The sequence below is a fragment of the Anabrus simplex genome, chromosome 1, assembly GCF_040414725.1.
Source record: "Anabrus simplex isolate iqAnaSimp1 chromosome 1, ASM4041472v1, whole genome shotgun sequence".
NCBI classification, from domain to species: domain Eukaryota; kingdom Metazoa; phylum Arthropoda; class Insecta; order Orthoptera; family Tettigoniidae; genus Anabrus; species Anabrus simplex.
This window is the reverse complement of record NC_090265.1, coordinates 505,479,230-505,551,318: the sequence shown is the minus strand read 5'-3', so window position 1 is coordinate 505,551,318 and position 72,089 is coordinate 505,479,230. Positions and strand designations below refer to the sequence as shown.

General features: G+C 40.9%; 2 protein-coding genes across 2 annotated transcripts; both read left to right on the top strand.

The window, feature by feature from the left end:
* The first annotated feature begins 29,109 nt into the window (after positions 1-29,109).
* On the top strand, positions 29,110-35,253 carry LOC136868370 (pupal cuticle protein 20-like). The gene is made up of 5 exons (XM_068227084.1): positions 29,110-29,141; positions 32,438-32,567; positions 32,682-33,051; positions 34,238-34,500; positions 34,600-35,253. The coding sequence occupies exons 1-5, from the start codon at positions 29,133-29,135 to the stop codon at positions 34,812-34,814; spliced, it is 987 nt and encodes a 328-aa protein (XP_068083185.1). The 5' UTR covers positions 29,110-29,132; the 3' UTR covers positions 34,815-35,253.
* Positions 35,254-54,384: 19,131 nt separating this feature from the next.
* On the top strand, positions 54,385-64,878 carry LOC136868354 (pupal cuticle protein 36a). Its single transcript, XM_067144769.2, has 3 exons — positions 54,385-54,520; positions 62,281-62,906; positions 63,832-64,878. Exons 1-3 carry the CDS (start codon positions 54,422-54,424, stop codon positions 64,391-64,393), a joined length of 1,287 nt encoding a protein of 428 aa, XP_067000870.2. The 5' UTR covers positions 54,385-54,421; the 3' UTR covers positions 64,394-64,878.
* Positions 64,879-72,089: the final 7,211 nt, after the last annotated feature.

The window sequence follows — 72,089 nt, the reverse complement described above, 5'->3', positions numbered from 1 at the left end:
ACTCCACACTACGAATCACCATATAAACACGCAATAATTAAACACATCTTGCCATATAGGGTCGGCTTCGTGAAAGGCTTCCGGACGAAAAACTGCGCTTCATCCACAAGTATTGTCGATTCCAAGTAATTGGGAACAGACCAAGAATAAGAAGAAAAGAAAATAGACCAAACTGGCAAGTTGCAAATTTAGACAATTACCAAGACTACCATATAGCTGCGAATCATGGTCCCTAATTACGTTGCAGGAAAGCAATACTGCAAACACTGGAAATTTTCAACCTTCGTAGACAGTAAGAATGTACGAAACGAGAATAGGTGGGCAACCGTACTTTCAGGACCATCGTTACAGCTGAGAATCGAGCAGATCCAACATTTTGTGGCCACATCGTCAAGATGAACTACATTTGACTTCGACGCAGAGCCCACGGGCCTAAGGCTATTGGACTGAAACCCAGGGTTAAGAAAAATGAGTGGACAGGTGCCGTATCACGACTAGACCTCATGACAGCACCAAATAGTCATCCTCCCTTCTAAACTTCTCCCCTTTCGGGTAGAAGAAGAAGGACAACATAAGTAAGTAAGTAAATAAGTATGTTGTTTCATGAAGTACCAAATTCAGTGTTTCTCAATATTATTTTATTTCCGGAAATCTTAGAAATACATAACTAAATCTTCGAGAACCCTGATTGTCTGGCTCTTACCGTAACCTGGAGCAAAATATAAAGTAATATTGTACAGTAGGCGAGCCAATTTTTTTGCAATTCGTATATTTTCAACAAAACTTTAGAACCGTATTTATTTAAAATTCTTCTTAGGAAGGCATTGGTTTCAATTTTATAGCTTATATAAACTGTTAATAACAGCATTTTGATATTTATACTAAAGAATTTCAAATAACGATATTTAAATAATATTTTGCCTGCAAAGCACTTTTGTACGTTCAATATCAATTAAAAAGGTAAATATTTCTGTACATGCGTAATCGCGTTGAAAATGACATTTCTATGTCATATTTGGACTTGTCTCTTGGAGCAATTGAGAATCAAGGAGACCCAAGGAGGCACAATTCATGTACAGCGTCCATCACAGGAAGACAACGGTTGAGTTGTCTTGGACTTGACTCTTGGAGCAATTGAGAATCAAGCAGGCACAATTCATGTACAGCGTCCATCACAGGAAGACAACGGTTGAGTTATGACTGTTCTTAAGATAGTTTATGTATTTTAGAGGAACTCTGTCACCGACCCAAAATAGGGTCAGCAGACACTTTGAGGAAAAAATAGAATATAGAACAACTTTCTCACATTCTGGGTAAAGTCATCCTTTTTCTTTCCTCATTTGTTTTGCCTCATGGCTGAGATGTCGTGACTATCATAATTCAACTATCCATCAGATGAACCATACTTTGCCGTTCTTCTCTATCCAAAGACCCCTGTGGTATCCCCTGGCTGTCGTAAGAGGTGACTAAAAGGGGCCCCAGGGGCTATGAACTTTGGAGCGTGGGATGGCGTCCACGGGGCCCTTAGCTGATCCTGGCATTGCTTCCACTTACTTGTGACAGGATCCTCCCTTTCACCTATCCTATCCGACCTCCCTTCATCAACCCTTGTTCTTTTCAGACCCCGACGGTATTACGTATGGAGGCCTAGGGAGTCTTTCATTTTCTTGCCCTTCGTGGCCCTTGTCTTCCTTTGGCCGATACATTCATTTTTCGAACTGTCGGACCCTTTCCATTTTTTTTTTCTCTCTGATTAGTGTTATATAGAGGATAGTTGCCTAGTTGTACTTCCCCTTAAAATATTAATCACCACCACCACCACCACTCTATCCAAAGCCTTCAGTGTGGTTACTCGGAGAGAACTCTGTGTAAGGGCATTCAACATGATGATCTATCGTTTAAACTCGAGGGAACTGAAGCTGTATATTCAGAGATCTGACTCTGAAATGTTCAGGCAATACCCTTCAGTGAAAGATTTCTTCCAGATATCAGGATAAAGTATTCCTGAGGTGATCCTCAACGTTATTAAGCCGTACTTGGAGCAACAGCACTTTCCACTAAGGGAATATTTCACTATGGCTGGTGAACGTGGCATGTAGATACGGAGTCCGTTTGTTGATGGCCTGCCAACCAACCTCTCTTTTACGTTACAAGAAGATTCTTTGGCAGAACTTTCAACTGAGATTTCATTAAAATTACAGTTCTAGCAATTGCAACTGGTTGCATTTAGTTATTTTTCAGGTCTGACTATCATTAACTCTCAAAAAACAAAACTCTGGAGTGCTTAACTGTGTTCACCAGTACTTACCTGTCTCAAACCTCACTCTCCCATCCCACGTACTTCAAATCAAAGTTAAGAAATCAACTTGAAAATCGTGGATGAATTAATAATTAAATTATCAGAAATTAGTTGAGAATTGTTGTATAGTACTATAAATCAATCAATCAATCAATCAATCAATCAATCAATCAATCAATCAATCAATCAATCAATCATCATTGATCTGCTTTTAGGGCCGTCGCCCGGATGGTAAGTTCGCTATCAATTGTTTACCTATTATTTTCTTAACAGATTTCAAAGATCTTGGAAACGTAACAAACCCTTTCCTTGTTAAATTAGTCCAGTCACTTATTCCTCATCCTATAAACGAACATTTGCCCCAATTTGTCCCCTTTATAATTCCAGATTTAACTTCATATTATAATTTTCCCTTTCAAAAGCTCCACTCAAGCTTATTTGTCTACTAATATCACCCCACGCCATCTCACCACTAATGAAATGAAATGGCGTATGGCTGTTAGTGCCGGGAGTGTCCGAGGACAAGTTTGGCTCGCCAGATGCAGGTCTTTTCATTTGACACCCGTAGACGACCTGCGCGTAGTGATGAGGATGAAATGATGGTGAAAACGACACATACACCCAGCCCCCGTGTCAAAGAAATTAACCAATTATTGTTAAAATTCCCGACCCTGTCGGGAATCGAACCCGTGACCCCTGTGATCAAAAGCCAGCACGCTAACCATTTAGCCATGGAGTCGGATATCGCAGCACTGACAGATGAGAATTACCGCATAGTCCAGCAGCTCACCTCCTTACTCCGAAGTCTTCCCAGCTCAAAGCTTGCAACATTTTCATAACACTGCGCTTTTGTCGGAAATTACCCAAAAGAAATCGTGCTGCTTTCCTTTGGTTCATTTCCAGTTCTCATATCAAGTAATCCTGGTGTGGGTCCCATATACTGGAACCATACTCTAGCTGATATCCTCCCATTTACGTCCTTACTACAACCTCTAAAAACCCTCATAACCATATGAAGACATCTACCACTTTTCTCTCACGTGAGGGGTCGCGGGTGTCAACTGTGTCGCACGTGTGGATTTGTCCCGTCTTACGGCCTTTCATGCTGCTAGTCCTATGTGCAGGAATGTAATCACTATTGCGTGTTTCGGTGGTGTTATGTAAATATGAAGACGTGACTGTTCGCAGAAACACAAACACCCAGTCCCCGAGACAGAAGAATTAATCAGAGGCGATTAAAATCACTGACCCGGCTTTGAATCGAACCCGGAACCATCTGAACCGAAGGTCTCAACGCTGACCATTCAAGCAAGGAGTCGGACATATGAAGAAACCTGTACTTCCTCTTAAAACAATGACCACTATAAGGTACTAAACCACCGTGCGAGTTGGCCGTGGGATTAGGGGCGTGTAGCTGTGAACTTGCATCCGGTAGATAGTGGATTTGAACCCCACTCTCGGCAGCCTTGAAGATGGTTTTTCCTGGTTTCCCATATTCACACCAGGGAAATGTTGGAGCTGTACCTTAACTAAGGCCACGGGCGCTTCCTTCTTACTCCTAGGCCTTTCTTATCCCATCGTCGCAGTAAGACCTATCTGTGTCTGTGTGACGTAAACAGCTTGTAAAGAAAATAATAAAAGGCACTAAACCTAAAATTTAAGAGATAAAATTGTTGGAAAGCCACTTCATTCTTGACACTAGACTGTGTCTAATATCACATATATTATAATTTTGCCTTTTGATTTTAATATTTTCGTGCATTTGAACTAAAATATAAGAGTTTTTTGGCATATTTACTGTTCATTTTACTTCAAAAATAAAAACTGGAATATTTGGTCCGCGGATTGAAATGTTTGCGAACCACTCTGTTAGAACTATCAACTTATAATCTCCCACTTACCTAGTCAGCAAAATCTCAATAATCACCTTATGTCCTCAACTTCATTTACAAGTTTCTTAATTTTCTGCAACAGTTAAATTCATTGCACCAGGCGAGTTGGCCGTGCGGTCAGGGGCACACGCCTGTGAGCTTGCATCCGGGAGATAGTGGGTTCGAATCCCACTGTCGGCATCCCTGAAGATGGTTTTCCGTGGTTTCCCATTTTCACACCAGGAAAATGCTGGGCCTGTACCTTAATTAAGGCCACGGCCGCTTCCTTCCAATTCCTAGCCTTTCCTACCCCATCGTTGCCATAAGACTTATCTGTGTTGGTGCGACGTTAAGCAACTAGCAAAAAAAATTTGATTGCAAGGTCTCTACTATCCAATTGCTAGCCAGAAACCTAATAAAGTTCATTTTCGATCAATTTCTCAGAGCTAAGTGTTTCTTGAACAGAGTGTGACGGAAGCTTTAACATATGATTCATAGGTATAAGCATTTAAGAGCTGTACCTATCAATAAATATGCTAATTATTGGATCATCTAGAGCTCTCCTTAATTCCTTTACCTCATCCTGTTACGGACAGCGTCCTTGACAGATCCTCTCGCTACTTAGAGATCAACTCCCCTCCTCCCCCCCTCCCACCTTTCTACGCCCTGTCACGTTCCGCGGTAACGATCACGGCTGCAGGCAAGCATTTTACTAGCCGTGTGTACACCACTTCAGATACCTGAAAGTAAGCGAGGTTAACGTTCAAATCTGCGGGCGCTCAGGAATGTTCTTCTCTGTTTACAGCGCACATCAAAATGTGGGACAGGGCTTACCACCAGAGGGTGTGTGTCCGTTCAGTACATCCTCCTGGGAACATATGACGAAATGCCGGGCTGCAGAGCGCTTGCCCTCATGATTAAAAGTTGGCGAGTTCAATCCAGGCTCTGTTCGGTGGTATTTGAAGGTCCTAAAATACCCCAGCCTCTTGTCAGTAGATTCAACGGCACGTGAAAGACCTCCTGCGGGACAAAATTCCGGCGCCATGGCGTCTCAGATAACTATAAACATTAGTGGCACATAAAACAATTATTATTATTATTATTATTATTATTATTATTATTATTATTATTATTATTATTATTATTATTATTATTATTATTATTATTATTATTATTATTAGTGACAAGATGCGCAGCGAAGTTAGTTAAACGATGGCCTCCTATGTAGAGCAGGTACGTTTATATGTGAGATCTGTGCGCAAATTCACTTTGACGTTAAGCGACCTCCTTCTCCGGCAAAATTCGGGTAACCCAGCGTTTCTGATGGCCCATAGCATTTGTACAAGGACGCAGAAGAATTAGAGAGATCTTACATAAAAGATGAAAGGAAGGAATTTAGCACAAGTGCAGCAATGAAAAGTTACATTCCGTGCTCTTCCACATATTGGCGTTTTATTCTGATCTTCGATAAAACTTTCTTCAGCTTATACCACTTATTTCTGGGGTCACTGGGGCCCTTAAGTTCATTTTAGGTTTGGTCAGGGATTTAAGTCCCGATGCCCTTCCTCACCCCACACGGTTTTTCAGATGAAAATTCCAACCCTGCATCGACAAAGACTCGAACATCGATTCTTCGGGTGGAAGCCATCAGCTAAATCACTTCGCTAATCACGCCTCTCTTCTTCCGATCTTCAAATAACTGTGATAAATTGACTATTGATTGAGTACTTTACCTCTCTTTCACCAGGAGAAAAATGTCATCGTTTCTTATGGTATTTTTATTTTTTGGACTTGCGTGACATCTTGGCATTTGCCTGACAATGAACAGAATTACCCTAGAAGACTACTTCCAGGATAGCCAGGAGTGGCATTTTAAGGAATTACTTTCAGAAATTATGTTACTTGAGGTCTGTTCTTTCTCCACATTCGCACGTACAACTCATTAGGAGGAGACGACGACTGAGTAACTGCGAAATTTTGAAATTATCATAGCTTTTGTAATAGTTGAGACAGACCTACGAGATATTGTACACACATTCACAATAGGTTAAGCAGTTGTACGTTAAGAATTTTGACATTTTATATTTACCTTTCAGCCTTCGGGATCTATAGCCATTAATCATCTAAAGTATGAAAATTCAGACTCAAAATCATAAACACTCTACTCAATAGATGCAAGTGTATTAATAACAATGATAAATAGTGTAATTTGCATCACCGTAACATTATTATTTGAACATAAAATGACCATGTTTCTGTTTGAAAGAAAACGAATATGTAAAGGAAATAATGATAAAAATGCGAATATATTTCCAAGTTCGTGTTGATGAAAGACTTTCCATGGGAGTGGGGTTCGGGGACAAAAATGGAACCTACAAGTGGGTGGAGAGGTGCGTCATAAGAATATTCTGGCTACATGACAACAAGGAACACCAGTATTGGCAGTTTGGGATTCAAAATGTACTCAGCTCGAGGGCAATCGGAATAGGACGTTTCGTTCAAGTAAATTTTGGGATCGTTATTGAACGTGTTCTTGGGACGTTGCTGATCGAGGCTCTTGAAATGTTTTGCATACGTGTTAAATAATTATCCAGTAATTTAACCTGGAAATCTTAACATATATTAGACGTTGTATCGGAAGAATAATTATTAGAACTGAATTCAAAATTGAAATATATATTGAACTGTTCATTAATTTTGTTTCCACAGAATTGAAAAACCACCCTTCAAGGTACAATATTATTGAAAATTTGAGTTGTGTGCCAGTAGTAAAACGCTCCTTGGATACACAGAGTTAAAATGACTGGCTGAAAAATCCTTCTCCGACACTGTAGCGTCTTGTAAAATCTATAGCAAATGTAAGGACATTCAACAAGTAAAATCATAATTAGTAGTTTTATAACGCAATAATTTAAATTGAGGTATTCAAATAATTAGTTTTGTGAAACGTGAGGTTCGAATCCCTGTCAATCTTGGGTCGAGACTTTCATTACAAGAAACACGTGACGTCAGGAAGGACAACCGGTCTTAATCCCCCGCCTAAAAGCAGAATGAGCCTGGTTGGCTCCAGCGACTCCAGAAATAACTGGGATGAACTGAAGAATTTTTTTTAGTCGTGTGAGTTTGAAATGCTGTATACCTATAACAAGGTTCTTAGTCAGGGCGAATATTTCTTTAAAGAGCTGTTGATTGAGATAAAGACTTCTCTCTATCATATTATGCTAGTTAAAGTATAATCGATAAATAATATAGATATAGAAGACGTGTCTAGAATAAAGGTAATTCTAAAGAAAACACTTCAAAGATAATTTCCTCTAAAATAAAAATATAGCCTATGTTTTTGGTAATTATGGTGTGTTTGGTAAGAGAGAGACTCTTTCTATCAAAAGTTGAAGGTAGTTTAGGAGTGGAAGTTTCGGATGACATCAGGAAGGGTAACAAATGTGTGCCCAACCTGTCCTGAGTCCTGGAATTTCCTAACCCCTTCCTGATCATGTAATCCGAATAGCCGTGTTAATGTTTATCAAATGTTTGAACTGCCGGTTTATCCTTCCTTCCTGCCCCTGAACCGTCACGTGATAACCGTTGGATGAACAGTGGAAATAGCCTTCTCCTCGTCATACTCACTAAAATGCCTTCTTAACATTCCTCTTTCCTTGATAGGCCTATTACTTGATTCCATTTCTTGTGATAACATAAACAACACAAACATTTTACACCTGAACATATTCACGTAAGATGATTTAAATTGAGCAAACGTTCAACGACATGCTAATTTCCATTTGAGAATATTTTACCTTTAAGGTGCTATTTTCCTAGCACGAATATTTACGCTTAATTTATATATTATGCACGTTAGGTTTTCATTCTTGGATCCCTGACATATCCTTCAACAGCTGTCTTAGAAAGACTGGACGTTACGGAAGAGGCATACTAGAGAAATTAGGAATTATATAGTTTCTGTCGAAGCAACAGAAACAAATACACCAGCAATACTTCCGCAGCATTCATCACAGGGACTGGAAGCATAAGACTAATGTCACTCAAATCGCACTTATCCTTCACTTTCGTAGACTGCTGTAAAAGTTTCGATCAGCGAAGACAGATAAAAATCTTGTTCTGGCCAACGCCAGAGAACATAATCTTTTCCTAAGTTATTGTGGTTGACTATTGAAATGGATTTGTTCCATTCTTACGGCCAGATCCTCTTCCTAACGTCAACCCTATATGGTTAGATGTATTTAATATTTTAGGTGTCTGTAATGGTTCGTATTAATACTATATCGTGTTGTTTGTAGATATTAAAACGAACACAAGCACCCAGCCCCCGAGCCATTGGAATAAACAAGACGCGGCTAAAATACTGTACATGACACGGCCGAGAATTGAACCTGTACCCTCTGCACTGAAGACCACTTTGTTGACCAGACTGCAAAGGAGCCGGAGAGAGAACGTGTGCACTATAAACAATATTTCTTTTCATGAGGTATTTTTTGGGCTTATGCCGTGTAATTAATTATAAAAACACACTCAACACGTTTCGAAAGGAACCTTGCCTTTCTTCATCAGGAGACACAGAGAAATGAAACGACGCATAGCAGGTTGCTAGGAGAAAGCAACAAGGAACTTAAAATTGTGCCCTAAGATATAAAAGGGACGCGATTTTAGCCCCAGATAGAGACAACGAATGGCAGCAGTAAAGCATTACTCTCTAATGGTTCTGATAATAGGTAGCCATGATTCACTAAGGTTGTAGCCTGTATCGCGGTTGAAATTATCTGGGTGTTTACGTATTTCAACCGCCTCCCTGATAATTCTTGGACGATATTGCTTTATACGGGCAAGAACATCCACTTCTTGGAACAAAACATCATGACCAGGTGTTAAGGCAAGATCAGCAACAGCTGATTTATCAGGTTGGCTGAGTCTGATACATCTGGTATGTTCTTTGATGCGAGTACATACCGTTCTTGAAGTCTGCAGACGGGCCGTGAAAGTCTAAATGATAATAATATTTCTTTTTTTAATTTGCCTTACTATAACAATGGGATGGAGCAGGGATAGGATTAGGAAGGAAGCGACCGTGGCCTCAATTAAGATGCAGCTCCTGCATTTGCTTGTTAAGAAAATGGGAAACCACAGAAAGCCATCTTCAGGGCTGCCGAAAGTGGGGTTCGAATCCACTATCTCCTGAATCCAAACTAACAGGTACATGACTCAAACCGTGTAACCAATTTAAACAGTATATCTTACTGAAGACTGATCTGGGTTCTTTATGTTTACATACTGTAAAAACTGGTATAGCAGTCGATACGTGTGCTCTGCGCTGCGAGTCGATGCAATTGCATGCGATGTGATTACTTGATTGTGAAGTTGGTAGCTGTGGAAATTAAAGCCATAGGACTGAAGCGAATACGCCAAAGCTAATCTGAATGAGGTATTATCAGTTATATAAACCGTGCTCAGACTGATGTTATTGTAGATATGGTATCTGGGCAATTATTGCCTCAGTCAGTGCACAGGTGTTAATACCTATAGCGGCCTGCTGCTATGGCCGACATCTGGTGTGATGCTTGACTAATGCTGAAGTTGAATATGATAGTTTCCCGTTAAGTTGACAAGATCTGTTAGAAGAGCTGGCGTAGTATACGAATAGCGGGTCTACCCCTTAACCGGGGACCCCAGGTTGGGTTCTTGACGAACCCAAAGATTTTTACCTTAGACTGAGGAAGGGATGGAACGCGGTTAACCGGGCGAGTTTACCGTGCGGTTATGAGTGTGGGGCTGTGAGCTTGCATCCGGGAGATAGTGGGTTCGAATCCCATTGTCGGCAGCCCTGAAGATGGTTTTCTGTGGTTTCCCATTTTCACACCAGGCAAATGCTGGGGCTGTACCTTAACTAAGGCCACGGCTGCTTCCTTCCAACCCCTAGGCCTTTCCTATCCCATCGTCGCCATAAGACCTATCTGTGTCGGTGCGATATAAAGCAACTAGCAAAAAAAGGAACGCAGTTAACTCAGAAGCTATGGTACAGACGACGCCACCTAACAGTAGTCCTTAAGTAAGGAACCTACAATTTATCCCCTAATACCACTGAAGCTAGTAATGATGAAAATAACAATAACAATCTTGTTTATTTTTTCGACGTTTGTCCCTTCCTGTGGCGAAGTCCGCTACATGGCTTCGTTGTCTCTATTTAGTTCTTTCATGGGACATATCAGGGTGTTCGGTTCCATGGCTAAATGGTTAGTGTGCTGGCCTCTGGTCACAGGAGTCCCGGGTTCGATTCCAGGCAGGGTCGGGAATTTTAACCATCATTGGTTAATTTCGCTGGAATGGAAGCTGGGTGTATGTGTCTTCTTCATCATCATTTCATCCTCATCACGACGTGCAGGTCGCCCTACGGGCGTTAAATCAAAAGACCTGCACCTGGAGGGCCGAACATGTCCTCGGACACTCCCGGCACTAAAAGCAATACGCCATTTCATTTCATTTCATTTCATTTCATTTCATTTCATTTCAGGTTAGGGATTGACGATCTTCGAATCTTTGTGAAGCTCATCGGTAGTTTGTTCATCCCTTTGGTCTCCTAAATAATAATAATAATAATAATAATAATAATAGACGCCTAAGGTCAAAAACACCGTGTTTCAGGCATTTTTATTTGACAGCCTCTTTTTTTCCTAGGGGCTTTACGTCGCACCGACACAGATAGGTCTTATGGCGACGATGGGATAGGAAAGGCCTAGGAGTTGGAAGGAAGCGGCCGTGGCCTTAATTACGGTACAGCACCAGCATTTGCCTGGTGTGAAAATGGGAAACCACGGAAAACCATCTTCAGGGCTGCCAATAGTGGGATTCGAACCTACTATCTCCCGGATGCAAGCTCACAGCCGCGCGCCTCTACGCGCACGGCCAACTCGCCCGGTTTGACAGCCTCTAGGCTGCCTGCATGCCATATTGGAAGTTTGGTTGTACTCTATCAGTTCAGTATTATTTCCGAGAAAAGTTTAGCTTGAACATTAGCATTTTAGTTTTGAGTGACTATTCATGATCCATAAGAGATCTAATGAGATCTCTGAAATACAAATCAACGGCAAGGAAATGCGTTGCATTGAGCGTTTGACACTCAGTCTTGTTCCAAGTCGGTTGATAAAATCGAAGTGTGCCACGGAGTTGAAGGGATTCTGTAGAAATGAAGTCCACAAGCTCAGATATGCCTAGATAATAGTTTTTTTTTTGAAGTAATTGGAAGAGAAAACTGTGAACTCGACGACTAGCAAACGCTGCGTCATCTGGATTTGAATCTCTTAAATTTATCCCCCGAGGAATTGTATACTAATCCAGCAAATGTCCTGCGTTGAGGACAGAGTGAAACGTCTTCAGAAAAGCATCGATTTGCCCCTGTTGAGAGGAAATTCAAGATTAATATTCTTCCTATGTGTGATTATTCCTTATCAGAGAAGATAGACAACGGTATCCCTGAAGATGGTTTGCATGTGGTTTCCCATTTTCACAACAGACAAATGCTGGGGGCTGTACCTTACCTTACGGTAGTTTCCTTGCCATCATTTGTTGTCCATTCTTTGTCATATGACCTATCTGTTTTGGTGTGACGTAAAGAACATTGTAAAAAAAGTAATTGAAGTTGTGTGCTATTACATTTTTTTCTTCCTGTCCTCACTTTCATCCATTTGCGAATTTCATTTCCACAACGAATGTCCAATCCAAAATAAATTAATTCAGCGGAGATGATGAAACTCGCGAAATATAATCATCCTGAGTAAACACATTGGAGCCAGACGTCCTTAAAATAAAGGTGCATAAGATGAAATATGATTTATTAAACAGGTGGAATGTTGTAATACTTGTTCCTCGAACAATCTTATACGATTCCCTAGCATGGTGGATTTTTCATCACGAATCTAATTTTGTGTAAGTTCCATGCTGGGTTAAAGTATGCTGCGAGACGAAATGCCCCACGTCGATCTTTTGGCAGTACCATTTTCATTCACACAAAGCATCTGTATTCCCATTGATACAAACAGATAGGACAGGGAATTTACGGGGTTTGCATGCGTAACACGATATCTCAACAATGAAAGCCTTTGAGTAGAATGTATCTGAGTGAATTGCGTACTTGTAAACCGTAATGTGAGACCTGGTGGATAAGAATCTCACCACGGAACCCTGTAGATATATGTCCGTTATTTCCGATTCACACACCATGCGAATTCTGGGATTGTATCTTAATTAACCAGAGCAGCTACATTTCAGTCCCACTGTTGTGGAAAATCTTCCCGTGTTAGTGTGATGTTTAGTGGCTAGCAAAATAAAAGGAAAAATACCTCGCTGCATCCCGCGTTAGAGTATCTTGATATTCGTGTGGGGGTGAGGGTGGGCGATGTTGTGTTGTCATGATAGACAAGTGATATCGTCCCTACCTTCTCAAGAAGGTGGCTGCAGTTTGAATCCCAGCCTACGTATGTGGGAGTTTTGAAAGGAAACATCATGAACCCGTGGTTCGGATTCCATATAAATCTGAAGGTCCGCCGCTATGAGCACGATAACAACAATTCCACAAGCTTGCTTGCTTCCTTGCTTGGTTCTTTGCTTGCTTCTAGCACCTTCATGTGCCTTTCACCCTACCTCGCACTGTTCCGTTCGCTATCTGAGAATGATCTTAAGCTGTCAGTTATATGGTTTCTATTTTGAGGTCTGGCTTCATGAGGCTAAATGTGTTTTCGTCTTCTAAGGTTGTCAACCCGGAGGTTGGCTGGTAGCAGTTCTCCAAAAGCCGCGGTCTTTTCTCAGTCTCTTAAGCTCCACGTAGGACTTGCAGCCCAGTTTATCTCAAGTAGGCACATTGATTCAATGTAAATTGCGTCACATTAAAACACACTTATAGGCCTATGTTGAAATACAGACCAAGCTTGGTAGCTGCAGTCGCTTAATTCCGGCGGGTATCCAGCATTCGGGAGATAGTGGGTTTGAACCCCACTGTCGGCAGTCCTGAAGAGGGATTTCCATGATTTCCCATTTTCCCATTTGTACAGATGTGTTCTCGCGGACGTTTTCGTTTAACATTTCAAACACGATAATTCTTACACGGATGGTTCAAGGATATCTTTAGCGGTTTAGAGAGCGTTAAGCCGAGTCTCAGGTTTGTTCTTCCCGTGCAGGGTTTCTACTATCAATAATACACCAAAACTTTTATGAAGAGCGACCTTTTAACCGAGAAATTCTTTGCGTGGAATCATTTCCTTCAAGTTGTTTTGCACCCAAACCGTTACCGCTCGGCATCTTTTCATCACAGTTCAAACTATAGCCTAAAAACATCTGTCCTGCAGTTCGCGTGTTATAACCGAACATCGATACATACATACATACATGCATGCATATGTACATATATACATACCGAGCTATTTGGCTGTGCGGTTTGGGCTGTGCTGTTGGCTTACATTCGAGAGATGGGGAGGGGTCGAACTCCACTGTAGACAACCTTTAAGATAATTTTCCATTTTTGCACCAGATTAAACCTTACTTATGAATACGGTCGTTTCATTCCAAGTCCAACTCCAGTCCTACCGGGTGAGTTGGTCGTGCGGTTAGGGGCACACAGCTGCAAGCTTGCACCCGGGAGATAGTGGGTTCGAGCCACACTGTCGGTGGTTTCCCGTTTTCACTCCAGGCATATCCTGGGACTGTACCTTAATTAAGGCCACGGGCGCCTCCTTCCCACTCCTAATCCTATCCCATCGTCGCCATACTACCTATCTGTGTCGCTGCGACGCAAAACAAATTGTTAAAAGAGTCCTATTTCATCCAGAGCTTTCTAAGTCGGGCGACGTAAAATCTATAGCAAAGGAAAACATACATTTGAGTTATATAGGCTATACGTAGATAAGAGACCGAGTTCGATCAACTGGGAAAGTTGTTCAGTTTTCGTTGTAGTCAAGATAACTCTTAGAAGCAAACAAAGGAAGCATATAATGTAAATTGATAAGGAAGTAGGATCATAATGGACACCATTCTGGCTTCAAAGCATAGTCAGGTTCAAGAAATAGGAACCGTGGGAAGCAGAGAAAAAAATGTAATCAGACGAATAGATTGACTGGTATACAGATAAAGAGATAGAAGTACAGTCAAAATAATTGATTGATTGACAGGCTTTAGGTCAGAACAAGCTTGTATACTTCAACTTTGTCAGTATTAAAGTGATGCGTAATGAACTGTACGGTCCGAATATCTACACTCCCTTTCAGACGGGTTCAAAGGTGTCGATGTTACTATGATGTTTATTCCCGACAGATGCTGCTGACTAACGACTATTTAATCTTGGCAACACCCGACTAGTGTTAACTTTCACAGAGTATTCTAACCAGTAATTGACCTCATGGCTGTAATATAGCGTGAGCTTACGCATTTATCCAACTATATACATCTCTCTCATTATCTGAGTGTAGGTTTGAGTATTTAATCACTATGTGCAGTTACTAAATACTGGAATCAGCAAAAGATTACTATAGCATAAAATATTCGGGAAATAATGATGGCATGCCGTATGTAGGAAAAGGCACCTAAAACCGACTTTTAGAAGATCTCATGTATGCAATGAAGAACCTCTAGTCGACTGATTCAGATGTGGGAGATATTTAGGAGTGAGAGGGAGCACAGACAACTTATTTAGAACCATAATCATCATAAAAAATATAGTCATTGTTCTTATACCGAGTACAGAGCTATGATACAATTTATTGAATTAAAATACAGTCTGCATCAGCAGAATACGTCTAACTCATTTAGACTAAAACCGGCTTTTGGAACTTATTTACCATCTTCAGTGGATTTAATAAAAGTATTTACAGTATGCTAAAATCCGTACTTGTTGTCGTCAAGATTTTAAAATGCTGCAACCTAACGAACCTGAGCAACAGACAATATGTCCAGTCAGTCCTGTCACATCAGGCGTAAAATTCCCCTAGCAACATTCTGAATTCTGAAATATTTTAATTTATTCTACAGTATTTTCAAATGTGTTTATGATAAAAAATATTCTTAATAACGGTGCAAGGGACATGGGATTTACAGATCTCACAGAAGAGGGCACCAGTTTGGAAATCACTGCGCTAACCTCCTCCCACAACTTGTATGCCAAACTTCTTAGTCCCATTTCCTGATGCGGGTAAGGAATGAAGTGAGATGAATCTATACGGCATATCTTTTGCGGCCGGATGCCTTGCCTGACGTCATCCTCAGTTGAGAACCTAATCAAGATGAAATAACTTATGATGAATGAAACTGGGCAAGGAGGTAGAAAGAATCGTCTGTGGCCTATGAATGGGAACTGCCCCGGCATTTGCCAGGAAGTGAAAAATAATGGGAAACCATAGAAAACCATTTTCAGGACAGCCGACAGTGGGGTTCGAACTAACTTGTCTTCCGAATACAGAACTTGGCTGCCTTAGAGCGTTAATACGCGCGTTAAAAATGAAATGGCGTATGGCTTTTAGTGCCGGGAGTGTCCGAGGACGTATTCGGCTTACCAGGTGCAGGTCTTTTGATTTGACACCCGTAGGCGACCTGCGCGTCGTGATGAGGATAAAATGATGATGAAGGCGACACATACACCCAGCCCCCGTGCCAGCGAAATTAACCAATGATGGTTAAAATTCCCAACCCTGCCGGGAATCGTACTCGGGACCCCTGTGACCAAAGGCCAGCACGCTAACCATTTAACCATGAAGCCGGACAATACGCGCTGTCACTCCTATCGATAATTTGGTGTCTTAACTTATTTTCCAAAAATATCACAGCGGACTGTTTCACTGGTATATTTCTTATAACGCTTTTAACTTTTCGGGACCGTACTAAATTATCAGTTATAAACTTATTATTATCAGACATTTTAGGTAGGCTGTCCTAGCTATCATGAATATGTGACAACAGTTTCTAAATTCAGGAAGTTGGAAAAAAGTTATTGAACTAAATAATCTTGGTACTTACAAGTACCGTCAGGCCTGTAGGTATCTAACAACACATTTATGGCAGTGGCTTTCTGAGCCCCGGTTGGTAGGTTCGATCCTGGCTCAGTCCGGTGGTATTTGAAGGTGCTCAAATACGTCAGCGCCTTGTCGGTAGATTTACCGGTAGGTAAGAAAACTCCTGTGGGAGAAATTTCCGGCATCTAGGCGTCTCCAAAAATCATAAAATTAGTTAGTGGGACGTATAACCATTACTATACTTATTCTCATTATTATTATTCATTTCATCTTCATTAGCTCCTTAACTGATGTTGACGTCATAAAGGGCATCCGGCCACAGAACCATATCAAGATAACAACATTAACATCCTCCTTCTTGTTTCGTATAGACCGACTAACGACCTTGATATTCAACTATTGCGTTTGGGGTTGTTTTTATTTTTTTCCCAGTAATTTCACATCCTCTGGCTGCGTTGTTCCTTCTTCTCCTTTGTTCAGAGGGTACATGTCTTCCTTCTTAGTGCTTTGACCTGCAACCGCATTTGTTGAAGCATCCCCTAAAAAGAGATATCCGTTCTTTTAAGTCTGTTACAGTTCCTCCCAGTTCCTGCAGATCTTTATTTTCTTCTATCAACCATGGCGACATGGTCTTGCTCTTTTGCCAGCAAACGAGAAGCTGGTTGGTCAAACTGGCATGGTGCATCCTGTACACGTGTCTATCATTATTATTATTATTATTATTATTATTATTATTATTATTATTATTATTATTATTATTACCTTTATATTTTTATAGTACAGAGCGAGTTGGCCGTGCGCTTAGGAGCGCGCAGCTGTGAGCTTGCATTCGGGAGATAGTGGGTTCGAACCCCACTGGTGGAAGCATGAATATGTTTTCCGTAGTATACCATTCTCACACCAATCAAATGCCCGGCTGTATCTCAGTTAAAGCCACGGCCACTTTCTTCCCTCTGCTAACACTTTCAAATAAATATATTATGCCTTTAGGGTAAGTAACTATTAGTTTACTTTCGGTAGGTTCGAATTGCACCCAGATCAGTCTTCAGTGAGATATACTGCTTAAAAATATAATAAAAATCTTCCGGGCTATTATGCCGTGGTCCACTCCTCTCGCTTCTCCCAGACGTTTCGACTACTGCTGCGGTAGTCATCTTCTGTGGCGTCGTGTCGATGCGCTCTCCTGTATCCCGCAGTGTAGCCCGGAAGATTTTTAATATATTGACACCGGCCGTGAAAGCCTTGTTTTCTGTGGTTTTCCATTTTTCACACCAGCCTAATGCTGACGAACATGTATTAATTAGAGTTAAACTGCATTTATAAGTGAGAAACACCAGGAAATGGATTTAAATTTGAAATATTCTAGAATGTATCTCCAATGACCTGTCGTTATTTCTAAGTACCATCCTACATTTTGTATCCTGAGATGGTAATTGTCAACCATAATCGCAACCAATCGTTTTGCTGGCGTGTTTTCAGTTCGTTGGAGTCGGCACTACATGTCGACTAAGCTCAGTTTTACGACCAATAACCTTCCAGACGCCAACAGTATGTGGACGGATATATCCAACTGTTAAGTGTTTCTGCGGTGGCTGTTAGTGCAGTAACTTCTGTGTAATAGAACGGCGTGTATTAAGATGAAAGAACACACTCTCCCAGTCCCCGGGTCAGAGGAGTTAACTAGACGTAACTAAACTCCCGTGCCCGGCTGGGAATCGAATACGTGACGTTTCATAGCTAAGGCTGCTACGCAGGTCCCTGGACCAAGGAGGCGGAGAGTTATACCTACCGTCTACTGTAGATAATTTCTTACAAAAACGGTGCGTTAATGAATTCAGCGTAATGGCCTTAGTTTCAGAGGGTACTGGACTCGATTCCTAATTGGGCCAAGCATTTTAACCGCATCTAGAGCTGAGTGTCTCAGAGGGTTGAGCGCTGACTCTCCAAGCCCAACTTAGCGCGTGCGATCCCGGCGCAGTCCAGTGGCAATTGGGAACATGCATAATTTTCAAAAATATTTTTTTTGAAAAGTACACCAATGAAATAGTACGTAAACGTATTACATTGTGGTATGTTGCCTTGTTTTCTACCATTAAAAAAATGTTTAATAGTGCCTTTCCGCAAGGCGAGTGAAACGGCCTCTGACGTAAGCGGCGCGCTGTGACGTCACGATCCAGTACCGCATGGAGCTCTACCAGCCGTTGCTAAAAGCCGATTGTTTATTATTCATGATCGCGAATAACTTCAAAATGACAGAAGGAAGGTTCAAAACAGCACAATCAGACAATCTATCATGTGTAGATGTCATCATTCTTGAAAAATAGTGACTTTTGTGGCCGCAGAATTTCGCGGATAACAAGCAAGTTTGTAAGCGGCGTCTTTTATATACGTGCAATGTACTGTAACCCATAGTATTAGGATAACAACGAACCTGGATAGATATCACATCACTTTCAACATTTCCTTCTAGACTGATTCCCCTATTAAAGAATAACATTACATTTTCGGGCTTTCAGCGTTAGTAAAGTAAGAAATCGGATTTCAGCACTAACATAAACATATAGGAAGCATTATAGTACTAGTCCGCTTCTGTGGTGTAGTGGTTAATGTGTGCCACTCCCGGAGGCCCGGTTTCGATTCCCGGCTCTGCCATGAAAGTTGAAAACAAATAGTACGAGGACTGGAACGGGGTCTACTCAGCCTCGGGAGGTCAACTGAGTAGAAGGGTTTCGAATCCCACCTCAGCCATCCTCGAAGTGGTTTTTCGTATTTTCCTACTTCTCCTCCAGGTACCTAAGGCCACGGTCGTTTCCTTCCCTCTTCCTTGTCTATCCCTTCCGATCCTCCCATCCTCCAATAAGGCCCCTGTTGAGCATAACAGGTGAGGCCGCCTGGGCGAGGTAATGGCCCTCCTCACCAGTTTCATCACCATACTCGAAGTCTCACGTTCCAGGACACTGCCCTTGAAGTGGTAGAGGTGAAATCCCTCACTGGGTCCGAGAGAAAACCAACCCTGAAGGATAAACTGATTAAGAAAGAAAGAAATAAGAAAAGAAAGAAAGATCATAGTACTATAGGGCTATAATCTATCATTCCCCAAAAAAAAAAAATATATATATATTTATGGTTGGGACAACTGGCCTACCCACTTCCGGGGCCCATGAAAGAGAATTAAATATCTTTGTGGAGGGAAAAAGTTAAACATGATAAAGATAAATATGACTTCATCTAGTTTTCACAAGTCGGGCTGAGTGGTTCAGACTGTTGATGTGCTGGCCTTCTGACCCCAACTTGGCAGGTTCGATCCTGGTTCAGTCCGGTGGTAGTTGAAGGTGCTCAAATACGTCAGCCTCGTGTCGGTAGATTTACTGGCACGTAAAAGAACTCCTGCAGGACTAAATTCCTGCACATCGGCGTCTCCGAAAATCGTAGAAGTAGTTAGCGGGGCGTGAAGCCAATAACATTAATTAGACTACATTTGGCTTTTAATAAGCTGAGCATATCAGGAAAGAAAAGTGTCCTGGTGACATTTTAGTCGCTCAATACAGGAATGTCTTTGGGTGCTGTGACTTTTACTTTTTTTTTTTTTTTCTTTTTTTTTTTTTTTTTTTTTTGCTGTTTGCTTTACGTCACACCGTCACATATAGGTCTTATGGCGACGATGGGACAGGAAAGGCCTAGGAATGGGAACAAAGCGGCCGTGGCCTTAGGTACAGCCTCAGCATTTGCCTGGTGTGAAAACGGGAAACCACGCAAAACCATCTTCAGGGCTGCCGGCAGTGGGGTTCAAAACCCACTATCTCCCGGATGCGAGCTCACAGCTGCGCGCTCCTAACCGCACGGCCAACTCGCGCGGTATTTTTACCCTTCGGTTTATTGACTTGGCTTGTATAACCTAAAACTTTGGCTAAGTAGGATAATATTTTAAACACCTACATCACTATTTTCACCTGTGTGAAATTATGTTATTTATTTCATTAATATTATGATAATTATTATAATTGAGCATTGTTAACTTATAAGACCCCAACAGACAAGCATTGGTTTTGTGTAGAGTTATACGTTTGTTAAATTCACGTTGTTTCCTTTCATGATGTACACGCCTATTCTTTGTTACATTATATAGAGAGTATTTAGATATAGCCTAAATTTCTTTACCAATTAAGCTCTTCAATAAAGACATACATAACTGTCCCATGCCAAGATATATTGGTAGAATTAGAGCTGTCAAAATGGTTCATAACCCCTTTTATTTATTATCTTGACATGGATCACCCAAAACATAGGTCAGGTTTGGAGAATACTTTAATAATCAGCATTATTTAATGCACTGTTTATTACTTTCATATTCCAAGATGTAATTGAAGCATTTAAATAAAGCATCATACATTAAAATTTAAAGTTTTACCACTAGAACAGCTGACGTGGAAAAGTGATTTGAAAATTCAAACAAATTCATCTTACGTTAAAATATTAAAAAAAAAAATAAACTGTAGACTTTTCCTATATATCACCAGCATTTCTCCGGCTCGCCAAAATCCATTTCTTCCTAGTTTTAGCGTCTTTGGAACATTTATAAACAATTTGTTTGGTATGGTATGTGATGTGCTATTGCACATCGGAACTCTTCACCATTTATAAGTTTTCTGCCTCACTGTCTGCGCAGGATTCATTTTAAGTCTAAAATATACCACTCAGATTATTATCCAATGTATAGACCTCGAATTTAACCATACTAGACACTAACGTTAAGTAGAAATACACGAAGTGTATCCTGCTTCTCACAGTACACTATGTGTTATTTCGTCTGCTAATTCAGTCAACCTGTACCATGACGTCAGACCAATGAGATCGCGTGCTTGCGTGACGTGACATTTTCGTTGATTTTTATCACGTTTCGAGTTATTATTTGTACATTCTGATCACATTTTTGAATTCTGCATGAAATTTTGAATCAGATTAGCATATTTTTAATTAAAACCCCGGATCATGCATGTTCCCTATTGATGAAGGAGCTCAAATACAACAGGCTCGGGGCGGTAGATTTACTAGCATGAAAGTGAATTTCAGCGGGCCAAAATTCCGGCAACTCAGTGCTTCCGATAACCGTAAAAGTAGTTATTCAGATGTAGAAATAATACAATTGTAATATGTCTAGTAATTCCTGTAGAGCCAGGCCTAGTGGCTCAGACGGTTGAAGCGCTGGCGTTCTGACCCTAACTTGTCAGGTTCGATCCTGGCTAAGTCCGGTGTATTTGAAGGTGCTCAGATACGTCAGCCTCGTGTTGGTAGATTTACTGGCATGTAAAATAACACCTGCGGGACTAAATTCCAGCACCGCAGCATCTCCGAAAACCGTAAAAGCAGTTAGTGGAACGTAAATCCAATAACATTATTGTTATTATAAATTCCTGTAGCCTGGGTGGGGAAGTTTGTGTTACACACCTATTCATTACAACCACCTCAGAAACAAGTAAAAGTGGGAAGCATTCCTCCACGTAGAGCTGTCGTCAAGAGGGTCCATAAAACTGGATCAAGTTCATATGTCTAATATAAATCGCGTCACAAACTCCACACAGGTTTGGGAAAAGTGACAGACGGAAGAAGAGAAAAAATCTGAAGAAGAAGAAATGACATGATGACGTTTTCCCGTCAGTTTAACAATCCCGGCCTTTCCCTCCACAAAGGGTAGGCAACATGACTAAATAAACAAGATGTACGGAGTATTTCTAGTTCTCGTCAGAATGATATAAGCAGTGATTTTGAGTCATATTCAGCAACTTTATTTACTTTTACATAAAAAGAACGCACGTGAATTACATTTTCTGAAGCACAACATAAGCATGAATTCCTCTAGAACAGGTATCGTCACTACAAATCATAGTGATCAGTAGGTAGTTCTCAGCCGTACTGAACCGTGTGAAAAATCAGACTAAGTGAACTCTACCTTCTGAGAGAGATACATCAGATTAAAATGTTCTTGAAACGTAGTAACATATTGGAGGTCGGGTCCCAATTCATGCTTTATCTTGAGAGTAATTAGGGTCATCCCTCAGGGTCATTCTAGAATTTAGATTGTCCCTCTCGCGATCTTCCAAATCCACTGATTTGGGGTCAATTACCGGCTACGGTTTAACGTCGCACTAACACATCGAAGGTTTTTTGGTGACGCCCGGATGGGAAAGGACTAGGAGTGGGAAGGTAGCGGCTACGACCTTGCTACAGCCCAAGCATTTCTCCGGTGTGAAAATGAAAAATCACGGAAAACCATCCTCAGGACTACCGACGGTGGGATTAGCGTTTAGCATTAAGCTATACCTACACACGTATCAATGCAGTCACACTGAGCGAGGTGGCTACGCGGTAATGAATCATTCAGGTGTAAGCTTGCATTCAGTGGATGTTAGGTTTGTGGCCTAATATTTTTCGTTTTCCGTCGTTAACAGTTTTCACCAAGGAAAGCTGACGGTTCACGTTAATGAAGGCCACGGCCGATACCATCACATACCTAGCGCTCCACGACCCAGTGCCGCCGAAATACGCTAAAACACTACAAGGAGCCAGATAGCTGACAGGCATAATTATAATCAAGATAGCCGTGGTAGAATCCCTGCCAATTTACGTGGAATTTCTGAAATTAAAGGAAACGACCCTGTGGTTCGTATTTCTTTAAAAAGCTGGAGGCCCCGTGTCTATGAACAAGATATCAACATGTACGTAAAACTATAAGCTTGTTTGCCTTATTTCAAACCACTAGCAAAACGAATTGAAATTCAATGTCCTTGTAAGTGAATATTATTAATCAGTAATATGTTGTATTCAGATACAGTGTAAGATACTAGTAACATATTTACTTACAACAAGAGGCATATAATTGGGATCGCATCTTCGAGCACATAGCCTTACATTTGCTGCACCTTTCATGCGATATACTTATCTCGCACTCCATGGCTAAATGGTTAGCGTGCTGGCCTTTGGCCACAGGTGTCCCGCGTCCCATTCCCGGCAGGGTCAGGAATTTTAACCATTATTGGTTAATTTCGCTGGCACGGGGGCTGGGTGTATGTGTTGTCTTCATCAGCATTTCATCATCATCACGACGAGCAAGTTGCCTACGGGAGTCAAATTGAAAGACCTGCACCTGGGGAGCCGAATATGTCCTCGGCCACTCCCGGCACTGAAAGCCATACGCCATTTCATTACATCTCGAAAGGGATTTCTATACAGTACGGAGAATAGACATCGTACTATAACATTGTTGCGATTATAACTGAAGTGTAAACGATCTATGTGAAAGAATCATCTAATTTATATTTTACATAATAATAATGCTACAATATTTTACCATTCATTCATTTGCGATAGGTTTCAATTGCCCTAAGACGAGTTTTTAACGTGCCTATAAATCTACAAACGGGAGCCTCCCTCTCCATTAAGCATTTTTAAAATAAAAATAATCGTTCTTGCAACCTTGAGTATGGAAGGCGAGCGGCTAACGAACCGCACACGGAGCCTGTCTGGGTGTAGGGCCTATCTGCATTTTTTACAACATATATCATGAAATACATTTTTCGTCGTCACATAAATCAGGCGAGTTCATAGAAGCAGGACGTTATGAGGAATATAGACGAAAAAAATCAGACCTGTAAGTCGTGGTCGAATTGAGTTCCTAGTCCCCAATGTTTCTCTGCAAACTGCACCCGGCATTTTCAAGGGTCCACCACTTCCGAAGGTCAGTTTCTAATGTGCCACGGTCTACCAGCCTTGGAAATTTCTTCTATATTCATTGCGGTGCCAGCCGTGGGCCTGCCTCTAATCTGGAGGCTCCAGGTTCACTCAGTCCCGAGAGACAAATTGAGGAGCTACGATACCTGACTTGAGGCAGCAGGGAAGGTCAAAAATTTTAAACAGTACGTCATGCCATTCTACTATCCACATATTACCTGGCTGGGAAGCTTTTATATTGTCAGACCAAGGCAGGAGCATATTTCTGAGTAACAATATTTTATTTAGAGCAATCTCATTAGTATTATTTTATCGTCCTCAAATGGCATCATGGATGCTACAAACCTCTGACATCAACATAACTCCTGTGATGTTATTAGTGTCATATTTCGTGAAAGTATTCGAATACTTCCTTTGTTATACATAGCATGTAGGTGTAGATGCGTTAGTTTAAAATGAAATGCAATACATATTGTCCGAAATTTGTATTCCCATTCATATAATTAATGAAAGAGAATTGTGTTGTTATTGTCGTAGTTATTACACCCCACTAACTACTTTTGACGGTTTTCGGACACGCCGAGGTGCCGGAATGTTTTCCCGCAAGAGGACTTTTCGTGCCAGTAAATCTACCGACACGAGGCTGACATATTTGAGCACCTTCAAAGAACACCCGACTGAGCCAGGATCGAACCTGCCAAGTTGGGGTGAGAAGGCCAGCGCCTCAACCGCCTGAGCCATTCAGCCCGGCATTAGCGAGAGAATTTAATGAGCTGTTATATTTGACATTGAGGAATATCATCAAAGAATGTACATACAGCAAGAGTCTTTCAAAAATTATTAATAATTTGGATGTCATAACCCTGAATGTCTGGAATCTCTCAGCTTATGGACTGGAACGTTCTTTAGGGTTTCACACTAATCATACTAATTCATACTAGTCAATTGATCGTCGACGGTAGGAAGCTTCCCGACCACAGCAATGGGCATAAGATTAGAACTGCTAGGTGAACTACTTCGGCAACAGTTGAAGCTGAATTAATTCAGTAAGAAGACAGTCTGAAATTTCAGTGTTGTGGAAGACAGGTAGAAAATCAATTGGTCAAGGGGCACGTGACGAATAAACGAGACTCCAATTCGCTGTATCCTAGGGCCGGCTATGGAACAAAATAGGGATGGCAACCAGAAGTAATCCTGAAAGTACGAATAAGAAAAACAAGGAAGAAGAAAATGAAGCATTCGGTATATTACATATCTTCGGAACTTCAAGGTTTTCGTGACTTTTGTCACTCGTGATATCCGTAAGATGACACGATCTTGCAGGATATGTACAAAATTACATTTACAGGCATTTTGCAACTCCTCCAGCCTCTATTCCTTAAATACAAACCAACAGAAACATCAGCAAACAGCAAGCAGTGGAAATGTTCTTAAGAACTATGATTAATAAAACAAGGAGGGATAAAATAAGAAACGACGAGATACGCCATCTTGTCCAAGTGCCCTTAGTGAGATCTGTGTCGAAGCTAGGCTGAAATGGTTTGACCGTATAAAAATTGACCCACAAAGAACAGCTAGAGTGTGGTTTGAGAAGGAACTGTAAGGCAAACGATCAAGAGTTCGGCCAAGGAGGAGAGGGAGCGATCACATTAGAATTGATCTAGCAGGACGTGGTGTGCAATTGCAGCTGGTTACGGGAGAAGACATCTACATGGACAGAAGTAAATGAAGAACGATCATTCACCGAACCAGGGAAACTGGAGTTGGTTTAAGATGATGATGATGATGATGATGATAATGATTAGCAAGCTTCTTGATACAGCCGTGTTCAAGAGAGAAATATATTTCGCCAGCACTCTGCAACCTGCCGGGCTGAGTAGCTCAGACTCCAAGTTGACAGGTTCACCCCTGGCTCAGTCCGGTGGCATTTAAAGGTATTCAAATACACCGAGCTTGTCTCCACACATGACATGGCATATGGCTTTTAGTGCCGGGAGTGTCCGAGGACATGTTCGGCTCGCCAGATGCAGATCTTATGATTTGATACCCGTAGGCGACCTGCGCGTCGTGATGAGAATGAAATGATGATGAAGACAAGACATACACCCAGCCCCAGTGCCAGCGAAATTAACCAATGATGGTTAAAGATCCCGACTCTGCCGGGAATCGAACCCGGGACCCCTGTGACCAAAGGCCAGCACGCTAACCATTTAGCCATGGACCCGTACACTCGTGTCTATAGATATACCGGCATACAAAGGAACTTATACGGTGTTTCCGAAAACAGTAAGATGAGTTAGTGGGACAAAAAAACCAATAACTAGTTATCTACTTCTAAGTTATGCATACCCAATCAACAAGTCATTTGTTGAATATGTAATCCTTAAAGTAAATACCCTATCTGTAGAACTTAGGAGTATGTCAGAATTTTTACAATTTAAGAAGAAATAGTAAAATGTGTTACTTAAAAATGCAACGGAGTACTATACAAATATAACAAACGTCAAGGAGAAAACACATATAACCTACACATACACATACAGACGACACCTACATTTTTAAATTAATGAAATGTCAGGAGTGAAATCCAGTTCTTTCCAATTAGTTATTATTTAACGTAACTTCTGTTTTCTGAATACAATGGTTATTAATGCTGACGGAAAAAATAAGATTACCTTCAAGAAATACTTGTAAGCACCCTAAAAATATGTTTCAGGATATAACTAGCAGATCATCAATGCAGAACTTACACACGTATAAATCAACAGGTAGTTCGTAAAAGAACACCACAAGAATTCGTTTCAAAACAAGTAAGCTTGTAGCTTTATATGACAATTGATATTGTGATTATATTCACGGAACCTGCAGTTTTATGTGTACTAAAATCCATCTCATTTATATTGGCTGGGACAAACCGGAGCTGCTTTATGAAAAGACAGCAAGGATGTCAGCTTTACAGGTAAAAATCCTTTTCACCTGAAATCTCGAATAAATGAAACAACAATCCCCGGCCGCAACTGAAGGGCTTTGGAAGGTAGATAAAAATTTACTGAAGTTAGATACGATTTTACACTAATGTTATCTCTCATTTATGAAAGTGGTCGATAATCGCTGACCATCTCCCTTTGTTTATTTACATTTTAAGCTTCTGTCTGAGAAGTCCTGGGACTTATTCCCAATTTGCGGGTCCTGAACAAGTTTACCTAGCCTTTCATATGTATCCGAGAGCTATCTCCGTGATGATAATGGCCCTGCTGTAGGAAAAACTGACCACATCTCTGTCCTTTTTAAAGAACAAAAGCCTGGTCTAAGTGAAGAATTTTCAAAAATTAGGGCACAATGAAAAGGGTGAAAAATTTTCTCATTTAATCCAAAGATGGTCAGTTAGGGAAAAAACTACTAATGACATTTTGTTAATATTTTGATATATTGATTGATTTAGAAGGAAGTGTTGGTACATTTGGATTTCCTGTTTGAAGATATTTTGAGTAATTTATATTATACTGACACTGGTTCAATTCCGAAAGTTTTCTAAGTTATAGGCCTACCAGTTTGGAAGCGTGTTTCTAAAAGAAGTTTGAAGACTAACAGAAAAAATGGAAATAAATTAAGAATATTTTAGAAACAACTTATAAGTTGAAACAATCCAGTTCATAAGTATGCTGTCACATGCGTTGAAGCGGATGGAATGTTTTGGCTGAGCATCTTGGTATGATATTACACTGTTATGACTCCAGTTGGTGAGCCATGTAACAATATTTCTAGGGCCAGGCTGAGTGGCTCAGACGGTTGATGCGCTAGCCTTCCGGCCCCAACGTGGCACGTTCGTTCCTGGCTCAGTTCGGTTCTATTTGAAGGTGCTCAAATACGCCAGCCTCGTGTTGGTAGATTTAATGGCACGTAAAAGAACTCCTGTGGGACAAAATTCCGGTATATCGCAGCCTATGATAAACCTTAAAATAGTTAGTGGGACGTAAAGCAAATAACATTATTATTAACATTTCTAAAAAGCGGTTATGAATAATGAAATTAATTGACCTGATTGATTAGAAGCCACGATTTTCAGTATCGATTCTAATATTTTTCCAGTAGGTCGAAGACTATTTATTATATAAACGAACAGTTTGGACAAAACAGTTGAAATAAAACTTAAAATGCAGGTGTTATGTTTTGTCCAGTCAAGTGAATGTCTACAGAATATTTAAAAATTGGTACTTCCTGCATAGATAATCACCTTTGGATTATATAAGACATTCTTTCACCGTTTACACTGTGTCCTAAAAGTGCGCTAAGTACGATTTTACTACTTGTCGTAAATTTCGTTTATATTACAAATTATGTTGGACCACCTGTAAGAATTTTTCATATTTTCACCGTGAAGTATAATTTTTAAAAGATCTTAAACTTGCATTTGTCTCCTTTTTCCGTCCTTTGCTCTTCAGTGTACAGAAATATGTGTATTACAAGCAATATTTAAACTGATATTTCTCTAATAATATTGCGGATTGGACCTGGGTATAAGAAACACCGTTTGCTTAAAATGTAGAAAGAAATTCATTTTCTACTTTTCTGGCTTATTTTCAATTGTGTGTGGTCGGTACGAATATGGTTTAATCCAGTTTTACTACTGGATGCCTTTCCTGACACCAACCCTATGTGGTGGAATTATCCACGTTTGCGTGTTTCTGTGATGGTTAGTAGTGTGATATGCTGTATGTAAATGTGTATGGATACGATCACAAACAGCCAGTCACTGAGTTAGAGGAACTAACCTAACGAGGCTGAACTCTCGGGATCGTCAGTGATGTTTCTAGAGTAACAAGATGCTCTAGAAGTTCAATCGATCAACAAATGTAGCAGAACCTTGCAGCTCATTGACGCCATATTGTCTCTCTCTCCTCCGGTGCGTCATTACTTTGTGGTCCATGCGTACGGTGTGTCAGATACCTTGAGCAAGTGCAATACATCCATAATCGGCACCTCTCCCCCCTCTCCGGCGCGCGGCCCTCGGGCGAAAGTGACTCCTTTCTCCCCCCTTCTGCTGCTTGAGATGCTCTCATTTCGTGGTGTATGTGGGATTACTGTAACAACGAGGGGGGAGGGGTGAAGGGAGGACCATGAGCCTATCTCTACTATAAATACTCGATGCGAATCTTGGCAAAGCATCACAACCACGGTTTTATTCAGTCAAGTCAACTGACAACAGGACAACTTAGGATTACATTAGTCTCCAGCATGAAGTTGGTGAGTATCCTAGCTGTACGTCAAAAAGTGAATCTATCACATCTCTGTTGAGTTCCATGTACTCAAAATAATTTTAAATTAATCAAGTTTGATACAAAAGAGTCATTCTTCAATATAAATCGAAACGCATCTGCATAATTATTAGTTAATTAATTCACGGACAGTCACCGTGATGTCCATCGAGTTCCATCCCCTGGAATAAAAAAACTTGAAAGACAATCTTCGTTACAAATTAGTGTTAGTTTATTTTTTGTTCATTGTTTCTATAACAAAGTCGCACATTATTAACTGAAGTAATTCATTTAACGAGTTCATTACCCTTTGTTCGGAATATTTTATTTTAGAAATTGGTCTTATTGTGCAAAGTAAAAACAAGCAAATGATCTCTGAATTTTGTATGGAATATTCGTTTGACTAGTAATGTACTGTAGTCATTGTTTCTCTGGATCAATTATGACCAATTTCTTCTGTTATATTATACCACAAAACACTGAAGAAATATTGCTTTATCAACGTTTTCTAAACATCGAGGTGGTCTTGTGCCCAACGCATTTATTGTAAATTGCTAGGAATTATATTTTACCTTAAATGGAAAATTACTCTCTATTAATTGGATTCAGATCTAAGAACACAGCAGTCCAGCTTAAGGTAATATTACTTTCTGATATTCTGGGAATCAAATTTTAGTTATTGTATACTTATAAGCCTTATAAGCCTTTTAAACTCAGTATTATACCTCTGGTAACACTGACACTGAAATAACAATTCACATTAGAACTATCTTGTATTATGTCCTCAGGTACTCACGGTTACTATCTTATTATTCGACTAGCTTTTCTTCGTAAGGCAATGCTTTAATTGAATATTTTCTAAATGCACATTACGCCTAACTCGAAGGCATCCTTCTCAGTATAAATAACTAATCCGTAACAGGAGATCAAATTGCAGATGACTATACCAGTTCTAAGTCACAGACCTGTGCTTTTGAGTTATTTTATTTATCTGTGTCATCGAATAAGATTTCCAACTGTATTACCTCAATTAAATTTCAAACGTTAATAACTACTTCCAATTAGTTATATGCAAGGGAGAACGCTTGTAGTTTTGGGTGGCAGTTGAAATCGTGATCATAAGCATGGGACCTCCAGATTCGTGTGCATTTCATACTACGTGGAAGGGAATTTTCATTTTAAAAATCCCACATGTACTAGCCGGGAATTGAAACTCTGTGTAAGTGAAAAGCAAACGACCACCTGGCTGTTTAGCTAGTTTAGCACAACGAATTAAGGTCCTATATCGCACTTTGCTTCAGAAGATCTCTTTCTCTTATTTTAAACCCATGCGATAAAGTACCAGGAAAACTGGCTGATGCCTCAGCAGGGAGAACTGATGACCCATAATAACTCTGATGCGATTCACATATTTTTGTAGAGATCCTACCTGTCTTGTCAAATGGTGTTAATAACTTTCTATAGAAATCGTTTTAAAGTTATTTCTCAGTAAAGAAACAGGTTTTTGTATATGAAGATCAAACGTTCGTCACAAATCCAAATCGGAATGTAATTAAAATCGATGATGGAAATATAATCGATACGGTTGTCTGGTTACTTTTCCTTATTTATGGAGGTCATGGGTTCAGTGTCTAAGTCAGCATTGAGAATAGGAAGACACAGGCATTCCATCTTCACGTGAACTCAGCTTGAGAGACTTACTTGGTTTAACTGGGAGTGCCACTTTCCGAAATGTCAATTTCTTTCAAATACTTAATTCTGTTTGTGATGTCTAAGGTAGTTCAGAGAGTTAGCCAGTACAGAGCGGTCATTATTATGTCACGTGGGTACACAGCTGTGTAATGCAGTTGTCTTAAACTTCACCGCGCCGAGTCACAAGGCTGAACATCGCTGTGGTGAGAGGGAACGATCGTATCAGCAGCAGGTTAGAGTTGTATTTTCTGACCCCCTGGTACGATGGAAACAGAATTATTTGAGTTCCAGCATCCTTGACACTTTAGCAAGATGAAATAATGAATCATCTATACACTGAAAATATTACCGCATAGTAAAACACATTCTTCATTGTCCTATAGTCAATCGTGATACGATCTAACACATGGGAATTCTTCGTACCCTGACTCACAGAAGATGCAGAGAACAGCAAATCACATGACAGCATTTAACTACTATTGCTTCGGAACTAGATCAGAAAACATTAACTGACACAATGATTGCTCTCATAAAAATGATTTCCCCTTTGCTCCTACGTAATGATCTCTGTTAAGTAATTGAACTCTGTTCATAATGAGTGAAGATACTAAAGAATTTCACGAAGTTCTCAGTATGTATGTATGATAAGTGAAAAAAGAGACAGATTCTTAGATAAGAGGTTTGTTTTACCTTTTATCTCTTCACTCCAACAGGGAGCAGGAAAGTATAGGCATATTCGGCGTCCTAGCTCAGTAGTAAGACAAAACACACGGAAGAGTAACCATATTTTCTGAAATATACACGAGAATAGGCCTACGCCACTTACCTGATGATGATTAAAACAAACTAGAATAGATACCGAATAATTATGTAGGCCAATACTCACACAAAGGGGAACAGTGGCATTTAAAACCAAGTAATTACAGCCTCAAAAATAAAATAGTAACTAGATATACAAGAAAAAAATTTGAAAACTGATTTCTTTCTTAAGGGATAGAGCAAACTTCAAACATATGTTAAACTACTAGTGTGAGCGAGCCTGCTTCTTATCCAGAGGCTACGGGTTCGATTCTCAGCCAGGGCGGAGATTTAACCGGTTCTGAGAGCTGGTTTGAGATTCAATCACCCTGCGTGAGATTAGTTTGGCAGCTATTTGATGCTGATACAGCGGACCCGGTCTATAAAGCGAAGAAAACTGGCTTCCAGCATTCGTCGCACTGACCTCGCGTCACCTCGAAATCTGCAGGCCTTCGGGGTGAGCAGTGGTCGCTTGATAGAACAAGGCCCATTAGAGCTGTAGCGCCATGGATTTGATTTATTTGTTTGTTTGTTTGTTTGTTTGTTTGTTTGTTTGTTTGTTTGTTCTGAAGAAGTAAGTGAATCTCCAGAAAATTCTTTGAGCAGTTAAACAACCGTAGAAGTCATCTTCAACACCATATCATGATCACGAGTGATCAGAAATTGTGTTTCAAAAAATAATATTATCTTCTTGTGAAACAGTTGTATGAGTTCATTAAATGTAAACTTAGTGGCTTTGAATTCTTACTTAACTGTACTTATTGTATTCTCAAATTCACTTTCTTTGTCTCACAGCTCGCAGTCGCTTTCCTAGTCAGCGTGGCCGCCGCTGGCCGCCTCGACAACACGTACCTGCCCCCTAGTAGCGCCGGAGGTGCCGGTGGCTCCCCCGGAGCACTAGCTGCACCTTTCGGAGGCGGTGCTAGCTCTGGCGGCGGTAGACTCGGCGTCGGGTCTGCTGGTTTCCGACCTGGTGCTGGTGGTGTTGGTGTTCCTGGTGCCTTCGGTGCTGGTGCTGGTGCGATTGGTGCTTTCGTAGCTGGTGTTTCTGGAGCCTTCGGTTCTGGTGCTGGTGCGACTGGTGCTTTCGGTTCTGGTGGAGCTGGAGGTTACCGTGGAGGAGCCGGTGGTGCTCCTGGAGCCTTCGGTGCTGGCGCACCCGGTGCTGGCGCACCCGGTGCTTTCGCCACTGGTGGAGCTGGAGGTTACCGTGGAGGAGCCGGTGGTGCTCCTGGAGCCTTCGGTGCTGGCGCACCCGGTGCTTTCGCCACTGGTGGAGCTGGAGGTTACCGTGGAGGAGCCGGTGGTGCTGGAGGAGCTGGTCGATTTGGAGCCCCCGCTGGTGGAGATATCATCCCCATCCTGAGATACAATAACGTAAACAATGGAGATGGCAGCTATGCTTTCGAGTAAGTTCGCACTTCCCTGTCTTTCACTTATTTCAGTTAGTCTGTTCGGAAGAAACTGGTCCGATTCCTGAATTGATTACTCGTTCTTGTATGCCCGGAATGGGGTTTAGTCAGTAACGGGTAACATAGGAGGATAGAGGCATGGGTTGAAATCCAACGTTCAATCAATCGCAGAAGTGACCTTTCGCAGCTTCTCAAATCAGCTCGAGATAAATACCGGGGTAATATTATTCTAATACATTCTAGTAAGTCACAGTCGATTTCTCCTTAATCGTAACCCTCGATAAATTTAAATACACACAAATAAAGACACCGCGTAGCCACTGGTTAACAGACAGAAATCACACAAATGGAAAATGAAATTGCGTATGGCTTTAGTATTGGGAGTGCCCGAGGACATGTTTGGCTCGCTAGGTGCGGGTCCTTTGATTTGACTCCTCTGGGCGACCTGATCGTCGTGATGAGGATGAAATGACGATGAAGACCACACATACACCCAGCGAAATTAACGAATGATGGTTAAAGTTCCCGAGCCTGACGGGAATCGAACCCGGGACCCCTGTGACCAAAGGACTGTACACTTACAATTTAGACACGGAGCCGGACACTTCACACAAACTAAGTGCAGGAGATAGCTCAAACATTCCAAAAAGAAATATTTTACTTTGTGCATATTAACATCCATAAGCCACCTGGCCGAGGCGGTAAAGGCATGCCCAGTTCATCCGGGGATGAACATAACGTAATTCCACGTTAAGGAATGAAAACGTTAGAAACGAGATTTCTACCACTACAGTAGGCATATGACCACCAGGTTCGCTCATCCTACAGCAAAAGTGAGTACGAAGTTAATTCCTGGGGACAAAGACGGCTAAGCATGTAGTTAATTACTATATCCCAACTGGTGCTGAGGTTACGTTCCTTACGTACCTTCCACACCTCCAAGGAAATTTCAAGGACGGTACAGAGATAGTTTGCTTTTTTGTATTACCTAACAAGCCCGAGCAACTGCCCTTTAATGAGGACGTATTCTTATATTTTCTTATATATTTTGTCATAAAATGCAATTTTGTATTACTTTCCCTGTACAGAGGAAATTATTTATAAGGGCCCTTACTTTGTGTCAAAATGTGTGACTTAGCACTAGTTAATACTTTGAATTTAATGTTGACGTCTCTTCCCACAGCTACGAGACCGCCAATGGAATTACTGCTGAAGAAAGTGGATATCTGAAGAACGCCGGCGCTGGTCCCGATGCTGAGGCTCAGACAGTCAAGGGCTCCTTCTCTTACACCGCTCCCGATGGCACCCCAATCACTCTCACCTACACCGCCGACGAGAACGGTTTCATCCCCCAGGGCGACCATCTGCCAACTCCTCCCCCCATCCCTGAGGAAATCCTCCGTTCTCTTGAACAGAACGCCGCTGAAGAAGCTGCTGCTGCTCGTGGTGGAGCTGCTGCTGGATACCAAGGAGGTGCCGGATCTGGTGCTTACCAGAGTGCCGTAGATGGCGCATACCAGGGTGCTGGAGGTGTCGGTGCCGGAGCTGGTGGTGCTGGAGCCGGTGGTGCTGCTGGATATCAAGGAGGTGCCGGATCTGGTGCTTACCAGAGTGCCGGGGCTGGTGGATACCAGGGTGCTGGAGCCGGTGGTGCTGGAGCAGGTGGATCTGCATTCGGTAACCGTGGTGGTGCACGCCGACCTGCCACGCCCAGCTTCTCACCTGAGAGCGGATACTCGTACCCTAACCCAGGAAAATAAGTCAATGCTGACTCTTGTTCTCGGACTGCTAGGCTATTCTCAGTGCGTCTCGTCTTACATTGTCTCTACTCTCGTCTCTTCAGGAAAACTGCTATTTTCAAATCACAATTCTATTACATTGCAGTATTTATAGAATGATAAAAATTTTAACCTTCGAATTGAACTGATATTTTACTAACAATGAAAACTGTGATATCCTCAAACTGCAAGCAGAAAGTGCCGGAGTTATGAAGAGTTCAACACTGTATTACAACGAACTAGAGGTTAGCCTTCAATGAAGCTGAAAAGGTATCGAATTATTGCTATGATATAAACAAATACCTTATTGCAATATTACTTTTGTAGAATTGCTTCTTGGATGATACCTATTATTTCATCCCGACTGTAGATAGATACTCTCATAAGATGTTTTGTATTTGCTTTATGTGTACTAGAATAGGAAGGCAAAGCAACTGTAAATATCATTTGTAAAAAGAATGCAATGTTTTCTTTTCCTTATTCGTGTATCTATTTATTTGTAAGATATAAGAAAATCCTGTATAAAAATATTACTATTTTGTAATAAAACATTCCTGTGTTACCTAAATTGTACTGTTTACTCAATTACACAATAATCCTTCACCAATCGTGTTTTAGAATATGACTCTTACTCTTATGTGAAGAAACAAAATGTTCAGAATTCTTCTTCTTTCGTATTGACTGACTATGAACCTCGTTAATTTGAATTCAGCTTCATCAGTTTCTGGGATTAATCCTCGTCCAGAAATCCTTCATTATTTCTCTCTGCAATCTCCTTCTTTCTTCTGTCCATGGCGCTTGGGTACGGGATCTAACTTTTCCTTGACACCTCTTCGTGGAATTGATCCACGACTTTTAAGCATCCCTGTTGCTGAGTTCCTTTCCTTGTATTTCCATTTCTTCCAGGTCCTTCTTCATCTCCTGATACCAGTGCACCGTAGTTTTCCTGATCTCAAAAGTCTTATTATCCGATTGGTCAGTCTTCCCGAGTTTATTCTGTAGATATATCCAAAGAACATGGCTCTCCTCTTCCGCATGGTATAAGAGATCTTTTCCATCTTGAGATATAATTCTTGGTCTAATTTCTTTCTATATGATCCATCTTCTGTTCTTTGCGATCCCATCATCTTCCTCAGAACCTTTCCCTCTACTAGTTCCACTATTTCAGAATTTTATTATACAATACATTGCTTATTTTCAAGATATTTATTTCCAAAACTTCCTAATGTTTCCTTTTTATCTTTAGAGCTTTTGTATTTAATTCCCTTTAATCACAAAATATGTTGTTAATATACAAATTTTCTGTTAAAGGACAATGTGGAAAATGTATTATCATTGTAGTCTTGCAAAGATATATATTGAAGCCTTGAACCTACCATTCCATTGTCGGTCATCTGCCTCGGCTGCTTCGGTATAACAATATGATTATTACATCTTGGGGTCGTGTAGGATTCTTTTCTGACACTTCATTGACCTATCGACAGAGTTAAGAGTAGAGCATGACAACTTCAAATGAGGGGCAAAAATGTGCTTACTAAAAATGTATTGAACGAAATCACAATCATGTTTACTGAATAACCAAAAAGAGCAAATTAAATTTGTCACAAAATGTTATAAATCAGTCACATTGCATAACGTGAACGACGAAAAGTATATTGAAATTTTTTATATTAGTGTCTTCCAAATTTAGAAAATAAATATAAAATTTGTGGACAGCAAAACCAGAAAAGGGACTAAAATCCTGAAAATTGGGTAACATTGACCCAAACGATAATTGATAGTTAACCCACTTGATCCGTGGAAAATCGGACCTTCAACAAATAGAATTCCAGACTTACATTTAATTAAGTTTATCCAGCAGTCGAATATTCCCTCGGATACCGGAACATCTTCCAAACGGATCCTTAATCGAACCAAATTAACTATCAGTTGCTCTGGATAGGTTGCGAAATATTATTTGAAAACATGGTGTTTATTACAAGTTAACAGCAATTATCGAAATCTGATATGAACTCGCCCCATGTGTTGCCATCTCGTGACACCTTTAAGTTACAGATAAATTCCGACGCTGAAATATGCATCACCCCAAACAGATGTTCAGAATGAACCAACAACTCTTGATCCGATAGGATCTTGCCTTACATCGTTCTGAAAGAACAAAACTGCGAAATGCAGGGAAACATTAACTTACTATGCGTTTAAAAGAAACGCCAGACACTAAAGTTAAATAGAAGTGATAAATCACTTGAAAGGTCTTCTTACAAAACCAACTTTCAGGTTATGAAACAGTTACGCCGTTAAATTAATTGAAGTACAAGTCCGAAACACACACACACAAAACATAAAATCTTTCCGGTTCTACATAACTACAATTACAAATCTGTCTACCTACACTTGTCCCCTGAAACTAAACTACAAGTGATCGGTAGACCAACATCGAACCTAAGTAATGTAAATAACGTAAACTCTTCTTCTTTTTCTACCGCTTTCCCCACACTTGTGGGGTCGCGGATGCGAACTGTGTCGCACATGTGGATTTGGCCCTGTTTACGCCCGGATACCCTTCCTGACGCCAACCCTATGCGGAGGGATGTAATCACTATCGCGCGTTTCTGTGGTGGTTGGTAGTGTAGTGTGTTGTCTGAGTATGAAGAGGAAAGTGTTGAGACAAACACAAACACTAAGTCCCCGGGCCAGAAGAATTAATCAGAGGCGATTAAAATCCACGACCTCGCCAGGAATTGAATCCGGGACCCTCTGAATCGAAGGCCTCAACGCTAACCATTCAGTCAATGAGTCTGACAATATAAATAACGTCCTTGAGCCAGCCGGGAATTGAACCCGGGACCCACTGAACCGAAGGGCTCAACGCTAACTATTCAGCCAATGAGTCGGACAATGTAAATATCGTAAAAATAAATCAATAAAATATTATAAAAGCTGACGAATCGGAACGGCATTCGTAGTGTAAATTCCTGAATACAAAAAAAACCTCAGTGTCAACACACCTCTGACAGCAACCATGCCCATGCGGCATCCTGAACCTTTCGTTGAGCCAACACTAAAGTATCTACACATCTCTAACAGTAATCATGTACATGCAGCATCCCGAACCTATCGTTGAGCCCACACTAAAGTGTCTACAGACCTCCAGCAGTAATCGCGTACATGGGGTATCACGAACCCATCGTTGAGCCCACACTAAAGTGTCTACACATCACTGATACTGTCAGGCGAAATCGAAACTTTAAAAACAATGCCCGGACATTGCAATCTAATTCTCATTGAACTTCAAACACATTAAGTAAAATCCGCTACAGAAATGAACTCAAATCTGGAATAATATTAACTACTAGCTGATATACCCGGGCTTCGATACGGAATTCTACATTGTATACAGAATTCTAAGTTATGTAGTGTACACGTTATGAGTAAGATTGTAATAAATTGCACAGCCCTTAACGTTACCCTAGAAACGCGACGGAGAAGTCACCAAACGTACTTTTTTAATGTGAAGACTGGGTTAGGGAATTTCAAGTGTAATGGTAGGCCCTCCTGCCTACCATCAGTTGGGGAATTTTCATTATAATGGCAGATTCTCACTCTCCACTTGCCTTTTTACATCCTCAGGAAGACTGCCTTAGTGGTTTTCCCAACTGAAATCAACATAGGATATTACAATGACGCTTGTAGGAATGTCGCGATTAAAAGCAATGCTATCTCATGAAATACTCGATCAAGTAGAAAACCGCACATTTTCTCACTTTTAACGAACAGTAGTACGCTGCCGATCTAACAGTCCAAGCCGCAGAAAGTCGTGAGCCGTGAATATTCTTATTTTCGGAAGGGGGGAGGGGGGATGGAGATTGGAGAGTCCCAGGGCAAAACTATGAACTTTTACTATTTTCTGTTTACTTTCTCTCTAATGACATGAAATTGCCGATATCTTTCCCAATAGGGGTTATTAGCCAAAATTTTATTATTAACTAGCAAATGTACCTGTGCTTCGCTACGGTATTCTACATTGTATACGGATTTCTCCGTAAATTACTGTAAAGGCAGTGAGTAAGATTATATTAAATTGCATGTCTCTTAGTGCTATCCAAGAAACAAAACAGGGAGGACACTATACATTGTTTCCGATGTAAGGTAGGCATTGGGGAAGTTTTGTCGATAATGGTAGGCCACATTTCCTACTGCAAATCATAATCGAGCTCGGGAGTTTCTACTATAACGGCAGGCTCACTTGGCAACTGCAATTCACTGTAGAGATGGAGAGTTTTCATTACAAAGGCACGCCCATTTTCCTAATGCCAGTCACAATCGAGCTGAAGGGATTTGATTATAATCGAGAAATGCAGCGCTATCTGACGTATCAACAACCGAGACACGAAAAGAAGATATAGAACCAAAGTTGTAGACCTCTCGAAATTGAACGGCGATTGTGTTATCTGTGTTATAAAACGACTCACCGTTTAACCACCAACTACCACAAAACGACGGTCTGCACCGTCATTAAAATGCATCCATATTTCAATATTTTCCTGGGCCAAAAGTTTATACATTTGAATGGCCTGGAAACTTTCCTCAAAAAAAAAAAAAAAATAGGAGTGTCCAGGTTTGAGACTGGCACTCGCATACATAGGGAGTAATTAAAAAAGAAAGTAATACAGTTAATGAAGCTGAAATTAATAGAAAAATAGGAAAGGCCAAGGAAACGGAAGAAAACGAACGTGGCATTAAGGGGAAATGGGAAACCATGGAAAACCATCTTCAGGGCTGCCGACAGTGGGGTTCGAACCCACTATTTCCCAAATACAAGCACACTGCTGAGATTATATTTCCATTTTTAACCCACCAGTTGCATGTGCAAGTCGAATTACCTTTTTTATACTATTACGATATCAATGATATGTGTTAACAGGTTCTCAATTATCTTAATATATTGACGGGCAGTTAGTATGAATCTCTCCTCTTACGTTAGCTACAAGCATTACAAAAAAAAAAAAGCCGAACGTGTTTCGATTGTTCCCGAATCACTTCGTCTCTCTTTAACCAGTGCACATTGTGTCATTCTGCCGCATGTTAAATATCTTTGACTGTCTAGTTACCCACAGAGGGTGGAAAATGTGGTTCTGTTTACTACAGCTAGGCACCTGAAAGATAATAGTTTTTAAAAAATTTGCTTTACGTCGGACTGACACAGGTAGGTCTTATGGCGACGATGGGACAGAAAAAGGGCTAGTATTGGGAAGGAATCGCTAGTGGCCTTAATTAAGGTACAACCCCAGTATTTGCTAGTGTGAAAATGGTAAACAACGGAAAACCATCTTCAGGGTTGCCGACAGCGGGGTTCGAACTCACTATCTCCCGAATACAAGCTTAAGGCTTCGCACCCCTAACCGCATGACCTACTCGTTCGTAAAAGATAATACAATCAGGATATATTCAGTAAAGTGGAGCAGCAGACAATATTAATATAGTACTTATATTATGTAATATCAATTTTTACCACTAAAATGGTACATGTCATGTAGTTTTAATCTTGCAGACAGTAGGTTCGAACTCCATCAAGAGCAGTCCTGAAGGCGGTTTCTCGTGAAATCCCATTCTGAACATCAGACAAATGAAGCAAATGCTGGAATTGCAACCTAATTAGAACTACGGCCTCCAGTTTGCCAGTCCCTATACAATCCTATCGTCACGGAAAACCCGTATGACATATTACTACATTAAACACCTAGAGAAATAGTTCTCGCCTTCTGTATCCCTTCTCTTCCATTAGCCTGCACGTTGGTTATACAGACGTGTTTCCGTTTCTCCTATTTAACGAGGTTTTGTCCGGCTCCATGGCTAAATGGTTAGCGTGCTGGCCTTTGGTCACAGGGGTCCCGGGTTCGATTCCCGGCAGGGTCGGGAATGTTAACCTTAATTGGTTAATTTCGCTGGCACGGGGGCTGGGTGTATGTGTCGCCTCCATCATCATTACATCCTCATCATGACGCGCAGGTCGCCTAAGGGAGTCAAATCAAAAGACCTGCACCTGGCGAGCCGAACATGTCCTCGGACACTCCCGGCACTAAAAGCCATACGCCATTTCATTTCAATGAGGTTTTGATCATCGCATTGTTAGATCTGTTAAAATAACCGCGGACACCTTTCTTACTTTATGCTTGCGTGTTCCCAGTTGGTTGGAGTCGGCACTACATGTGTATTAAGATGAAAGAATACACTCTCCCAGTCCCCGGGTCAGAGGAGTTAACTAGATGTGGCTAAAATCCCGTGCCCGGCCTGGAATCGAATACGTGACGTTTCATAGCGAATGCTGCTACACAGGCCCTTGGACCAAAGTGCAAGACAGTTATGTCTACCGTCTACTGCAGATAATTTCTTACAAAAAACGCTTTTCATTTTACAGTGCACTGATGAATTCAATTCAGCCCTTTGTCTGAATGGTCAACGTAACGGCCTTAGTTTCAGAGGGTACTGGGCTTGAATCGTAATCGGGCCAAGGATTTTAGGCTCATATAGAGCTGAGTGTCTCAGAGGGTTGAGCACTGACTTTCTGAGTCGAACTTAGCGCGTGCGATCCCGGCGCAGTCCAGTGGTAATTGATGAAGGTGCTCAAATACAACAGCCTCGGGGCGGTAGATATACCAGCACGAAAGTGAATTTAAGCGGACCAAAATTCCGGCAACTCATTGCTTCCGATAACCGTAAAAGTAATTATTCAGACATGAAAGCAATAAAATTGTAATATGTCTAGTAATTTCTGTAGAGCCGGGCATAGTGGCTCTGACGGTTGAGGCGCTGTCATTCTAAACCGATCTTGGCAGGTTCGATCCTGGCTCAGTTCGGTGGTATTTGAAGGTGCTCAGATACTTCGGCCTCGTGTCTGCAGATTTACTGCCCCATAAAATGACTCCTGGTTGACTAAATTCCAGCACCTCGGCATTTCCGAAAACCGTAAAAGTAGTTAGTGGAACGAATTTCTTTTTTGCTAGGGGCTTTACGTCGCACTGTCACAGATAGGTCTTGTGGCCACGATGGGAGAGGAAAGGCCTAGGAGTGGGAAGGAAGCGACCATGGCCTTAATTAAGTACAGCCCTAGCATTTGCCTGGTGTGAAAATTGGAAACCACGGAAAACCATCTTCAGGGTTGCCGACAGTGGGATTCGAACCCACTATCTCCCGGATGCGAGCTCACAGCCGTGCGCCTCTACGCGCACGGTCAACTTGCCCGGTAGTGGAACGTAAAGCCAATAAATTATTATTATTATTATTATTATTATTATTAATATTATTATTATTATTAATTCCTGTAGCTTGGGATCTGGGTATTTGTGCTTACACACCTATTCATTACAACCACCGCAGAAACAAGTAAGAGTGGGAAGCATTCCTCTACCTAAGGCTGGAATCAGAAGGAGCCCCCAGCCATAAAACTGGATCAAGTTCATATGTGTAACATAAATCTCACATAAACTCCACAGAGATTTGGGAAAAGTGGCAGATGGAAGTAGAGAAAGAAGCTGAAGCTGAAGAAGAAGAAGAAGAAGAAAAAGAAAAAAATGAAATGATGATGTTTTCCCGTAAGTTTAACAAACCCGGCCTTTCCCGCCACAAAGGGTAGGCAACATGACTAAAAAACAGGATATACGGAGTATTTCTAGTTCTCGTCAGAATGATATAAGCAGTGATTTTGAGTTGTTGTATTCAGCAACATTATTTACTTTTACATAATAAGAACGTACATAATTACATTCTCTGAATATGGGCCTAGATATATTCCACTAGAACAGGTATCGTTACTAGAAATCACAGTCATCATTTGGCACTCCTCAGCAGTACTGTACCGTGTAAACAATCAGACTAAATGAACTCTACTTTCTTACAGATATACCTTGGATGAAATGTTATTAAAACGTAGTACCTTAATTGATGTCGGATCCTAATTCATGCTTTATCTTGAGAGTAAATCGATCAGCCCTCAGGGTCATTCTAGAATTTAGATTGCCCCTCTCGTGATCTTGGGAGTGACATAGCAGCTTCCAAATTCACTGATTTGGGGTCAATTACCGGCTACGGTTTAACGTCGCACTAACACATCGAAGGTTTTCGGCGACGCAACGATTGGAAAGGACTAGGAGCGGAAAGGTAACGGCTGCGAACTTGCTACAGCCCAAGAATTTGCCTGGTGTGAAAATGGGAAACCACGTAAAACCATCTTCACGACTACCGACGGTGAGATTCGAACATACTATCTCCCGAATGCGAGCTCACAGCTACGTGACCCTAACCGTACGGCCAATTCGCTTACAGTATAGGGACCTACACTTTCAATACGTACATACCTACATACATCAAATCAAATCAAATCAAATCAAATCAAATCAAATCAAATCAAATCAAATCAAATCAAATCAAATCAAATCAAATCAAATCAAATCAAATCAAATCAAATCAAATCAAAATCTCTTTATCTGCAAAAGAGGTGTCTACCTCGGTGGCATATGGTACACTAAAATACATTATTGTCAAGCAATACATTTTAAATTAACAGGAGAAGAAGGACATTTTTCTAGAATACAATATTATACAATTTACGCTAATTTTTTCTTTTAAACACACAGCTCATCCTTAATAAATTTATTTACTTGTAGTCAGTTCTGCCGATATAATTATTTTCCAACTGAAGCCTCTCACGGATTTTTCCCCATGCTTCTTCTCCTGTATAGACTGTATATAATCCTATAAGTCTAGTTTTCTCCCTTCTCTTACTTAAAGTTTCCCATCCAAGTTCCTCTAATATTTCTGATACACTACGTTTTCTCCTGAAATCGCCTGTTACAAATCTTGCTGCTTTCCTCTACATACTGTTATGCCTTTCAGCGTGCAGCTCTCTTCACGCACACTCCCAATAGAGATGAGCTGCATGTACCATTTTAACCACACACCAGTCTTCCTGCCATTCTTTTAAATTTTTGTCAGTACCGTGAGTGGAAAGCGGGCCCCCGAGGACGGCGCTTACGCGTTACGCTACGGAGGCGGACAACAGAATGGTGACCCCCTGTGGGTGGGGGCGGTAGAATAACACCCACGGTATCCCCTGCCTGTCGTAAGAGGCGACTAAAAGGGTCCCCAGGGGCTCTGAACTTTGGAGCGTGGGTTGGCGACCGCGGGGCCCTCAGCTGAGTCCTGGTATTGCTTCCACTTGCTTGTGCCAGGCTCCTCACTTTCATCTATTCTATCCGACCTCCCTTGGCCAACTCTTGTTCTTTTCCTACCCCGACACTATTAGGTTTGCGAGGGCTAGGGAGTCTTTCATATTCACGCCCTTCGTGGCCCTTGTCTTGCTTTGGCCGATATCTCAATTTTTCGAAGTGTCGGATATCTTCCATTTTTTCTCTCTGATTAGTGTTATATAGGAAGCCTGATGGTTTTCCGTTGTTTCCCATTTCCACACCAGGCAAATGCTGGGGCTGTATCTTAATTATGACCACGGCCGCTTCCTTCCTTCTTATCCCATCGCCACCACAAGACCTATCTGTGACGGTGCGACGTAAAGCAAATTGTAATTTTTTTTAAAAAAGGAAAAAGATCAGACTGGTGTAAAATAGTTTCGTTCGGAAATGAAATTCTGTCTTAAAGGATGTCGTTGATCGCCAACTGCAATTCGGTACGTTACCTTTGCTGTGCAGATGGCCCTGAGGTTCACTCAGCCTACACCAAAAATGAGTACCAGGTTAATTCCTGGGGACAAAGACGGCCGGGCTTAGAGCTAACCACTCTACCCAATCAAGTGCCGAGGTTACGGATAGTGGAAACCTTTACCTTCCACTCCTCCAAGGACCTTCATGGCCTGTACGGAGATGACTTTGCTTTTGCTTTTTACCTTTGCTGTACCTTGATTCAATTTGTACTGTGCTTTTGCCTTGGGAGAATGTACATCCTATATCCTTGAAATGATCCAGTTTTATCAATCACTACTGATCTGCATTTAGGGCAGTCACCCAGCTGGCAGATTCGCTATCTGTTGTTTTCCTAACCTTTCCTTAAATGGTCGTAAAGAGGTTGGAAATTTATTGAACATCTCTCTTGGTAATTTATTCCAATCCCTAACTCCCCTTCCTATAAACGAATATTTGCTCCAATTTGTACTCTTGAATTCCAACTTTATCTTCATATTGTGATCTTTCATACTTTTAAAGACACCACTCAAACGTATTCGTCTACTAATGTCATTCCACGCCATCACTCCACTGACAGCTCGGAACATACAACTAAGTCGAGCAGCTCTTCTCCTTTCTCCCATGTCTTCCCAGCCCAAACTTTGCAACATTTTCGTAACGCAACTCTTTTGTCGGAAATCATCCTGAACAAATCGAGCTGATTTTTTTCAGTTCTTTAATCAGGTAATCCTGGTGAGGTTCCCATACACTGGAACCATACTCTAGTTGGGGGTTTTACCAGAGACTTATGTACTATCTCCTTTACATTTTTTTTACATCATCGACTTGAAATTGAAGGATTATTTTCTTCCCTACTGGCATTACTTTATTTTTGTGGAAATGCTGATTTTCATACCATATTCAAGGCACCTATTTTCAAGTTCCAAAATATTAGATTGCAGAATTTCAGCACAGCTTGCCATCAAGACCAAGCTGTTAGCATAGGACAAACAACTTACGTATTTTATGTAAAAAAAAAGCATTGTAGTTAATTCAGTTTTCTTTATAGAATACACTTTCCTGTTTCCTCTTTCATTCGGTGAAAAATATTTATCTCCACAACTTATAAGATAATATTATTAATTTTCCATACATGCCACTTGCTATGTTCCACTTAGTCATAAGATTGTTCTTCATTTTTGTAATTTTAATTTTCGCAAATAGTTTTCATCATAATTCAAAGAATATTGTACTATGTTATGTTCATGGTGGAGTTTTTCATTTTTGTAAGCAACGTGCTAAGAAAGTAAATTCGTTTCTTTGTCCTAAGATAGCTCAGGTCTTTGTAGGTATACCCCCATTGTAGGTGAGCTACAGGTAGAATTTTTAAATCTTTGGCAGTACCGTGAATCGAAAGCGGGCCTTCGAGCACGGCAGTTAAAAGCGCTACCGTACGCTATGGAGGCGGTAAACTCTCTTCTATCACACACGTAATTGAACTTTATCCAAGAAAATTACATTTTGAAGAAGTATATTTGAGATTCTAGAACATATTGTTCAAATGATTTCAGCAAATTAATAATATAGATACAGGAAGAACTGTAGTAGCCTATTTATAGTGCAAATCTGGGGAAAAATCATACCGGTATGTAAATTTGACGAATATTATAGGCAATTACAAGGTAATTACAAGATTTTTGTCCGCCTTTGTGGTGTTGTGGTGTTGTGGTTTGTGTTATTACCTGCCACCCCCAGAAGTCGGGGTTCGATTCCCGGCTCTGCCACAAAATTTAATAAGTGTGTCCACTCAGCCTCAGCAGGTCGCATGAATAGAGGGGAGTTCGATTCCCACCTCAGCCCTCATCGAATTGATTTTCTACTTGTTCTTCAAGCAAATGGCGCGATGGTACCTAACTTAAGGCAATGGACACTTTCTTCCCTCTTTCTTGCCTACACCTTCAAAAGTCTCGCGCTCAAGGAACCGCTCTTGAGGCGGTAGAGGTGGGATCCCTCGCTGAGTCCGAGGGAAAAACCAACCCTGGAAGGTAAACAGATTAGGAGAGATGTTACAAGATTTTAATAAACATCTGAACATTTTTTCACAAATATCATTGAATGTATGTTAATCACACGCAATTGTTTTAATACTATTTGTAGTTCCTGAGCTATAAAACGTTCTGTTTCAATTTTAGCTGTCGAATTTTTGTAAGCAACGTGCTAAGAGAGTAAATTTGTGTCTTTGTCCTAAGATAGTTCAGGTCTTTGCAGGTATACCCCCAGTGTAGGTGAGCTGCATGTACAGTTTTTAAATCCTTGGCGGTACCGGGAATCGGTACCGGTACCAACGATTTAGGATTGATTTTAGTGTCTGGATTAACATAAACTAGGGTTCAGGCATACAATTGAGAAGAGAAATGAGTTGAAGTTCTATCCTAGAAGTGTTCTTCCGTAACGTCGTCCACTTCAATAGCAGGTATAATAATAATTTCGTGTGGCTATTTCTAGCCGAGTGCAGCCCTTGCAAGGCAGACCCTCCGATGAGGGTGGGCGGCATCTGCCATGTGTAGGTAACTGCGTGTTATTGTGGTGGAGGATAGTGTTATGTGTGGTGTGTGAGTTGCAGGGAATTAACCAATGATGGTTAAAATCCCCGACCCGGCCGAGAATCGAACCCGGGACCCTCTGAACCGAAGGCCAGTACGCCGACCATTCAGTCAACGAGTCGGACAATAGCAGGTGAAAGTTTGTATGTTATTTGAAATGCACATTACGTCCACTTACGATTTGTTTATGTCAGAATTTACGGCTACGATGGGATAGGAAAGGACGAAAACTTATACGTAAATAGGGAACTACGGGAAACCGTCTTCAGGGCTGCCGACAGCGAGGTTCCGATTCACCATCTCCTGAATGCAAGCTCACAACTACGCGACCCAAAGCGCGTAGCCAATTCACTCGGTATGTCCACTCAGCTTCCACTAATATGAGCAGTTATTTAGCTATACATACACATGGTATTAATGCAGTCACACTGAACGAGGTGGCTGAGCGGTAACGGGTCATTCAGATGTAAGTTTGCTCTCGGTGGATTGTAGGTTCGTGCCCTGATATTGGAAGATGGTTTTCAGTCGTTTTCAATTTTCATCACGGCAAAGCTGCGGGTGCGCGTTATTGAAGGCTATGGTGCCTACTTTCACAGACCTAGCACTCCTCCGTCCCAATGGCGCTAACATAAGTTAAACCACTACAGGGAGCATGATAGCTGACTGGCATAATCACAATCAAGGTAGCCGTGGTTCGAATCCCTACCAATATATGTGGGATTTCTGAAATTGAAAGTAACGACCCTGTGGTTTGTATTTCTTTAAAAAGCTGGAGGCCCCGTGGCTATAATCACGACATCAACAGGTACGTAAAACTACAAGCTTGCTTGCTTTATTTCAAACCAGTAACAGAACGGAATTGAAATGGAATGTCATTATAAGTGGGTATTATTAATCAGTCATATGCCGTATTAAGATACAGGGTGAGATACTAGTAAGTTTAATATATTTATTTGAAATATAACTATTGTGATCGCAACGCCCTTAGCTTTCCTGCACCTTTGATGCAATATACTGACCTCGAAAGGGATTTCTGTACAGTACGTACAATGTGTGTCGTACTATGACGTTGTTGTGTTTATTATTGAAGTGTACAACGGTCTATGTGTGAGAGTCGCGAAGAAGAAGAAGAAGAAAATCCACAGCCTGTTTCCAGTCATTCGACCGGATCAGGTATTGAATGAATGAAGCTACCATCTAGCGGCGAGGATAGGAATTATGCCGACTACCGAAGCCTTTCGCACTCCCCTGCAGCAATGATTAATGAATGATAGATGAAATGAAATTATACTGGAGAGTGTTGCTGGAATGAAATATGACAGGAAAAACTGGAGTATTCGGAGAAAAACCCTGTCCCGCCTCCGCTTTCTCCAGCATAAATCTCACATGGAGTGACCCAGCGGTGACAGGCCGGTGCTCTGCTGTCTAAGCCACGGAGTCTTTGTGAGAATCATCTAATTTATAATTAATAATAGTACAATGTTTTACCATTTATTCATTTGCAACAGGTTTCAATTGCCATAAGACGCGTTCTTTAACGTGCCTATAAGTCTACAAACAGGAGTCACTCGCTCAATGAAGCATTAATATAAGACAAATCGTTTAGCTCCAGTCGCTAAGTGCGGCCAGTATCCAGTAATCCGGAGATAGTGGGTTCGAGCCCAACTGTCGGCAGCCCTGAAGATGGTTTTCCGTGGTTTCCCATTTTCACACCAGGCAAATGCCGGGGCTGTACCTTAATTAAGGCCACTGCCGCTTCCTTCCAATTCCTAGGCCTTTCCTATCCCATCGTTGCCGTAAGACATATCTGTGTCGGTGCGATGTAAAGCAAAAAACAAAAAACAAAAAAAGACAAATCGTTCTTACAATCCTGAGTATAGAGGGCGAACGAACCGCACGACGGGCCTGTCTCGGTATATTTTCTACAATTTTTGATAATTTCATATATCATGAAGTACTCCTTTCAACGTCACACAAAGTTCATGAGTGCATTGAAACAGGACACTTTCAGGAATATAGATAAATAATAATAATTCGGAATTGTAAGTCGTGGTCGAATTGGGTTCCTAGTCCCCAGTGTGTCTGTGCAAACTGCACCCGGCATTTTAAAGGGTCCACTATTTTCGAAGGTCACTTACTAATGTACTACGGTCTACCAGCCTAATTTGGAGGCTCCGGGTTCACTCAGTCTCATGAGACAAATTGAGGAGCTAGGACACCTGGTTTAACAGGCAGCAGACAAGGTCACGAAATTTAAGCAATACAATATGTCACGAAGATCACATGGCATTCTACTACCTGGCTGGGCAGGCGCACATTTCTGAGCAATAGGCTAACATAATTTTATTGAGAACATTATATTATTATTATTATTATTATTATTATTATTATTATTATTATTATTATTATTATGTCGTCCTCAAATGGCATTATGAATGCTACAAACTTCATCGACATAACTCGTGTGATGATATTTACTTCATTTTATCATATTTGGCGGAAGCATCGGAATATTTCCTTTGTTAATTATGCATAGCATATAAATATAAATGCATGGGTTAGAATAATATGCATTATAATGTTCACTGAAACTTGTATTCACTGAGCGACTTTCCCGTGCGATTAGAGGCGCGCAATGTGAGCTTTTTCGGCAGGCCTGAAGATGGTTTCCTGCGGTTTCCTATTTAAACACCAGGCAAATGCTGGTTCTGTACCTTATTTGAGGCCATGGCCCCTTCCTTTCCACACCCAGCCCTTTCCTATCCCTTCGTCGCCATAAGACCTAGGCTAAATGAGTCTGTGCAAAGCAAAACCATTTGTAAAAAAACTTGTAGGCCCTATTCCCTGTCGAATAATGAACGAGAGAATGTAGTGAGCTGTTATAAGTGACACTGAGGAATATCATCAAAGGATGTCATACAGCAAGAGCCTATCAGAAATTATTAATCATTTGAATGTCACAAACCCATATGTCTGGAATCTCTCAGCTTATGGACTGGAACATTCCTTGGAGTTTCATACTAATCAAGTCAAATTGATTATCGTCGGTAGAAAGCTTTCCGATCACAGCAATAGGCATAAAATTAGAAGTGCTGGGTGACCTACTTCGGCAACAGTTGAAGCAGAATTAATTCAGTAACAAGACAACGTGACAATAATTACGACATTTCAGTGTTGTGGAAGACAGGTAGACAATCGATTGGGCCTATATTATTATGAGGGGCACGTAACGAATGAAAGATTTGAGTCCTAACGCCGGCTATGGGACAAAATAGGGATGGCAAACAGAAGTTCAGATGAAAATATGAATAAGAAAAACGAACATGAAGAAAAAGAAGCGCTCGGAACTTCAAGGTTTTCGTGACTTGTATTACTCATGATATCCGAAAGATGACACGGTCTAAGGATACATGCAAAATTACATTTACAGGCATTTTGCAACTCCTCCAGCCTCTATTCCTTAAAGGCAAACCAACATAAACATCAGCAAACCGCAAGCAGTGGAAATGAGAAGTTCTTAAGAACTATGATTCAGAAAACAAGGAGGGACAAAGTAAGAAACGACGAGATACGCCGTCTTGTCCAAGTGAAAAAAAAAAAAGCTTACGTTAGTGAGATCTGTGTCGAATTCAGGCTGAAATGGTTTGACCATATAAAAATGCACCCATAAAGAACAGCTAGAGTGTGGTTTGAGAAGGAACTGTAAAGCAAACGATCAAGAGGTCGGCCAAGGAGGAGGGGGAGCGATCAGATTAGAATTGAGCTAGCGGGACGAGGTCTGGATTTGCAGCTGGTTATGAGAGAAGACATCTACATGGACAGAAGTAAATGAAGAACGCTCATTCACCGAACCCGGGAAACTGGAGTTGGTTCAAGATGATGAGGATGATAATTAGCAAGCTTCTTGATAGAGCCGTGTTCAACAGAGGAATATATCTCGCCAGCACTTTGCAACCTGCTGGACTAAAGTAGCTCAGACGGGAGAGCGCTTGCCTTCTGACTCCAAGTCGACAGGTTCAACTCTGGCTCAGTCCGGTGGTATACAAAGATATTAAAACACACTGACCTCGTGTCGATAGATTTACCGATATGCAAAGGAACTTCTACGGGACAAAATTTCTGCACTCGGGCGTTTCCGAAAACTGTAAAATGAGTTAGTGGGACACAAAACCAATAATGTTATTACTAGTTATCTAGTTCTAAGTTATGCAACAAGTCATTTGCTGAATATGTAATAGTTAAAGTAAATTCCCTTCGTGCAGAAATTAGAAGCAAGTCAAACTTACATATTTTAGAAGTAATGTTAAAACTTGTTACTTAAAAATACAACGCAGTAGTATACAAATTAACAAACATCAGTAGAAAACACATATAGCCTACACATACACATACAGACGAGGAGTGAAATCCAGTTCTTCCCAATTAGTGATTCTTTAACGTAACTTCTGTTTTCTGAATACAATGGTTATTAATATTGACGGAAAAGAATAGGATTACCTTCAAGGAATTCTTGAAAGCCTCCTAAATATATTTCAGGATATAGCCAGCAGATCATCAATGCATAACTTGCACGGGTATAAATCTACAGGTAACCGGGCGAGTTGGCCGTGCGCGTAGAGGCGCGCAGCTGTGAGCTTGCATCCGGGAGATAGTAGGTTCGAATCCCGCTATCGGCAGCCCTGAAGATGGTTTTCCGTGGTTTCCCATTTTCACACCAGGCAAATGCTGGGGCTGTACCTTAATTAAGGCCACGGCCGCTTCCTTCCAACTCCTAGCCCTTTCCTATCCCATCGTCGCCATAAGACCTATCTGTGTCGGTGCGACGTAAAGCCCCTAGCAAAAAAAAAATCTACAGGTAAGAGAACATCACAAGAATTCATTTCAAATCAAGTAAGTTTGTAGCTTTATATTCCGATGGATATTGTGATTATACTCACAGAAACTGCATTTTTATGTGTGTTAAAATCCGCCTCATTTACACTGGTTGGGATTCAAACCAGAGATGCTTTGATGAAAAGACAGTAACGATGTCAGTTTTAGAGGTAAAAATCCTTTTCACCAGAAATCTCGAATAAATGGAGCATAAAACTCGGCCGCGCCTGAAGGAGTGTGGAAGATCAAGATATTCTCCTCATAAATCCTCCTATTATATGTCTACTCTAGATAACAATTTACTGAAGATGGGTACGATTTTGCAGGAGTGCCATCACTCATTTATAAAAGTGGTCGATAATAGCTGACCTAGAGAGTTTCGGTTTACTCGGTCTGCCATCTAGAAGGCCTAGAGTAAAACAGAACGTCGAAATTGACGACCAGACAGCCAGATGGCGTCAAATTGAAATATCTGCATACGGTAGCTGAGGCCATATTATTATTATTATTATTATTATTATTATTATTATTATTATTATTATTATTATTATTATTATAGCAGACCATCGCCCTAGGTTTATTTACTTACATTTAGGATTATGTCTGAGAAGTCTTGAGATAGATTGCCGATTTGTGGGCAATTTTCAATAAAAATAGGGCACAGTAGAAACGGTGAAATAATTTCTCATCTAATTCAAAGTAGGTCGGTTAGGAAAGAACGACGAACGATAGTTTGTTAACTTTTTTACAGTCTTCTTTACGTTCCACCGATGCAGATAGTTTTTTTTTTTTTTTTTGCTAGGGGATTTACGTCGCACCGACACAGATAGGTCTTATGGCGACGATGGGATATGAAAGGCCTAGGAGTTGGAAGGAAGCGGCCGTGGCCTTAATTAAGGTACAGCCCCAGCATTTGCCTGGTGTGAAAATGGGAAACCACGGAAAGCCATTTTCAGGGCTGCCGATAGTGGGATTCGAACCTACTATCTCCCGGATGCTAGCTCACAGCCGCGCGCCTCTACGCGCACGGCCAACTCGCCCGGTCAGATAGGTTTTATGGTGACGATAAGATAGGAAAGGGCAAGGAGTGGGAAGGAAGCAACCGTGACCTTAATTAAGGTACAGACCCAGAATTTGCATTGTGTGAAAATTGGACACCATGGACAACTATCTTCAGGACTGCCGACAATGGGGTTCGAACCCACTATCTCACGAATGAAAGCTCACAGAATATTGAATAATGTATTTGTAGTTCCTAACTATCGGATCACCTTTGAATTAGATAAGAAATTATTTCACCGTTTCAATTGTGTCTAAAAAATGCGTTAAGTAACGTATTACGGCCTGTTGTAACTTTCGTTTATAGACGGTTACAAATTATGTTGGACCGCCTGGAAGAAATGTTCATATTTTCACCGTAAAGTATAGTTCTTAGAAATATTAAACTTGTATTTGTTTACTTTTTATCTTTTCTTTCCTCCTCAGTGTAAATTTTTTTTATTACAAGCAATTTTTAAACTGATATAATTATCTTTGTTAATATTGCGGATTGGGCCTGGGTATAAGAAACAACGTTTGCTCAAAATGTAGAAAGAAATTAATATTCTACCTTCCTGGTCTATTTTCAGTTATGTGGGTCGGTACGAATATGGTTTAATCCAGTTTTACGACCATATGACCTTCCTGACAACATCTCTATGTGAGGGAATGTATTTACCTTTGCGTATTTCTGTGATGGTTAGTAGTGTGATATGTTGTACGTAAATGTATATGAATACGATCACAAACACCCAGTCCCTGAGTTAGAGAATAACTTAACGCGGCTAAATTCCCGGCCCGGTCAAGAATTGAACGCACGGTCCTATGAATCGAAGGCCAATACTCTGACCATTCTTCCAAAAGCCCTGATAAAGTGTAGAGAGAGCTGTTTCCGTAAATGGTGGGAATCCTCACGAACTACTTTGGAGGATCCTCATGTGCATGCTAACTGGATGGACGATAAACTTTGAATTTAAGTCTTAAGCACGATGCTAATCCTTGAAACATAAGACAACGATGAATGAACACTTGGCTTCTTAGAGATCGTCAGTGATGTTCTAATGATCATCTGTTTCTAGAGTAACAAGATGCTCTAGAAGTTCAATCGATCAATAACTGTAGCAGAACCTTGCAACTCATTTATATAGTCCCCTCCTCCGGTGCGTCATCCTTACTTTGCGGTCCATGCGTACGGTGTGTCAGATACCTTGAGCAAGTGCAATACATCCATAATCGGCACCTCTCTCCCCTCTCCGGCGCGCGGCCCTCAGGCGAGAGTGCCTCCTTTCTCCCCCCTTCTGCTGCCTGAGATGCTCTCATTTCGTGGTGTATGTGGGATTACTGTAACAACGAGGGGGGAGGGGTGAAGGGAGGACCATGAGCCTATCTCTACTATAAATACTCGATGCGAATCTTGGCAAAGCATCACAACATCAGTTTCATTCAGTCAAGTCAACTGACAACAGGACAACTTAGGATTACACTAGTCTCAAGCATGAAGTTGGTGAGTAGCCTAGCTCTAAAGTCAAAAAGTGAATCTATCACATTTCTGTTGAGTTCTGTGTATTCACAATAATTTTTAAGACGATTTAGTCTGACACGTAAAAGTCAATCTTCAATAAAAATAGGAAATACCTGAATAATTATTAGTTCATTAATTCACGGACAGTTAGGTCAATGTACATTGAGTTCTACCCCCTGGAATAGGAAAGTTTGAAAGAAAATCTTCATTACAAATTTTGTTCATTTTTTTCGATAACAAAGTCACAGACAATTAACCGAAGGAATTCATTAAACCAGTTCAATCAAATATTACACTTTGTTCTCAATTTTTAATTTAAAAATGGTCATATTATGCAGAGTAATAAAGCAAATATTCTGTAAATTTTGTATTGAATATTCGTTTGACCAGAGATCTATTGTACTCATTCCTTTCTCTGGATCAATTCTGACCAATTTCTTCTGTTATATCACAAAACGCTGAAGAAATATCGATTTATCAACGTTTCCTAAACATTTAGGTGATTTTGTAGCCAACGCATTTCTTGCAACTCGGACGGGATGATATTTTAGATCTAAATGGAAAATTACTCTCTATTAATTAGAATCAGAACTAAGAACAAAGTAGGGAATCTTCAAGATAATATTACTTTCGGACTTTCTAGGAATAAACTTTTGATTATTGTATGCTTAGAAGCCTTTTAAAATCAGAACTATACTTCTGGTAACACTGAAACTGAAGTAATAATTCACATTTCAACTACCTTGTATTGCATTCTCAGATACTCAAGGTCACTATCCTTACATTCGAACAGTTCTTCTTAGTGAGACAATGTTTTAGTGAAGATTTTCTAAATTCACATCATGCCTTACTCGAAGACACCCATTTTCAATATAACTTAGTATTCCGTCCTAGGAGATGAAATGACTCTGACAGCTGACAATATTAGTCCTAGTTCTAAGTCACAGACCGGTGTTTTTGAGGTATTTTATTTATCCGTGTCGTAGAATAAGATTTCCAATCGTATTATCTCAACTAAACTTCAGACGTTAATAACTACTTCCAATTAGTTGTAAGCAAGGAAGAAAGCATCTAGTTTTTCGTGACATTTGATATCGCGGGACCTCCAGATTTGTGTGGACTTTGAATTACGTGGAAGTGTACTTTCATTTCAAAAAATCCACATGCACTTGCCGAGATTAGAAACGCCTTGTAAGTGAAAAGCAAATGACGATTCCACTTGGCTGTCACACACCGCGAATTAATTGTAGTTAAACACAGTGAATTAAAGTCATATTGCACTTTTCTTTGGAAGAACTCTTTCTGTTACTCTCATGTGATAAAGCTCCCAGAAAAACTGGCTGATGCCTCAGCAGAGAGGAATGTTTAAATGTGATGCGATTCACATATTTTTTATACAAATTCTGTCTGCCCTGAGAAACGATCATAATAACTTTATACATAAATCGTTTTAAAGTTATTTCTCAGCAAATAAACTGTTTTATATCCATGAAGATAAAAAATTCGTCACAAATCGAAATCGGAATGTAATTAAAACGATAGAGATCCGTGATATAAATATAATTTATCTAGTATTCTGACTGTTTTTCTTTATTTCTAGCGGTCATGGGTTCAGTTTCTTTTCTTGTAGATCTAAGTCAGTATTGACAATAAGAAGACATTCCATCCCCACGTGAACTCAGCTTGGGTGACTTACTTAGTTTAACTGGCAGTGCCACTTTCCGGCACGTCAATTATTATTTTTTAAACACTTAATCTTTACTGTGATGTCTAAGGTAGTTCAGAGAGTTAGCTAGTACAGAGCGATCATTATTATGCCATGTGGTTACACAGCTGTGTAATGCACTTAGTTGTCAACTTCACCGCACCGCTAGTGGCTTTACGTCGCACCGACACAGATAGGTCTTATGGCGACGATGGGATAGGAAAGTCCTAGGAGTTGGAAGGAACAGGCCGTGGCCTTAATTAAGGTACAGCCGCAGCATTTGCCTGGTGTGAAAATGGAAAACCACGGAAAACCATCTTCATGGCTGCCGACAGTGGGATTCGAAGCTACTATCTCCCGGATGCATGCTCACAGCCGCGGGCCCCTGACCGCACGGCCAACTCGCCCGGTCACCGCGCCGTGCCACGAGGCTGGACATCATCGCGGTAAGAGGCAACGATCGTATCAGCAACAGCTTAGAATTGGTTTATTATGACCCCTCGGTACGATGGAGATAGAATTGTTCAAGTTTCAGCATCCTCAACACTTTAGCAAGAAGAAATAATCATCTATACACTCAAAATATTACAACATAATAAAACGAATTCTTCATTGTCCAATAGTCAATCGTGATAAGATCTAATACAGGGGAATTATTCGTACCCTGACTCACAGAAGATGCAGAAGTTCCTTAGTGGAAAATAAAATGAGAACAAGGTCGGTAAGATCCTTAGAAAAATGTGATATTCGTACTGTATTTGGGGAGAACGGAGAATTAGATCACATTTAAATCCTGTCAATCAAAGCACTCGACATCCATCTTGCATGAATAGAAATGGAGAACTAGAGGTGGTGGCGGTGATTATTGTTTTATGAGGAAGTCCATCTGGGCAACCATTCTCTATTAACACTAATTAGCGAGAAAAATGGAAGGGATCCGATATTTCGAAATATGAAGGTTACGACCAAAGAAAGACAAGGGCCACAAAGGGCGTGAAAATTAAGGCTCCCTAGGCCTCGAATGCTCAAATACTGTCGGGTTCGGAAAAGAGCAAGGGTTGACAAAGGAAGGTCGAATAAGATAGATGGAAGTGAAAAGCCTGGCACAAGTAAGTGAAAGTAATTGCCAAGACTCATCTAAGGACCCCGTGGACGCTAACCCATGCTCCCAAGTTGAGGGCCCTGGGGCTATCAACAGAGCAAGAGCATCCACATTATTATTAATATTACTAATGAAATCCTTTGAAGAAATCGTATTTCTATCATTTTCAAATATATTCCTAAATATTTCTCAATTTGTCTGAATCTCCGATCAGGAAAACCAAGTGATATCACTATGGAGGTCTTCGCGCAGGCTGTATGATACTCCAATAACTGTACATCAACTGGGAGGCCAAATACCTCAATAATTTCTACATTCCTTGATACGATTTAGTTGATTCTGTCTACGTTTTCTACCTTTGAGTTATTGTAAAATGTTGTCTAAATTGAGTTTGTTTTTAATTTGATGTACAGGTAAGGTTAATATTTCAATCTCAAATTAATTATGCAAAGTTGGTAAATATTCTGAGTCCTATTTCTTCAAATGATGAAGTACCATAAAGCTTGTGAAAGAAAAATAGGCTCCTTGGCTGATTGGTCAGCGTTGAGGCCTTCGGTTCAGAGAGTCCCTGGTTCGATTTCCGGCCCTTTCGGGGATTTTAATCGCGTCTGATGAATTCTTCTGTCCCGGGAATCGGGTGTTTGTCTCAACACTCTCCTTTTCCTATACACACCACACTACTAGCCACCATAGGCTTGGCGTCAGGAAGGGCATCTGCCCGTAAAGCAGGACCAAACCAACGTGTGCGACACAGTTCGTACCTGTGACCCCATATGTGCAAGAAAAGCAGTAGGAGAAGGAGGAGGAGGAAACGAATTAAAGGGAGCATCTTAAATTCTTAAGACAGATGATAAGTGCCAAGAGACAAAGATAATAACGTAACGAACAAGAGGTCCGGATCGCATTCATGGAAAAGTAGAATAACAGTGTAAGATTATCTCCAGACTAGAGCATAGCACAGTTATTAAGTTCTAGTGAAGTAGAGGTTTTAAAGAAGATACCGTCTGAGAGCCATTATTCAAAATTATTAGTCATTCGATTGCTTGAAATCGAATTACAAGAACTGTGGGAAAAGAAAGTGAAGGTTGGTTAGTAATGGGATAGTGAAAGACGATCTATATCTCGTGAGGCTAATACTGTTGGACTGTAAAACAACAAGATTTAACCACGAAAGGTGAAACAGAAAAGATGAGAATAAGAGGATAGGTACACGTTAGAAGGAAGTACTGTAATGCCGGATTGAGCTACAGTATGCAGTCCTCACAAACTGTGATTTATTCAGGGGAAGTGAGCAGAAAAAGTCTTGAGTTCAACAACTCTAAAGCACTTAAATCTCATCTGTTGTAGATTCTCTCCTGGAAGGATCTAAGTAATGGTTCTGAGCAATTCTCGGAGGAAAGTTCACGCGTGGGATTTACCGCAGTCAAACAGGAGCTCCATAAGCATAGCAGTGTTTCCGTAATAAGGACAAGCACATGATGCAAATTCGCTACTTGTACACATGTAGTGTCACAACGGACAAACTTGCACAACATGAACGTGCTGATGGGAAGAAGTACTCACTCTCACACCAATTGTCTTCTCCAGTTTCCCACTTGCACTTTTCATGCATACTAACTCACCGTGTACTTACTCAACATCATCCACACTCACAGATGAATGTTTTGATTATATTCTTGTTAATTCCAATCTCTGTTACGAGATATCAGTTCGAAGAAATTGACGAACATAAGTCATGCATTACAGAATTACATTAAAGGTTAGGATTCGCTTTCCCCGTTCTGATTATTTCAGCATCTTCTATCTAAATAACTACACTAAGGCATTAATACTCTTTGAAGGCTCTGGACTTATCTGGAGAGTTATTATCTTTGAGTTCAGGAATAAGTGCATAACCACTGAGCTATTGCAGCTTCCTAAGTTTTCGCTGTCAATAATGTAACTTTGAGTCTCATTTGCCTTTGTTTTCGGATCTCTATACCGAAGGAAGTGTTCCGTGATTCTCTTTTACGACAGAGTACTAACATGATTCATTAAGCTGAGTTGTTACATTTTACATGTTTATTTATCAGCCCGCAGGTTGGTTGGATTCTCAAATAGGATCACCGCAAAAACCACCGACGGTTCTACAATGAGACTTAATAGATACGATGCCGGGCTGAGTGGCTCAGAAGGTGAGACGTTGGCCTTCTGACCCGAGCTTAGCAGGTTCGATCTTGGCTTAGTCCGGTGGTATTTGGAGGTGCCATAATACTTCAACCTCGTGCCGGTAGATTTACTGGCACGTAAAAGTACTCCTGGAGGACCAATTCCGGCACCTCGGCGTCCCCAAAAGCAGTAAAAAGTAGTTAGTGGGACGTAAAGCCAATAAAATTATTATTATTATTATTATTATTATTATTATTATTATTATTATTATTATTACTAGATACGATAATGAGTGAAATATTTTTCAAATGCTTTTCACCAGTAACCAAGAAAGAACTATTGCAGTACGATTGACCTTGCGAATAACCCGCTGTATAGAATCCAAACATACCTCTCATAAATGATATTATACTTTGTTTTAGCTAGTATCAAACAAATTATAAAAATGCTACATCAAACTTTATTCGGTATCTAGTTGAAATATACCCCCGTAAATCATGGATATAATGACATTCGTAGTCATATTAATATGATAATGAATCCAGTACCGTATCTGATTAGTACAACGTTGATGAGTTCGTTGTTCATAAACTCCGAAATTTAGACATTAAATTCTAACCATTAGATTAATGCAAATAATTATTAATGTATATAGAAACTGTACCAACCCCGATACAATGCCAGAGTTTTAAAATCAAGTGAACTTCAGAGAAAGCGAATTAGACTCTTCCACTTTCGATTTCTTCATCGATAATTACATACAGAGAATCTCTGATACTAAGCTGTATATTTCAAAAGATAGGATGCTGTAAAGAATGGTAAATAAAAGCAAAACAAAAAAGCAAAGTCATCTCCGTACAGGCCATGAAGGCCCCTTGGTGGAATGGAAGGTAAAGGCTTCCACTGTCCGTAACCTCGGCACTTGATGGGGGTAGAGTAGTTAGCTCTACGCCCGGCCGCCTTTGCCCCCAGGAATTAACCTGGTACTCATTTTTGGCGTAGGTTGAGTGAACCTAAGGGCCGTGTGCACCTCCGGAAGTGGAAATCTATTTTCTTAAATTATACGACTTCTTGACGGGGATTCGAACCACGCCCTTCCGGGCGAACCAAGCACACCTTTACCGCCTCAGCCAGGTATCCCCTAAAGAATGGTAAATAACAAATTAAAAAACAGATGTTCTTTTCTTAATTTTACTCGCAGCTACGTACAAATTTCAAATTTTAAAAATGCTCTCCTGGTAAATTCATAACAATAGCTGTGGTCAGGCATATAAGCATTCTTTCAAAGGATGTTAAATGTTGTGTGTGTGTGTGTGTGTGTGTGTGTGTGTGTGTGTGTGTGTGTGTGTTTGACATTTCAACATTCTGAATTATGTTGCTAAGCAAATAGCACTGATCAAAGAACAGTGGTTCCCTGATGTTTCAAGTGGCTCTTGGCATATAATACAGAGGATGATCCTGTTTCATTTTTGCTAACAAGTGACTTCATTTAATAGCAAATGATTATGTCACGTGAGAATCAACTTGCTAACTGATTATGCCACGATGATGAGGTAAGCTCCGTACCCGGAAGAGAGAATTCAGAATGGCGGCAATCCTTTGTGAACAGCAAGTTCACATGGCAGCAATTCAAAACTGTTGCTCAAAAACTGACTCAGAAAACATTTAACTGACACAATGATTGCTCTCATAAAATAATTTCCCCTTTGCTCCCATGTAACGATCTCGGTCATGGAATTGAACTCTGTTCATACTGAGTGATGATAGTAAATAATTTCAAGAAGTTCTCAGTAAATCTGTATGATTCATGAGACAAGAGTCGGATTTCTAGAGAAAAGGTTTACCTTTTATCTCTTCACTCCAGCAGGGAGCAAGAATTCGTCTTATCACATCCGGCATTCCAGCTCAGTAGTACAAAAGAAAGAGAACCCATATTTTCTATAACATACACGACAAATACATCATCTTCCTGATGATAATGATTATGGTGATGATGATGATAATCATTAAAACAAACTAGAATAGATACCGAATAACTCACACATAGAGGAACAGAGGAATTAAAGACCGCGTAACTACAGCCTCAGAAATAAATTAGTTACAAGATAAACAAGAAACTTAAAATTTGCAACTTGTCTTTATCAAACAAGGGATAGAGTGAAGTCTTCAAACATAAACAAACTCACTTTTGGCCTGATGAACAGTTTAAGTAACTGTATATGTAGCCTGAAGTACTTCCACGGGCTAGTGTTAGCGAGCATGTTTCTCACCCAGAGGCTCTGGATTCGATTCCCAGCCAAGTCAGAGATTTTTACCCGGATATGAGAGCTGATTTGAGATTCATTCTGCCTGCGTGAAATTAATTTGGGAGCTATCTGACAGTGATAGAGCGCGCCAGGTCTAGAAGGCCAAGAAAACGGGCTAAGAGGATTCGTCGCACTGACCTCGCGTCACCTCAAAATCTACAGGCCCTCGGGCTGAGAAGCAGTCGCTTTATAGACCTAGATCCATTAGAGCTGTAGCGCCATGCGTTTAATTTATTTATTAGTTCTTTTGGTCTGAAGAAGTAAGTGAATCTCCAGAAAATTCTCTGAATAGTTAAACAACCGTATAAGTAATATTCAACAATATACTGTGTTTAAGAGTGACCAGAAAAATGTTTTCCAACAAATAATATTATCTTATTGTGAAACAGTTGTATGAGTTCATTGAATATAAACCTACTGGCTTTGAATTCGATTGAACTTTAGTTATGGTACCCTCAAATTCACTTTACTTGTTCTACAGTTCGCAGTCGCTTTCCTAGTCAGCGTGGCCGCCGCTGCCCGCCTCGACAACACGTACCTGCCTCCTACTAGCGCCGGAGGTGCCGGTGGCTCCCCCGGAGCACTGGCTGCACCTTTCGGAGGTGGTGCTGGCTCTGGTGGTGGTAGACTCGGCGCCGGGTCTGCTGGTTTCCGACCTGGTGCTGGTGGTGCTGGAGCATTCGGTGCTCCTGGTGCCTTCGGTGCTGGTGCTCCTGGAGCCTTCGGTTCTGGTGGAGCTGGAGGTTACCGTGGAGGAGCTGGTGGTGCTCCTGGAGCCTTCGGTGCTGGTGGAGCTGGAGGTTACCGTGGAGGAGCTGGTGGTGCTGGTGGTCCTGGAGCCTTCGGTGCTGGCGCACCTGGTGCTTTCGGTGCTGGTGGAGCTGGAGGTTACCGTGGAGGAGCTGCTGGCGCTCCTGGAGCCTTCGGTGCTGGCGCACCTGGTGCTGGCGCACCTGGTGCTTTCGGTGCTGGTGGAGCTGGAGGTTACCGCGGAGGAGCCGGTGGTGCTGGAGGAGCTGGTCGATTTGGAGCCCCCGCTGGTGGAGATATCATCCCCATCCTGAGATACAACAACGTAAACAATGGAGATGGCAGCTATGCTTTCGAGTAAGTTCGCACTTCACAGTCTTTCACTTATTTCATTTAGTCTGCTCGGAAAAAACAAGTTCGATTTTATGAATTAAATACTAGTTTTTGAGTGACTGGAATTGGGTGTGGTCAGCATCAGGTTATATAGTAGCAGAGGGAAATGGATTAAAATCCAACGCTCAGCCAATCCCAGAAATGTCCATTCGTACTTCTTCAAATCAACTCGAGATGCTTACCGAGATAATGGGTATTATTATAATACATTCTAGTAGGCCACAGTGGATTTCTCCGTAATCGTAACCTCTGATAATTATAAATGCACACGAAAAAGACACCAGATAGCCACAGGCTAGCGGACAGAACTGCTGGAGTTAGCCCAAATATTCCAACAAGAAATATTTTATTTAGTGCATATTACCATTCATAAGCCACCTAGCGGAGAAGGCGTGTACGGCTCATCCAGAAGGACATGGGTTCAATTTCACGTTAAGAATTGAAAAATGTAGAAAGGAGATTTCCACCCCTCGGCATTTGACCATGGTGTTCGCTCATCCTACACCAAAAAGTGAGTACAAAATTAATGCTTGGGGGGCAAAGACGGCTGGTCATGGAGCTAATCACTCTATCCCAACTGGTGTAGAGTTTACGGATAGTGGAACACTTTACCTTCCAGTCCTCCAAGGATTTTTCGAGGACAGTACAGAGATAGGTTTTTCTTTTTGTAAGGCCTAACACACTCCCTAGCAACTGAACTCCTGGGAACTTCAATGAGGACGTATTCTTTTCAATGTTCATAAATATTTAGTCATAAAATGTCATTTATAAACATGTATTACTTTCCCTACATTGAAGGATTATTTATAAGGGCCCTTACTTTGTGTCAAAATGTGTGACTTAGCACTAGTTAATACTTTGAATTTAATGTTGACGTCTCTTCCCACAGCTACGAGACCGCCAATGGAATTACTGCTGAAGAAAGTGGGTATCTGAAGAACGCCGGCGCTGGTCCCGATGCTGAGGCTCAGACAGTCAAGGGCTCCTTCTCTTACACCGCTCCCGATGGCACCCCAATCACTCTCACCTACACCGCCGACGAGAACGGTTTCATCCCCCAGGGCGACCATCTGCCAACCCCTCCCCCCATCCCTGAGGCCATCCTCCGTTCTCTTGAACAGAACGCCGCTGAAGAAGCTGCTGCTGCTCGTGGTGGAGCTGCTGCTGGATACCAAGGAGGTGCCGGATCTGGTGCTTACCAGAGTGCCGTAGATGGCGCATACCAGGGTGCTGGAGGTGTCGGTGCCGGAGCTGGTGGATACCAGGGTGGTGCTGGAGCTGGTAGATACCAGGGTGGTGTTGGACCTTTCGGTGCTGGACGAGGAGGATCTCCATTCGGTAACCGCGGTGGTGCTGGCGCTGGTGCCTTCGGCGGAGCAGGTACACGCCGACCTGCCACGCCCAGCTTCTCACCTGAGAGCGGATACTCGTACCCTAACCCAGGAAAATAAGACAATGCTGACTCTTGTTCTCGGACTGCTAGGCTATTCTCAGTGCGTCTCGTCTTACATTGTCTCTACTCTCGTCTCACCAGGAAAGCTGCTAATTTCAAATCACAATTCTATTACATTTCAGTATTTAGAGAATGATACAAATTTTAACCTTCGAATTGAACTGATATTTTATTAACAATGAAAACTGTGATATCCTCTAACTACAAGCAGAAAGTGCCGGAGTAATGAAGAGTTCAACACTGTATTACAACGAACTAGAGGTTAGCCTTTAATGAAGCTGAAAACGGATCGAATTATTGCTATGATATCAATGAACACCTTATTGCAATATTACTTTTGTAGAATTGCTTCTCGGATGATACCTATAATTTCATCCTGACTGTAAATAGATACTCTCATATATCCTTCATGTGTATTAGAATAGGAAGGCAAAGCAACTGTAAATATTATTTGTATCTATTTATTTGTAAGATATAAGAAAATCCTGTATAAAAATATTACTATTTTGTAATAAAATATTACTGTGTTATCTAAATTGTACGGTGTACTCATTTACACAACAATCCTTCACCAATCATGTCCTAGAATATGACTCTTACTCTTATGTGAAGAAAGACAAGTTCAGAACTCTTGTTCTTTCGTTTTGACTGACTATGGACCACGTTAATTCAAATTCAGCTTCATCTGTTTCTGGACTTTAATCCTCGTCCACTATGCCTTCATCCTTTCACTCTCAATCTCCTTCTTTCTTCTGTCCGTGCCGCTTGAGTACGGGATCTAACTTTTCCCTGAAACATCTTCGTGGCCTTGATTCTCGACCTTTTAAGCATTCCTGTTGCTGATTACCGTTCGTTGTGTTCTCATTTCTTCCAGAAGGTTCTTCACCTTCTGATACCAGCAGTATTCCCTGGCTTATTCTGTAGATATGTCCAAAGGAACATGGCTCTCCTCTTCAGAGTGGTATCTGAGATCTTTTCCATCTTGAGATATAATTCTTGATTTCATTTATTTCTGTATGATCCATCATCCGTTCTTTGGGTCCCAGTATGTTCCTCAGAATCTCTCCCTCTACTAGTTCCACTAGTTCAGAATTTTATTATACTCTGCATTGCCTGTTTTCAAGATATTTATATCCAAACTTTTCTATTGATTCCTTTTTTTTATTTACAGCTTTTGTATTTAATTTCTTTTCATCACAAAATATATTGTCAAAATACAAATTATCTGGTGAAAGACAATGGGGAAAGTTGCAAAGACTAATGGCTAAAATTTACAATTCAAGGATTTTGAATAGTTACAGCACAAATTAATCAATTAATCGAACAATTTATGCGACAGTCTCGCAGAAAATTGCTTGGCTAATCAGGTACGGTTAAAAGTGGCTACAGGATAACCTAGGTTCAAATATCGTGTTATCTCATACCAATCTGCGTTATGTTATAATAACTACTAACACTGCGATTACATCTCGTGCTCTTATGTGAAGAAAGTCTGAAATTACATTCCTAAAGTTCATATGTACTCCAAGTAACGCAGGTGATTTTGAGTCTGCAAAATGCCTAACATAGAAATAGAGGAAATATCTATCTTTGATAAAAAGAAAATATAGTTCAACAGAATTACGTTCACAGGTGTTAAAAATAGGTTTGTACCGTTTACTTGCATGACCACCTCTGTAATTAAACGAGGACCTCTCCAATTTTTTGCCAAATTATAGAAATGGTATTTTATTTTTATCGTTAAATCGAAATAGTGACTTTCATCTTGTTTCGTGAAAACTATTTTCGAGGTCAAAATGAAGTTATTATCATTATTTTCCTACAATTTCACATTTAAATATAACAAGTTGTCATCCCGATCATTAAGGAAAAGTTTATATCTCTATCCAAGGAACATTCGGACGTTACAATGCAATATCTCCGTCAATATACATTCATCTGTAAGACCACTCTTATTCTTCAACATGCTAGTTGTAATATCTTATTTGTGCAATAAAGAAATATTTTACATATATGGTTTTCTTCTTTGCTTCAGATCTTTCTCATTTCTGAATTACCACATTTTAAACAATTCACATTTATGTAAACGTTTCTATTTTTCTTTCATCGCGTTTTCTGAAATCATTTTAGAGGTAGAATGAAGTTCAATAGTCACTCTTTTCTCTAATTTAACGTGTAAATGAAAAAGCTACTTTGTCTAATTCTTCTTCTCCTTCTGCTTCAACATGCAGGTTGTAGTATCTTATCACTGCAGTACAAGAAATGTTTTGCATATCCAATTTTCCGGTTATCCGATTTTCTACTTTGCTTCAGATTTATCTGATATTTCTAAATTACAACCACATTTTAAAATAATTTACATGTTTCCAGGTATGTTTTTCACAGCCTATAAGTAGTCTATATAATTTCTGTTTTTCGTAGCAATGTGTTGAATGACAAGACCAACGGCTAACTAATTCTGGAAAAATGTTTGAATTACATTCAATATTAGGCGATCAGTTGGCGTTTCTTCTGAGAATGTGAACAAATCTCAGATTTTGCTTTAAGTTGCCCCGACTCACATAGGTCCTATGGTGACGATGGGATCGGAAAGGGTTAGGATTGCGAGGAAAGTGATCGTGGCCTTAATTACGGTATAGCCCCAGCATTTGTCTAGTGTGAAAATGTGAAACCGCGGCCGACCATCTTCAGGGCCGTCTACAGTGAGGTTCGAACCCATCATCTCCGGAATTCAAAGGTCACAACTTACATGTTAACGATGGATATAAAGAGAAGTCAGTGACAGTGCTAACAATCGGCCCGTCAATGACAAGTATATTTTCTTCTTCTGTAGTTGTTGAACATTTAATTTCCCCACCGCTTTGGACTGCAAATAAACTTTCAACATAATAGGTCGTGTTTAGTGCATCTCGATGAGACGTTACGTACAGAACAAAAATGACCAACCATCCGATTTCGGGTAACATTCTTCTGTTTGAAAGGATCTGAGCTACAGTGCTGCCGGCAGAATTGAAGAGTGAGTTCGGATTCCACCGATGTCCGATACCCCGATCTCTTCGAGATGCACTATTTGTCTTCATTACGACCTAGTAAGCTGAATATTTATCTCGATTGTTCTTATTGTTTATATAAAAACAATTATAATTTTGCATGAAAACGTCAAATTGTTGCCTCATACTTCGGATATGGTGTTGGTCTACGGAATTCGATAGTAAGTTATTATTCTTATCTCTCCGTTTGTTTGTTTGTTGCGACTTCACGAGAAAACGGCTCGATAGAATTTCACAGAATTCGGTATTTAAGTTCAAGGCTAACCGCGTTTTGCGCTAGGCTATATATTATTTGATTAGTATACAATGGCGTAACAATATTAAGGAGGCCAGAACAGGGAGTGACAGGCCGAGTAGCTCAGGCGGTATAGCACTGGTCTTCTTAGATCAACTTGGTGGTTTCGATCCAGGCTCAGTCCGACGGTATTTGAAAGTGTTCAAATACATCAGCCCCGTGGCGGTACATTTACTGATACGTTAAAGAACTCCTGCGTGACAAAATGACGGCATCTCGGCGTCTCCAAAAACTGTTAAAAAGTTAGTAGAACATAAAAATCAACACCTTTATTATTATTATTATTATTATTATTATTATTATTATTATTATTATTATTATTATTATTATTATTATACAGAAAGTACCAAACTTTTCCGGTACTATTAGCTGTATCGGAAAACAATGCATTATAACAGTGTGTGAAATATAATTTCCAATCTTTTGTGTTTCATGCGTTTTCTCGTACGAAGAATAGTAACGGAGATATTCGGAATTATTAAATTGTTCACTAACTTCCAAATATCTCTTAAAATATTACTTGTCTCTAAACAGTATGTATGTTGTGTGTTGGGTATTCAGCCCGAACGATAGTTTGATCCTCCACAGCCCCGCCAACAGCTGTAATAGATAGCGTGGTCGTCACTGGTGAGGCATACCAGGAAAATAAGAAAAGAGGAATGAGGTAGTTTCCCGTTGCTTTCCTAGCCGAGCCAGAAGTTGCCGTTATATGTCAGTCTGGCAAGCCCACTGAAATGCATCAGCGATATTTTCACACCATTCATAACAGGGACTGGCTGCATAAGGAATGGTATTACTAGCATTGCTCATACCTCGGTCACTTTCATATTGTCAGAGCCAAGGATGAGACTGAGACAGATCAATACCAGAAGACATAGTGCACTGTAAACATTATATCCCACCAGCAAAGGCATATCTAAACAATACATATAAAAAACTTAAAAATATAATTTCTAGTCTGTTACATGGCATGCATTTGTGTGAAGTAGCACTTACTGCACTATACGTCGAAGGCAATAACCTTTACTTGCAATCTCAGTATCACTATTCCTTGACTTCAGAAATTTCCCTTTGGCCTTGTTACAGGTTATTGTAAGTCAGTACCCGCGCTCGGTGTGTGTGAAGTGAGAGCATTAACGAGAATGTTACTAAAGGTTCAAGACTTGTTGTAGACTAGGTTTTGTTATAAAGGTCTCAAAGTCACAGTCAAGGAAGTAATTTATACAGCTCCGGCAAGTGGTTGTATTGAAACATTCGATGATGCTAAGAAGAGAATACATCCAATACATTCAGCAACGAACACAAGGGATCGATTTGCACTTTAAAAACCCTCCATGTAACCTTTACTAAAAATAAGTTGATAAATTCCTTCTTCTTTCTTTCTTTCTTTCTTTCTTTCTTTCTTTCTTTCTTTCTTTCGTTCTTTATTTCTTTCTTTTTTAATTTATGGTCGTAAGCAATTCTTTTCAAATCAGCATTCCGATTATTTACTGTCAGCAGATCATGTGGATTGCCCATTTTCATGAACGAATGGTCTTGCTGACGCCAGCGCACAAGCAAGCAAATTACGCGACCGTACATATCGTGATCATAGCCATGCAGTGTCTAAGTTTATGTGGAATCCGAACTACACAAACGTGGATTTTCATTTCAAAATTTCCACATGCGATGACCGAGACGCCATCCCTCCCTTCCGGGTTGAGGTCCCATTAGGTCCCCTTTACAGTAGCTTCTTACCACAAAGGGATACAGAAATTCCACGAAATAGTAGAAATCGGTCAGAATGTATTTACCACATCAGGTCTGGTGATCGTCCGCCTCTGTGGTGTAGTGGTTAGCGTGATTAGATACCACCCCTGGAGGTCCGGGTTCGATTCCCGGCTCTGCCACAAAATCTGAAAAGAGGTACGAGGGCTGGAACGGGGTCCACTCAGCCTCGGGAGGTCAACTGAGTAGAGGTGGGTTCGATTTCCACCTCAGCCATCCTGGAAGTGGTTTTCCGTGGTTTCCCACTTCTCCTCAAGGCAAATGCTGGGATGGTACCTAACTTAAGACCACAGCCGCTTCCTTCCCTCTTCCTTGCCAGTTCCATCCAATCTTTCCATCCCTCCATAAGGCCCCTGTTCAGCATAGCATGTGAGGCCGCCTGGACGAGGTACTGGTCATTCTCCGCAGTTGTATCCCCCGACCCAAAGTCTGAAGCTCCAGGACACTGCCGTTGAGGTGGTAGAGGTGGGATCCCTCGCCGAGTCCGAGGGGAAAAACCGACCCTGGAGGGTAAACAGATTAAGAAGGAGAAGAAGAAGAAGGTCTGGTGATCTAGTAGGTACTATGTTAAAACTTCTGACCCATCTCATTGATTTTCTGTAAAAATAATATTCGTATGTCCTCAGCTATAGAATGCAAACATTTTAATTTGACGCCGCCAGGGCCTGCTCGTCCATTTCGACATTTTTTACTCTAGGCCTACTAGAGCGCAGAATGAACCGAATCTCTCGTGGAAGTCAATGACCAAGTTAATGGATTTTATCGAGAGAACACCAAGTGTGTCACAAGAGACCTTTCACATGCCGATATCATACGACATCAAGTGTCGAGTGAACTTTCTTCCACCCTTCAAAAATTCGACTAGCACATTTTTATTTTTACAGTTTGATTTATGTCGTACCGATACAGATAGGTCTTATGGCCAAGATGGGATAGGAAAGGTCTAGGTATGGGAACAAAGTGGCCTTAATTAAGGTACAGACCCAGAATTTCCTTAGTGAGAAAATGAGAAACCGCGAAAAACTATCTTCTGAGCTGCCGACAATGCGTTTCGAATCTATCTCCGGAATGCAAGATCACAGCTGAGCGACCCTAAGCACACGGCCAGCTAGCTAGCCGACTGCCTCTGCCGGGTTTGAACGCGCTATCTTTGAATCCGGACGTCGACACTACCGCTTATGCACAAAGGCGCACTGATTTTCTATGTACTTCGCAGAATTAAAACAAAACAAAAATGCTTGCTAAAGCGAAAAGAATATTCTTCCTTTGTGTTTGAACTCACTATCCTCCTGTCCATGTAGTTCGTTACGATCTCGGTCCATCTTTTCATCGGACGTCCTACAGATCTTTCTCAATGGGAACATATTGTTACGTGCCGGTCCCGAGGTAGCCCCTTTCCATACTTCCAGGAAGGGGCTGGTGACTCAGACGACCTGGAATCTCCCAGTCAGCGTGTGGGGTTGGGCAGGCCTTTCCGTGTATTGTTCTCGGCGGCCTGCTTACCTGCGAGTTTCTTGGAGATTCAACGGGAATGTTCTGCCTGTAGAACTTCTGGATCAAATCACACGAGCTATAAAAAGGGATCCTAGACGCGGACACTCAGTCAGAGTTGGACTCCGTGTGGGAGTCAGTGTTAGAGTAAGTGACAGCTGGGTTCCTAGGTGAAGCCCGTGTGACAATGAGTTGGGGTTCGGTGGCTGGGCTGAGGGCGACAGAAGTTTTGGCTGTCGCCAGTATCCCACGGAGGTCTGAACCAGGACCTGTTCTTTTAGTAGCGGAGAGACCACTTTGTAGGTGCAGGCGACAGAACGAAAGACTGTACTGTGTGTTCGTGTAAATTTGTGGACTGAGGATCGCCGTGAGTCAGCGAGGAGACGCGCTATCGTGAAGGCGAGGAAAAATGTTCGCTGTTGTGAGTATCGTCCTGCTGTTGAATACTGTTGAGCTGTTTAGTTGTTCACTGCATGCGACTATGTGAAGAACTGGACAATGAGTGGAGTCGAACTAACGACCAGTCGACGTATGTTGTATAACCAGTGTTCAAATCCAGCTCTCTACGAACGCGGAGGTGACTGGACTTTGGGAAAGTTAAAGTAAGGATTATAGCCGTTCCCATGTAGCAACCAGCCGGGACTCCCGGATGTGTGTACAGAAGATATTTGTAAATAGACTAGTAATTAGTGTGAAAAATTCATAACTGCTTAGAATGGTTTGTGTTTATATATGTGTGTGTGTGCATTTATTAGGCCATCCTGAAATAAATAAGAGTAATGAAACAGATGGTGTTTTATATTCGTAACAATATTTTAGATTTTATTTCTGTATTCTCTTTTCGCAACATGTCTTTTACAGTTTTGTCTTCGGGGACCTATGTACTCGAGCACAGTTTCAATTCCCTGAGGCAAATAGTTGTTTTAATAATAATAATAATAATAATAATAATAATAATAATAATAATAATAATAATAATGATGTAAATGAAAATCCACAGCCAGGAAGGGATAGGAAAGGAAGTGGGAAGAAAGCGGCCGTGGCCACATATTAGGTACCATCCAGGCATTTGACGGGAGAAGAAGTGGGAA

Excerpts from the sequence above, each read along its gene's own strand:
- LOC136868370 (XM_068227084.1), top strand. Across the intron at positions 32,568-32,681 it reads ACCTTTCGGAGGCGGTGCTA|CTGGTGTTTCTGGAGCCTTC; the intron begins GCTCTGGCGGCG and ends GTGCTTTCGTAG. Across the intron at positions 34,501-34,599 it reads AGAAGCTGCTGCTGCTCGTG|CTGGTGGTGCTGGAGCCGGT; the intron begins GTGGAGCTGCTG and ends TCGGTGCCGGAG.
- LOC136868354 (XM_067144769.2), top strand. The coding sequence starts at position 54,422 with ATGCGAATCTTGGCAAAGCATCACAACATCAGTTTCATTCAGTCAAGT. Across the intron at positions 54,521-62,280 it reads TAGTCTCAAGCATGAAGTTG|TTCGCAGTCGCTTTCCTAGT; the intron begins GTGAGTAGCCTA and ends CTTGTTCTACAG. Across the intron at positions 62,907-63,831 it reads GATGGCAGCTATGCTTTCGA|CTACGAGACCGCCAATGGAA; the intron begins GTAAGTTCGCAC and ends CTCTTCCCACAG.